Source organism: Falco biarmicus, chromosome 7 (genome assembly GCF_023638135.1).
Source record: "Falco biarmicus isolate bFalBia1 chromosome 7, bFalBia1.pri, whole genome shotgun sequence".
Classification (NCBI taxonomy): domain Eukaryota; kingdom Metazoa; phylum Chordata; class Aves; order Falconiformes; family Falconidae; genus Falco; species Falco biarmicus.
Genome location: NC_079294.1, coordinates 1912834 through 1983450, shown reverse-complemented (window position 1 = coordinate 1983450; position 70617 = coordinate 1912834). Strand labels below are relative to the sequence as shown.

At 52.0% G+C, this 70617-nt stretch overlaps 2 long non-coding RNA genes across 4 annotated transcripts; one reads left to right on the top strand and one right to left on the bottom strand.

Annotated features, from left to right (window-relative positions):
• The first annotated feature begins 19722 nt into the window (after window positions 1–19722).
• LOC130153159 (uncharacterized) lies at window positions 19723–33431 on the top strand. The gene is made up of 3 exons (XR_008823247.1): window positions 19723–19796; window positions 23629–23799; window positions 26307–33431. It is a non-coding gene; the product is annotated as an uncharacterized LOC130153159 (long non-coding RNA).
• A 12337-nt stretch (window positions 33432–45768) lies between these two features.
• On the bottom strand, window positions 45769–60220 carry LOC130153220 (uncharacterized). 3 transcript variants are annotated; one of them, XR_008823273.1, is made up of 5 exons: window positions 58909–60220; window positions 58378–58540; window positions 56270–56841; window positions 51281–51390; window positions 45769–46541 (listed from the first exon to the last, which is right to left on the bottom strand). It is a non-coding gene; the product is annotated as an uncharacterized LOC130153220 (long non-coding RNA). The 3 variants fall into 3 exon arrangements; XR_008823271.1 differs by lacking the exons at window positions 45769–46541; window positions 51281–51390 and having other exon boundaries at window positions 55991–56841; XR_008823272.1 differs by lacking the exons at window positions 45769–46541; window positions 51281–51390 and having other exon boundaries at window positions 55991–56841; window positions 59059–60220.
• Between the last annotated feature and the right edge of the window lie 10397 nt (window positions 60221–70617).

Genomic DNA, 70617 nt, shown 5'->3' with positions numbered 1-70617 from the left:
AACTGGCCCCAGTGGAGGGTGGGATGCAGAGCTGAGAACTTCCACATCAGCAAAAAATTAGACGCTTCCATTCCGTGTAATTCACCTTATGCCAAACCACAGGAATGAAGGGAAATTTTAACACGTATGCCAAACACAGTAAATCCTGAAGTCCCTGCATGACACCCTCCCTCCTGCCACAACATACATGCGAACTGTTTCTAGATTGCAAATACAGCTGTGTCACTGTATTCATCATTTCTTTGGCTCAAGTAAAGAGTTAGGTGTCTGAACAGGGAGTTAACAGAATTCAGGAAGCTGAGTTCGCGTTGCGAACCCAGAAATTCCCACTTTCCTCTCCCACTTAGCTGAAATCTACTGCCTTCCCCTGCCTTTAAAAAGAAGGCCGTGCCCAGAAAAAGCTGTTTGTTTGTGCTGAACAATTTAGTGCCTGCCTCACCCAGAGCTCACCTAACCCACTCCCAGGTAAAATCCTGGAGAAGAAACACAGGGTGCTGGGGGGTAGTTTTGATGGCTCCTGTTCACTGTGTGGGAAAGAACCCGGTACCCGCTGAGCCGGAAGATGAGCGCAGGAAGGATCTTGACTCCATGTCCCCTTGGGAACCAAGACCACCTGCTCTGCTGAGCTGCCTTCCTTGGTGGGAAGGGCACGCTCCCCCTCTCACCAGTCCGGGGGATCTCGTTTATGTCTGCAAGGTGGAGCAGCCTTGAGAGGAGACTCAGTGCCTCCCCAGCCCATGGTCTGGGCTCCCTTCTGGATGCAGGTCATCAGGGCGTCAGATGTGGTGGTGCTGCAGAGCCCCTTAGCCCCATTCACGCCTGGTGCTGAGTATACCCTGGTAGCATCTCAGCTCTGTTTTCAATAGCACACAGGTAATAATGCAGTCCAAATATTCCCTAGTCCATCTTTTCCTAAACTCCTGGTACACGGGACCCCTCACTTTTCTTTTGTCTTTGTCAGCTTTTCTGCTCCCTCTCTAATCAAACCCTTCTCCCCTTTGCAGCCCCTTGTAATGAGAGTTACTTGGCTCTCCCAAACTCTTTCCTCAGAGTCTTGCAAGAGTATTGCCAGTGTTTGTAGGTACTTTCTCATTTTGGGATGCCTCTTGCTGGAGCCACCAGGCCCCTCTCCTATCCCAAAGTAGTCTAGCCCTCAATATTTCATCTCGTCTTAAATGAGGTATCCAACTCCATCAGATGAAATTGTACGTTATAAATGTAAGTTCGTGGCATTTGCCCATTGTGGAGCCAAGCAGGGGCAGCTCAGCCACTGGCCACGTCTGGAGCAGGCTGAATCTGCCCCAGAGCGCTGTGCTGCAAGGAGAGCCCAGGTCCAGCTTTTCACTTTCCCCAGGGGAATCTGCCTCATCTTGTCCCTCGTGTCCAGAGTCATTTTGCTGGAGCCTTGTTTTATGCTTACCTGGTCTATAGTGTGCCGGTGTGGGGCACAGCAGCATGGCTGTGTGCACAGCTGGGGGGTCTGGGGCTGCCACTGCGTTTGAGCGTGCAGACCAGCATTTCAGAGCAATGGGAGCTCATCAGGACCACTCTGGCTAAAGTGATGCAGGCTTCCAGAGCGAGGCTCCAGAGACTGGTGCTGCTGGCTTTCATGGGAACCAGTGTGTCCAAATGCAGAAAAACACTGAGGAGAAAAATATATGGATGATCCTAAGGCCAGAAGGATGTAGCTCAATCCAAGGTAAAACCTGGAGAAGGAAATACAGTACTGGTGGAATACGAGAAGTGATTTTAAATTCTTGCAAACAAAGGTACTTTTTGTGACCATGGCCCTTCCTTCTGCTATATCAGCACTTTGGCGGTAACAGCTTGGGAGTCTGAAATCAGTTTCTAAACCCTTGACCTCTTAGTGTGAAAAAGCAGCAGCAGGAGGAGGTGGATTTGCTGGGGATAAAGCTCTTATCCACAAACTGTTTATCATTTAATATCAATCTAGGGACAAAGATAGCCATAAATCCATGGGAAGCACCTACATTCCGTGTCCATTCTAATACCGAATGGGATGTGTGCCAGGCAAGTGCACCGTGGAGTGGCTGCGCTCTTACTCTGTGAAAAGAAGTTTGCCAGAAAATTGGGTAAATTACAATTAGGCAAAAATTAGATTATTCAAGCAGGTGCTATTACATCTGTGTTTATCTGGATCAACACTGCTCCTTCCTAAATCTAAAATATTTCATTAGTTGTTTTAAATTATATTCTTTTGTCCAAAATTGGTACAGAAAAGCAGAGAAAGCATAAAGTTAAATTAAGTATTTCGATAGATGTGATTTTTCCTGCCTTTATTCCTACTTTCCTCCCTCTGTCTGAGATGTCCTATTTGCAGCTATGGTTAGGATAGACTTTCTGAGTTTGAAAGGACAGCGTCCAGAGCTGAATAATTGCTTGCTTAAGAGTTTCCCCTGGTCCATGTGGCATCCTAAACGGTGTCCCAAGGCAGGCATCTGGCTCATTTTTCCTTATGGGCTGCCCACAGAAACTGTTCTGGGGGGTGCAAATCTTCTCAAAAATCCTGATCCCCCCCTTTCTTGGAGATCAACAGCTGACTGCACAATATCCACCTCTACCCTTCAAAGGCTGTTCTTTCTCTTGGAAGACCTGTGTATCTCATGTTTCTGGTAGTTTTTCTAGCAGTATCAACTACTGCACAGTTCTGAGTCCTGTAACAAGGAAGCCTGGAGAAGTGGTCGGCCTCACGCCTGTGCTTGATGGGGAGAGAGCTGGGACTGCGCTCCTGGTGTGGAGGTGATGTGTTACGGCATTGCAACATGAATGTACTGCTGCTCTGAGGCTCTGCTTTCCCCGAGGGACTTGGAGACTCAAAAGAAGGGGACTAAATGTTTTTAAATGTCAGTAGCTGACAGCTGACCATAGCCAGGGCTCCAGGAACCACCTTCGTCAGTGCACAATAGCAACAAGTTCAGTGGCAGTCTCTAGCCTGTTCCACGTCCAAAGCTCTATGACAGTGATCACCCTGGGTTTGGTGGCAAGACGTGTGAGTCTCAGATGCTCCTTGAAGCCTGGTCTTGCCTTCCCCAGTCATCTTTTTTCCATTTCTTTTCTCCCTAGAGTATTTCAGTGCGTTACAGGGGAAATCTGCTGAGCAAAGTGGGTATCGGTGATCTTCCGCGCCAGGGCAGGGTCATTACTGCCTCATGACTTTGGTGCTGGGCGGAATGATGCCGTGGCAGCATGGATGTCTGCTCTGACCTAGTGTCTCCTGACACTTGTTCTGGGGCATTTCAGAGACAAAATGCTGCTCTTACAGTGCCCCGTCCCTGAAAAACTGCCCTGAATCATGGATAAGGACGAGTTGTCCATCTGAGGAGAGGCTGTGTCTTCCTCCTCCCGCTGCCTGCCACCTCGAGTGACAAAAGCCCCCCAACTCTTCCATGACACTGCAGCAGCACCGTCACCTGCCAACTTGCCTGCGACCCATGCTGCAGTGCCCTGATGGCATTTCACCAGCCGTCCATGGCCTGCTACCAAATGTGCCCCTTCGCCAAATACGCCACGAGAGCTGTGATCTGCCTAGGGCTGTGTGTACCTCGCTTTCCATGGGGCTTTTGTCTCGCTTTGGCTTCTCCAAGCAGCAGCAGGGGTTCTTCGATCTTGGATTGCCCCAGCTGTTGCTCTTTCTTGTCCCAGACTCACCCCTTCCCTCCAGGACTTCACATGCCCCCAAACATCTGGAGCGTCTGGCGTAGCCATGTCAGCAAGAGAGGACAGTCCTGGGCTCTCCAGGGTGGAGCGTGTTCCTGACTTCTTGCTGCTTAGGAAGCACGGGGCTGGGCTGCCGAGTGGCTCATCGTCTGCAATGCAGGCAGCATCTCCCCCTCCCCACCCTCAGACAGACCCAGATGCCAGGGTCGGCAAGCGAGGGCACCACGAGGGGACCTGCCAGCTCTGCCACTGCAGCTGCTCCCTCTGTTGCTGGCAGCTGGGCTTGAATATTCATGGCAACAAAAGATTAGCACTGTGTGTGCTTGGCACTGGAGACAGATAAACTTTCTTGAGGTGCCGGTGGCTCTGTTCTCATCCCATTCAAAGAGCTCGCTCCCTCTCCCCCGCTCCACTTGTCTGCTTCATCGACCAGCTGATTCTCTTGCTGCATAAATGGCCTCTGTTGGGAGAGGGAGGCCAGCAGCTTGATTAAGCATTCAGCAAAGTGGTTCGGAGTCCAGACAAACCAGCGTGGATCTTGCCAACACTTACACTGGGTTGGCACTGAGGAAAGCCAGGAAAAAAGCTCATTTATAAACGGATGAAATTTTGCAAGGCATCGGAGTGGACTTATGAGCTGCTATCCCTTGATCAAGTGATTTAGACATTTAAGACCATCGTTCTTTCTGACTTCTACTGAGATTTAGGGGTTTGAGTGTCTAAAGAACATTCAAGAATGAGACTTAGGCCTTTCAGTTACTTAGAAACTTTTCAGTTTCACCTCACATTGTCACTGATGGGTTTAAAATACTGTCTGCCACTTCTCCCTCTGCTCTGAACTGGCCTGGAAATGGAAAAAAAAAAAAAAAAAAAAAGAGAAAAGCAAAAAAATCCTATAAAGGTTTGTTATCAAATTATTGATGCTGGTCAGAAGTGAGAGAGGAGAACTCTGTTGCTCTCCTATTTTTGCCAGTAGGTTATTATTTGTGAAAGGAGCCCGCAGCTGTGGCAAGGCTGTAACGCTGGTGAAGGTGACGGTACAGGACAGCTGGCAGCTTTGAAAACTGCCGCAGGTAAGGGGTGACCAACCTGGGCAGACAGAAAATGTGAGCTGCGAGTGCGATGTGAAGTGCTGCTGTGACAATCTAGGAGACGCCCTTACAACCTTGTATTTCTCAGCACAAATTTTTGGTCCTCCCTGGGCTGGCAGGGCTCTTCACATTTAGCCCAGAGCCGGTGAGTTGCTCATGCTTGGAAGGGAAACCTGCAAGGGGAAACAGGCAAACAGTGGCTGGAGGTGGAAGAAGGATTGGGTACAAATGACCAAGGGAAGCCATCGGCACGACGGCGGTAGCTTTGCAAAAGCATTCAGCAGCAGGCAGAAGTGGCTGGGCTATTGGGCTGCCTTGCTCTCTCACCCGGTGCATCTTCCTTTTCCCACCTGGGCAGGGCTGGTCGGTGGCAGCTGGTGGCAGGGTGGGAACTGTGACCAGCTGAGCCACTTTGTTGCTTCAGTGGCCCTGCTCAGGCTCTGGTGCTGCAGCTTTCCCTTGGGAAGCATGTTGCTCTCTCCGTGTGCCGTGCCAGGGGTCAAGGTGCCCGACCCAGGCTTCTCAGCTTCCCTCAGGGCTCTGCATTAACTTTTAGACTTCATGGCCCCCAGATGAGTGCATCGTCAGGGTTAGTCCTTGGTAGACAGAGCAAACTTTACCCCCTCAAATTTAAGAGATTTCTTTTCGGTCAGCGGAGAGAAAGCAAATCCGCTGAGCTGTGTCAGCTCTCTGCTTTAGGTTGAGGTGAACCGTACCGTAGCAATGCTTGCATCTCTTCAGTTGTTAGAAGAGAGTCTAGACAACCAGATCAAATGTAGACACCTGTGCTGTAGGTAGATAAAGTGGCTGCACTGATCTCCCCCAGAGCAGCCCAGGGATAGCAGCACCCCAGGGAACATCAGCATCTCCAAAACTGTCTGAAGCCAGAGGAATGAACCATGTTCATGCTGGGAAGAACCGCGAGAGTCATGGCCCTGCACCATGTAACACAGTCTTGTGCTGACAGTGGAGAGAGAGAGAGGAGCTTTCTAGATCTTACCCAGGACGTCATATAATGAGGGTTTTGGGGGCCCAGCAGTCGGCAAATGCCACAAAAGTCGACATGATGGGTCTGCTCAGAGTAGCCAAATAATTATCCTGCCTTGGCAAACCACACGGGTCTTCAAGTCAGGATAATATTAATAGTTTATTATTTGCTGCTGTGTGGGAAATGGGAATAATTTTGAGTTTTCAATGATTTTCTAGGAAATTAACTTCTGATGCCAAAAGGCAGGCTGCTGCGTTGCTAACCATTCTCCAAGGATGACAGTGGGGGAAGAAAAGAGCTTGGGGGCATGGCTACCTACTCGTTCTCCATCTGACACTGCTGTAGTCACAGCCTGCCCAGATTTGGCTTGACAGGTCTCTTGTGAGGACAACTGAAACAACCTCATTAGAAAAGAAGAATAAAACTTCAGAAATGAAAGGTAAAATTTGCTTCTGCCGGTTTCATGTGTCTATTGGGAAACATGATCCTCGCTGTGTGTGAAGTCACGTTGTACAGCCAGTGCTGTCTAGGAGTCCACAAGCCTTTTCCAACATCCTTAGCTGGACAGGTCTTTTTGAAGCTAATGTTTTCCTCTCATGCTGTCACAAATGAATTCCCCGTAACGACGATCACCCCTTGGGCTGTTAGGTGGCTTCTCAGCAATGTACTGCTCTCTTGCTTCGAGGAGATGCAACACAACATTGTGCTGGTTCATTCCCAAGCAGCAGGAGGACTTTTCTTACCTCTTCAATATTATTCTTTTTTTTTTTTTTTCTCTCAAGCCACAGTTAGGATCTCAAGAGTTTTGCTTCAGCAGATTGTAATTTTCTTCTCCCTTCACTGATTTTCACAGAGCTCTCCATCCTCCGTTTGCAGCCAGGGAGCGTTTACCACCCGGTGCATTAGCTGGTGCCTTCCCTAGCCTGTGTTGCCACACAGTGCAGCATTTGTCACGGCCGTATTCTGGGCTGTGGAAATGCTGCTCACCTTCTCATCCGTGCTGTGTGTCACGGGCAGCCCTGACTCCTCCAGTCCCCTCACAGAGGGAAAGGAAAGCCATCACTCAGCACAATTTTTATCGGATCCAGCCACATGGAGACACAAGCTGGAATTAACACTTTCTCACGCAAACATGGAGCAGGCTGCCACTTCTTCAGGTCTTTCAGCCTCTCTTGAGCTGCCTGTCTCTTTGGGGCCATTGTAGTGACACGTGTAGGCAACGCTGCTGCTGCCGATACCAAAGCCACGAGCGTGCCCAGGCTGTTCATTGCAGCGCCTCGGGTAATAAGCTGTCACATCTGGCCATGCACTGCAGCTTATTTGCTGCCAGTTTCACTGGGAGATAAGAAAGCACCTTCCCCGTGGGCACTGGGACGCTGCAGCCTCTCCGCAGCAAGCAGCCCCTGGGGCAGCCCCTACCCCATTCCTAGAGGTAACCACAACAGCAGGCGAGTGATTCATGTGCAGAGCAAAGCCAGCTCGGCCTGACTCACCTTGCATGAAGAACTGGCTCCGGATATTAGGCCTTTGTATTTTAATGTTCTTATTTTATTCTTATTTTAAATATAAACCCAAGCAAATAGCAGAGAAATCCTTTCTTAATACAGACCAAGTGTCTGGGAGGGTCCTTAATTATTTGTCAGCACGAGGAGTGTCCATCCATGCACCCAGGTGTAACCCCTCATCTTAAAGTGTGAAATCTGAAAGAAATATCTGATGGCCTCAGAGAAATGGGCAGAGGGCAGAGCAGAGATTCAGGACTCCCTGCTCTGAACTCCACTCCAGGATGCCCCTTCCTAAGAGGGTGCTCCAAGATACTGAAGCTTAATAGCTATTGCAATCAGTGGGACATCTTGGAGGCCCCAAACCTGGGTGTTCTTGGAGCTACTGCCAGCTTCTCTTCAAATTTAGCATTTGGATTTTGAGCCAGGGAGCTCCTGCTGTTGCTCAGGGTGACTTTTCCTGGCTAAAAGTTGTACCGGCAGCTGCAGGCAGTGCTCTTACCCCACTGCTGGCAGCTGGCTGGGCTGCCACTGCAGAAGTACCAGCGTACCCTTGCGACATAAGGATGCTGGGACCTCAGGACAGACACAGCAGCTATCTTTATCCAGACCCAGAGCACAACTCAGTAAGAAGGGTGTATTGTACAACTGCATTTTTAAAAGCTTCTCTTTCATACAGCTTGTATGCAAAGATGCGCAAGTGCAGAGGTAAGGAGACACTGGAAATTAAGGAGGCTTTGGGAAACAAGGCCTTTTTTTTACATTAACTTTGAATGTTGATGGACTTTAAGTGAAGCTGAGAAATGCAATGTGGCTCTTGCAGTTGAGACGAGCTACAAGAACATGAGGCTTTTATTTCCTGAAGCACGAGTATGATTTAGAGGGCCAGAGATGAGAGCGGTGCTAGAAAATCAAAAGACAAAAGGAACCAAAGAATAGTGGAGAGACAGACTTGCCGATTCCTAGGCATCTCTCTGGGGGATTCTAAAGAACTTCTTAAAGGACTTTGAAACAAGGCAACCTGGCAGCATTCATTTTGTAGAAATTACAGAGGCAAATGTGAATTTGGAACCTGCAAACGAAACAAATTACTTAATGAATTTTCCGAGAAAGTGCACCACCTCAGTCAGCAACTGAAAGACTGCTTAGTCCGTAGAAATGGCCGGGGTTGTAAAAAAACAAACAAACAAAAAATCCCCTTGCAGTTTGCATGAAGATTGCAGAGATAAGGCTCTCAGAGTACAACAGGAAGCTCGGAGCTGGCAGCAAACCTGCTCCTATAAGGAATCTTGGAAGAGGTTTAAAGAGGCAGAGTGTTGGGACAGGGAGGGGAAATGAGTAACAAACAGGAACCCTGCACAAAAACAACTGACTTCTGCAGCCTGTGACGCTGGCCTTTCTCATGCGGCGCAGGGAGGCAGGGATGCTTCATTCTTAAACTTTCACCCTTGACAACAGCAGGCCAAGCAGCAGTGTTACGTAGCAAAGCGTTGCGTTTTACAGCACTTCTCTCCTGTTACCCTTCCTGTTGCTTTTCCATGAATCAATTATTATCAATGAATTGATCTTATTGGGAAAGAGCTGATGGTTTTACTAGTAGGTGTATGTGCACGTGTGTGCATGTACACACATATTTGCAGATTAGATGACTCCGTTTTCTTTGGGGTAAGCACAGAGCTTTCCTGGTGACACCAGCAGGCACAAGTACTTATGTCCCCTGAGGACAGAGACCCCCAAGGAGCAGCTATTAGGTGTGCAGTGGCAATGTGACGTTGAGTTTAGATGTTGTCTTGACAATTGCAGTGTGATTGGTTGGGCTGCAGAAAAAATACCTGCTTACCTGGTGAGGGTAGTAAATTGCACGTATGAGCAGAGATGGGATACACTGCGTAGTCACATGGATCAGCACTGGTTAGCCACAGGTTTCTCATTTAATAATGGAATGCCTTGATTAAAAATGTGACCGTCTGTTGGAACGAGGCATTGTAGAGGGCTAGGGACATACACCAGGAGTTTTGTCCTGTGCTGCTTTTTGTAGACAACGCGATTTCCATCGCAAAGCACGTCCGTCCTTGTGAGCTGGCTGCCCGGCACTGGGCAAGCTGCTGTAGCAGCCTCTGTGGCACTGCTCAGATTTCAGCTGGAGGATGCAAGTTCTGCAGGACTGAGGAAATTAATTGGGTCCAAAAAATTACACTCTGTCTTTCACAATAATAATGGGAAAATGTCTTCCAGGCTGTCACCTTGATTATATAGTTAGTTACTCACGTTCTGAGGGGAGAACTATAATGAACAGCGGATAAGGTATGGATGGAAACCAAAGAATGAGCAGCTTCACCTGCCTGGTATCCTGCCATAAAGTGCTTTGCTACTGGCACTCCTCATGCTTTAGCAGAGAGGATAAACGACACCGTTCTGCACAGCTACCAACTGCTGATGCAAAGGTTTGACAGACACGCTTACAACCTGTAGCTGCCTGCCCTGCTCCTGTGCCAGCGGTGACCATCCCCACCCCGTCACGCGTACCCGCTTCCCCAGCAGGGTACGTGGCACCTTAGCTTAACCCAGCCACCCACAGCCTGGGGAGCTGGGGAGGGGTTGTGGTGCCACATAAAGTACTGGGGTCTGCAGCAGAGGAACAGGGAGTGAGGACATGGACAGCTAAATCTTCCCTCGGCTGTAACTCCATGCCATGCACCAGGCCCAGTCATAAACCCAATGTTTATTCCTGAAGCTGAAGCTTAAGGAGAGGAAAATCCAGATGTAGCTAGTCTTTCCTGGCTTTCTAATGGCAACAGTAATGATTAAGCCTGAAAGAATGTCTAAACATATATAGAAGTAATGAGTTTACATGGTACAGTTTAGTGCTGTGCTTGCTTTTGGATGAAAACTGGGAAAAAACCCCAGGTGTTGCTGTCTGTCTCATCCCTACCTGTTTTCAGCAGCTTGACTTGAAGGCTCTCAGGGATGGAGCCATGGAGCACAGGCAGCAGACCTTGCACAGGAAGACAGGGGGGTCCACTCAACAGAAGCTCCCTGTTTTTTCCAGGCTAACACTTTTAAAAAATACTTACACAAACCACCCAACTCTTCCCAGTGAAAGAAAACAACAGTTTTACCAGGCAGTTTCACTCATGGCCAGTATAAATCAGCATCTTTCACTGACCGCAGTGAGGGGCAATACTTTTCGGCAGCCAGTCACTTTGGTTTCCAGGGTTGTTGGTGTGGGGCCATGAATTGTCATCTTCTTAGCACTGATGGATGTTCTTAACAGGAGCATTTCCGAGTTAACTAAGTGACTAAAGACTGAATGAATGGAAACAGTTTGGGTCAAATGAATTCTTCATTCGTATCTCAGAGGAGAGCATGTCATTTTAGGACCTCAGAGGAGCAGAATGTGGGATGTATGTGTACACAGCTCGGCAAACTGTCAGCGCAGAACACTAACAAATTCATAAGAGCTGCCCTTAAATGCACTGTTAGGAGGCCAAGTGATTAATAGGTTGATCTGTCGAAACTGTTAGTTTCCTAAAAGCATAACCGAGTGTACTCATTGCTTACGGTACAAGGAGCTGTTATTAACATTCCAATAGCTGTTTTTCGTTAAAGACATCTGTGACTTAGAACTGTGAAAGCCTGTTTGGTTTTGCATTTGTGTGTTAAATAAACGAAACACTGCGTTTGTGTACCCAGCACATGTTTCCTTTAAGGGGTTTGCTTTCAAAGCAGTCAAAGCAAAATACATTGCCTTGTGGCAGAGGCAGCTCATGGGGCACCACTTTGCAGCTCGTGGGTTTTCATCTCATGTGAGGACAGTGTGACCTCGGAAGACTTGAGTTCCTTCATGCAATGTTTGTTTTCCATACCAAGATGCTCCTCTGCTCTTACACAACATGTGGACCCCAGGCATCTGGGAACTTGCTTTTTGGCAGCCATATTTCTAACATACAAATATTGCAGAAGAATTTCTCCCTCCCCACCCGCAATGCCACATATGTGCCTCATGCCTGTACCTCTTTCTCCAGTTGCTGGAGAAGGCAAAGCAGAACTGTAATTGCCAGTAAATTCTGCCTCAACAACTGTCAGCAGCCTAGGAAAGATTATGAAATCACAGATGGGGCAAGGAGACAGGATATTAGGGACATGGTGTAAGGTGGGCTTGGGAGTCCTGGGTTAACGGTTGGATTTGATGATCTTAAAGGTCTTTTCCAGCCTAAGTGATTATATGATAGTGCAGTGGTTAAAGACCTGTTTACCCCGGGCAGCCCGAGTCTGGCAGGCTGGTGAGTGGTCACCTGGGCTTGGGTCCACAAAAGGACTTCCTCAAGGCTGAATCGTGTGCTACTGAAACCCTGCTGAGCCGATGTCGTAGCCATGTCACTGATGTTCTGTGGGCAATGTGTGTTCTGATGGATTTGTAACATATGCACTTGTCATACAAGGAGCAGGAACTGCTCAAGTATCAGAGTCTGAAACCGTCCATCCCTCTTCCCACCCAAGAGCAGTAACCTCTGGACTGCAGCCGAGGGTCCCTGTCGCCTGCTCTCTCTGGTGCTTAGTGATCTGGTCAGCAGGACCAGCTGGCGGAGGTTCTGCCTCCTGAACCTGCACCTCCCAGGCAAACGCCTCACCTCCTGTATGATAGGGTCTGGAGAGAAAGGGCGCCCTTAAACTGTTAGTCTGAAGCTGTTCCCGTCATGGGACTGGCGAGGGATAGTGATGAATAGGAGCATCACACAATGATTTATGTCCTCCTTCTTCAGAGGAATGGGGCTGCTGAACCCTCTTCTCCCAGGAATCTGCAGTCTTAGCTGGAAACATACATGTGACAGAGCAAGAAACAACCCAGAACAGCAGCAACAGCACAACCTGGAACTCCACCAAAGGGGAAAGCCTCAGGGCTTCATGCTGCGGTCACGAGAGCTGGGAGATCCTCGCAGAGGTCTCTGGACGGGAGAGCTGCTCCTGCTTGGGCTGGGGGAGCAGAGCCCACTCAGCGTGCCAGCGGAGGAGTCCTCACAGCCTACTTCTGAGGGGGGAAGCAGGAGAGGTTTAGGGGGGACTATTTGTGGTTGAGAAAGGACTGGCACTTTACAAGAAATCGAGTCACCCTCCCCTGTGTTCAGGGAAACTCTTGTTTAGGGTGGGAGGCTGGGACCCTCCAGGCTTTGTTGCATCAGGGGCTCTATGGACACACTGAGCATACACAGGCTGCACAGAAGAAGGCTGATCCATCGCTCGGGTCAAAAGGGGAAGAGCAGCAGCAGCCTGAATAAATTTCTTGCAACGCTGGGGCAGGACATGGATGGGAAGCTGTTCTAGTATGGGAAGATGTTTTTACTGAAATAGATGAGACTGCCTTTAATTTTCGATTACCAGCAAACTGGATGATTTCCTCAGCAGATGGGATGTCTCACTTCGTACTCATTCTCGTTACATCAATATTCAGACTCCACTGAGTGCTCTTCTGGTGAATCATGTTTGTAAACTGTACGGTGCAGCTACTCAGGTATTGGGCAAGGTCCTGTCAGTTTCTGGATGCTGGAAGCCTGGAAGCTATTAAAACAATTGGAAATGTCCAAGAAGAGACAATTTTATAACCTGCCCTCATTCCTACTTCCTTGGGGGCAGTCTTAGATCGTGGACTAAGATGTTACCAGTGACCAGCACAGACTGGGAGGTAGTACATGTGCTAGCTAGAAGATGCTGCAGCATGTTTACATGCTGTTATTCTGAGTCAGGAGATGACTATGCAGCTCTCTCCAAACACACGTGAGCTGTATGCCTCCATGCTTTTGGCTGACTGAAAGTTGTGTAAATGTGACGAGCTGCTCAGCATCAGGGCTGCCTGAGAGGAGGAGAGCCTTAGCTCGGGTTTGCAATCCTATCCCACTCTCCTCACTGCACTGGCCAGATTCCCGCTCTCAACAAGCAATAAAGAGTCTGCGGCTGCTCACAAAGGACCAGATCATGATGCTCTCATCTGACATCCTTCCCATGGATCAGCTTTGGCCCAGAGGCTAGTGATGAAGCACGCACTCCACAAACTAAGCAGCCACTGTTTAAAGTACAAGGGCCTGACTCTTTTCTTACTCGCAGCAGATGGAGAAGAAAACACACCAGTCAAGGACTCAGTGTAAATGGAGCTGGCAGTGCTTTCCTGAGTCGGCAGACAGCTTGAAACAATGGCTCAGAGAAGTGCGTCCTGCCTTCATTCATCGCACGAGGAGACTTGCCACCGAGTCCCACGGAAACAATGTGAACGGCCATATTCAGGGTTTCACTGCTGATTATTTTAGCAGACAGGATGGGGACAGGGTAGGAATGAGACCCATATGGGAAGTGGGAATTGCATGGTAGGAAGTGGGGAGACAACACAGAAAAAAATCAGGGAAGGGGGAAAGAAACAAAGACAGGAGGGGGTGAAAGAATGAACCCTCAAGGGCAGACATGATGGTGATAATAAGGTACTTGCTCTTTATCTCCGAGTGACACTGGACACAGCATGGCAGGAACAGAGCTAACAGGATGAAGATAACTGGGCCATTTCTTCCTCATTGCATGTTTCACTTGTCTGCTGTGTCCATATCATTTGGGGAGAATTGTTCTCCAGCCGGAGGACGCAAGCCGCCCTTTCGGCATATCCCAGCCCATCAGCCGTGAGAAAGCATCTCCCTTCAGCCCGGCTGAGATTAGGCATGTGGCGTGGGCCAGGTCACCTGGGCTCTGCCAGAGGTCGGCACTGCCAGAGGGGGTTTATTGGTTGTCAGTGTCTTAGGACCAGAGGAACCATCTCCTGGAGGTGTCTGTCCTTCTCCACCCCTCTGCAAGGAGCCAGACTCTCAGCTGTTCTCCAGGGAGGTGAAACCCACCCCGCGGGTGGGTAGGAAGGAGTGTGTGTGCCCCATGCTGGATGTGCCTGCACTCCTCTGTGGTGTGTCGGAGCCCCTGCTCTGCTAAACGCAATGGTGAGCCACCTGCCTTCCAGGTGTCAGATGCTTAGGACAGGGAACAAGTCTGTTTTTCTTTCCTCCAAGACGCAGCAAATTACTGCTCTGGAGAAGCCATACGGCACATCTGTACCAGTAAATTAAATGAACCCAGGGCTTTTCACAGGCACCGAGGCCAGCTAGCATTGAACCACTCATGTTCATACTGGTTGAGCTAATTGCCGTAGCATGCCTGGAGCTGTGTGCTGGCCGGCTCAGGACAGAGCTGTGCAAGAGACACTTTTATTTGATAAGGGAGGCAATGTATCCAGTGCCTGGCAATATTCAATTTACTAGTATAGAGGAACCTAGATCCTAGATTACCCTGAAGACATCACTTTCTTACAGGAGCCTCATATAGAATCACAGAATTGTTTGCATACTGCTCTGTCCTGCCATTCCCAAAGCACCTCTGGCTGCTGCCCCAGCTACTGATCTTGGAGCAAAGCACAGAGTGGAAACGTCTCAGCACCACCCAAGGGGATTCAGCACCATTTCTTCACCCAGCCCTCACTGGGGTCTCATGAGCCCTGAAAGCAGAAGGAATTGCTAAGCTTTGCAGGGTGGGTAATTCTGGTTGTTCCTGCCGAAAGAAAGGAGAACTTCAGGTCTGTCAGAAGTGGTTGGGTTTGACAGCTGCCCGCTATCGCACAGTGGGGAAGCATCCTTGGCACTGTGAGCAGGCAGGATGTTTACTACCGGGGATTCAACAGAAACTACCAGAAAGGATTGTGATAAGTGGATCTGATACATTTTACAACCCTTGAGGGCCTTTTCCTAATTTGCCATGTGACTTATCAACCTGTTATTGTCCTCTAGTGCTTTCCACATATTGATGGCACTGCCCTTGAAAAGCCCATGGCCTAATATGTTGAATGATATTATTGTGTGTGGAAAGACAATAGAATTGTAGGTCACAGACTGGAGGGGGACATGTGAATGTGGAAACTGAGCAAGCTGGAGACTTATTTCCAAGTGCCAGTTTCTGCAGGCCGAGTTCTCAGAGGATTCATGAAGCAATACCCACACCCTGGCACTGCCATCATCACAAGCCAAGAGAAGCAACTGATTCACCTTCTTTTCTGAGCCATGCAAGGCTGAGCTGCTGCTGCCAAATCCTGCAGCGCAATGCAAGCTGTGTCTAGTTAGGTCACACTGGGGTCTTGCAGAACATGGTATTAGTGGCCCTGTTTTACAGAGAGGGAAATGGGAAAGATGCTTAATAAAGCTCTGTAAGATTAAAGAGCATCCAATGGCAGAAGGAAACACACCAGTCCCCCAAGCCCCTGCTCCTGCCATTTTAGATGGGGTTCTCCAAACTGGGAGATTTGAGAGAGGGTCCCACTGTACCCAAGGCATTGCCCTGGGATCATCTCCCTCCTTATGGAGTCCCTCAATGGTTTTCATTATCACCATTGCCATAAACATTGACCCAGGAGGTCACTTCCCCTCCGACTCGCTGTCAATGCCACTGACACTATTTCTTTATACGGGAGAATTTGGCTTGAAAGTGTTTAATGCGCCAATCCAGCTGCAGCTGCTGGGTGAAATGCAAGCAAAGGTCAGGTCAGCAGGCAGCTCTCCATGTACTTCCAACAGGACATCCAGTTTACGTATCCTTCAAATTAAGGCTAAATATGGACTGGGTTTATCAAATCCAGAAGCTGCTAGGTAGAGAGAAATTCGCCCTGGGCTCCTGCAACTAGAAAAGTCCCCTTCAGGACTGGGTCAGCAACTGATTTATATTGCCTCGGCATGGGGGATGTTGAACCTGAAATTCCTAGCAGGTCAGGAATTAAAATAAGACTCAGCTCTGGTCTTTGCTCCAGACAAAGTGCAAAGCAAACCCTGCCCCAATCCCAGTTTCAGACAAGTCCAGTTCCAGCACAGCTGCACAGACCTGTTTTCTCCCTGTCATTACAGGGGCTCCAGGCTGACTGCGCCAGAGGGGGTCCCTGGCTGTGCTTCTGATCTGTTTTCAACCACAGAACAAGTGGCAGGGGAGAAGATGTCTTTTTCTTGCTCCTTGGTTCAAGGTCTGTTGGACAAGCAAACAGTAATGAGAGTCAAGAGGTGGTAAATGAGTGTTAGTGTGGAGACTGACCCGGGAACCAGCCTTGCACAGGGAGATGCATTCTCCGTGGTGGAAAGAGTAGCAGCAGCTCCAGCAGCACGGCTCCTGCGAGCCCCTCCTGACAGCCCGCAGTGGCCAAGGGGAAGGGGATGGATGGCACTTCCCAGCCTGGAGACTTCAGAGGCCGGCCCGCACGGGAGGGCAGGTGAAACAAACAGGGCTGGGGCAGCCTCAGCACCAGGAGGCACCGGGAGAGCCATCGGTTGTCCTGCTGGCAGGTGCTCCAGCACCCGAGGGGCTTTGCAGGGGGACAGTGCCTGCGGGGTGCCAGGGCGGGGGTGTGCGGCCATTGCCACGTGCTTTGGTGACAGCAGGGTCCTGGTGCGGCTGGGCAGGCCCCTGGCAGCCGAACACAGCCCTGGCCCGGCTGGGGGTCCCGCGGCGGGGACCTGAGGTCCCCTCACCCCGGCAGCAGGGCAGGGCCGCGATGGGGGCAGGCCCCTCCAGGCCGGCGCAGCGGAACCCTGCAGCAGTGCAGAGCCTGTGCCCTGAGCCCAGCCTGCCCCCGGGCTGGGTACTGCCCTGGGGGGCCGGGTACTGCCCCGGGCTCCTAGCCGGCGCCTCCCGAGGGGTTTGTCCCACCCCCGGCGGCTCGGTGCCTCGGCAGGGGCCCTGTGACAGGCGTCCCCCGCTGGGGCCGGGCCACCCCCTTCCACTTGTCCTCAGCGCAAGCCACTAGTGCCCGTCCCCCCGGGCCCCTGCGGCCCGCTGGGCGCTGCCTCTGCCCCCGGGGCGCGGCGGGTGGCGGAGAGCGAGGCCCGGCCCCGGCGCGGCCCCGAGGGCGGCCGGGCGGCCGCTAGGGGGGTGCCGAGGGCCGGGCGGGCCGGTGGGCCCTGCCGCGCTGCCGCTCCCAGAAAAGGCCGCGGCTGCGGCGGGCTGTGGGGGGTGAGGGTTTGCGCTGCGTCGCTGCTCCTCGGCTGCCGGCCTCCGTGGCCCTTGCGCAAGGCCCCGGCTGAGGAGCGGGGCCATGGGGCGGTGGGGCCCGTGGGCAGTGAGGGCCATGGAGCCCATGTGGCCGTGGGGCCTGTGAGGCAGTGAGGCCCATGGAGCGGTGAGGCCTGTGAGGCCCATGGAGCGGTGAGGCCTGTGAGGCCGTGGGGGCCCATGGAGCAGTGAGGCTGTGGGGCCCACGAGGTAGTGAGGTGGTGAGGCCCATGGGGCAGTGAGGCCGTGGGGCCCATGAGGCAGTCAGACCTGTGGGATGGTGAGGCCTGTGGGGCAGTGAGGCCCGTGGGGTGGTGAGGCCATGGGGCAGTGAGGTTGTGGGGCCCACAGGTGTTTCTCGGGGCCCTGGTCACAGCCAGAGGCATCAGGTGTCCTGGTGCTGAGGAAGTGGGACCAAGCAGGGCTGAGTGATGCCATCAGCCATCATTTCCTCAGGAAACGGTGGGAACCTGTGAGCAGCCCGCAGCCAAAGCCGCCTTAAGATTTAAGCCTTTCCCTAGGAAACAGAGCCTGGGATTCCCTGGTACCTCCTTAGGGAGTGTGCTTTTGGGACTAATTTGGGCAGCCGGTGGGTGGTGGTGCTTCTCCACGCCAGGCTGGCAGAGAGGCCTGGGAGTGGGGAAGCCGCTGAGGGCGGGTGCGAGGCCCTCAGACCCAGGGCAGGATTTGGCGTCTCGCTGCTTCTCCCCTTGCTTTTTGCACTGCTGTGAACTCAGCAGCTGCACAATGGTTCCCCTCAGGATGTGCAAAAGGGTGAAAACACCTGAGAAGAGCAGGTTTGTCTGGAAGTCCCCAGCAGCTGGAGCAGGAGTGCTCCTGTTGATTCCCTCCTTTAAAACAGTCCTCCAGGTACTTCTGACTGATGTTTGGGGAGCACAGAACAGAATTGCTCCTGTCATGAAAACATATGGGACGTCATCGGAAACCAGTGTGTAGTCAGTGCTTTCTTGCAAAACTTTAACCACTGAAATGCTCTCCCACCAACGACATCAAAGCTGATAAATCAGGAAGTTTTCAGTTTGGCACAGTCAGCTTTGCTGAAGCCGTGTATAACCTGATACTCCAGATCTGCTCTGTGGCCAGCACATATGTTGTGCAGCATCCAGATGTACACACTTGCTAGGGGTTGGCTTAAGGCAAGGGAACCAGAACCCAGGCGGAATCCACATGCATACCTTTCTGAAAGGTTTAGTGCCAGCATGATGGCCCTGAGCTTTCTTTACATGGAGACATGCTAATCCCACCTCTGTTAGGGAGGCCACAAGATTCCAGAAATCAATCTGAAGTAGCAGTCCCCAAAGAAAAAGGTCTATTTTTACAGTGGTGATGTGTTGATGGTGATGCTGCTTTTTCTGGCAATGCTGGAGAAATTCCTCTTGCTGGCATTGTGCACCTGTGCACGACAATAATAGCTGGTGACTCAGGATGACGGGCTTTGCGACACTTCCATCTCTCTCACAGTTGAGTCACCAGCCGGGATGGGATGGGCCCAGCTGGGAAAGCAATGTGCAGGATGTGTCTCAAGTACACAGCCAAAGCAGACAGGTCCTTTTCATACGCCTGCCTGCAGGACTGTAGGCAAATAAGGATGGTTGGTGCAAGCCAGAGCAACTTCAAGGCCTAAGAGGGGCTGCGTTTTGTCCCTCCGTCCCCTGAACGCCTGGCTGTGGGGAGTTGCAGCAGCACTTTCTGGCTGCTTGGAGAGAAGGAGTGTAAACCAAGGCATGGGGCAGAGCTGCAGGGGACGGCGTCTCCCCATCCTCCAGCCATGCGCACAGAGGGCAGAGGTATGGCACCTGCTGCACAGGCAGTGGATGATGCACTCGGGAGCACATTTACTAGTGCGAGGAAGGGTGATCGTGTTTGCCAACACCTTCAGCATCCCACTGCCCTCCACCAGCTCTGGGAACAGCTGTAGTTAGAATAATTGGAGTGCTTGTGATTCATACTTACCTGAAACTCATTTTTCAGGGGAAGTCCTAGAGTAAACTTTTATTTTTTCACTTCTTCTGCAATCTTCTCTGTTCAGGCATTCTTTTGGGGCAGCATTAAGGGTGTATACGTGTCCTAAGGGTACGTTTCTTTATCATAATGCATTTGGAGTTCTTTTATGTTTTGCGGGTTTTTAACTTCAAAATTTTGGGATTTCTACTGTGTTATGAGGGTATTTTCTGCAGTTCTTTCTTTCCATTCATTACTCTTTGCTCTTCTATTGTGAAACTTCACGCTAACCTTGCTTGTTCATCTAGAAATTACACAGTGGAAAAAATGCACTTCAGCATCATGTTACGCCAGTGTAACTATTAATTCAAACATTCCCTCTGTGAAGAAAAACAAATTCTTCTAAGCATGTAGAAACTGAAGGCTCACGTCTGCTTTTACTTACCCTGACATTAGGCAGGAGCAACACCAACAAGTTTCATCCGGGTGGAGTCAGTGGTGGAGAAGAAGTCCTGGATTTTCACATGCGTAAGTGTGCATTTTTCCAAGTATTGATCCTTCAGAATACATCCTCAGATAACGCAGGCTCTAGGATAACGCTCCCGAGGTCAGCAGTGGGGGCAATGAAGAGCTGGGAGAGGGAGGGTAGTGGAAGAAACTCCCCTGGTACTGTAACCCCATGGCGAGATGAGTATCTAGGAGTGGTTGCACACTGGAGCAACCCCGGTGGTGCCACCATGCGATGCAGACCTGCTGGCGGTGGTGGTGGGCTGGCTTGGTTGGTGGTAGAAGGCAAGTGGGAGCAACGTGGGCCTCAGCATGAGCTAAGCTCCCATGGGCTTTTCCAGCTTTTGGGCCGGCTCTTTCAGCCCACACTGAGCCCCACGCTGTTGCAGCATGCTTGCTCTGGATACCCACACTCTTACAACTAACCGAAGCCGAGCTGTTGCCTTCGTGGCTGCAGCCTTGTCACAGCCATACCTATAGGCAGCCTCATGCAAGCCAAAGCAGCCCCCAGCCCATGCCAAATTATACTGACATGGGAAGGATATGACATCCTGGGAAGGATTTCGGCTAGGTAAAGCTTCTCCGACTGTTCCCTCACACTGAGGGACTTAAGGTTCGAATTAATGCCCAGCAACAGGAAGAGATGTGACAGCTAAGCCAAGGGCAGCACGTATGAGTGGTCAGCATGAAGCCCCCTCTGTCTTGCTCTGCAGGGAGTAAAAACCATATCAACTTTTTAGATACAGGAAATGATGGGGAACCTCTTACGGTTCCTCAAGCAAATACGTGATTTTTCTGACTTTTTTTGTCCTTTGTTTATGTGAATATACTTTTAACAAATGGTTTCTATTCTGGTTTAATTCACATTTTAGGCTGCATTTTGAGATTTTTTTTTATTATTTTATTTGGATCTGACACAAATCTCTGATTCCAAGTACCCTTGGGGTTAACAACATCAGGCAGCTCTCATTTTATCTGAATGAATTGGGCTGAACTGAAATGTGAACTTTGGACAGGCCAGCTTACTTCCCAGATGTTTCTGTCCGTGGTTTTTCAGATGGTCCCACTTCCCAAAAACAACTGGGGGATGGTCTCAGTGTGGCAATGTGGCCAGGAATTTTGATGTAATTTCTTGCATATGAAAAGGCAGGAGATGCCCTTCCAGCATTTTTTATTAACCATAACCCAGTCTCTGTGCAGTATCTATCCTAATTGCTCATAACTAGATACTGCAAGCGCAGATCAACTCTTTGCTTATAGGATCAATGTGTTTATCTTTCTGTTCATGGCTGTGGCAGGCAAAGCTGGCTGCCTACGCTACAACATTTCCGATCTCCACGCTGTCAAATAGCTGCCTGCACTTCTCAGATCAATCCAAGGAAAAAGCCCCTTTTTTTTTCAGTTTCTCCCAGAATTTTCCTTCACAAGAAAAAGGACATATTTTGGGTTGTTCTCCTGGTAGAGCTGTGCTTCAGCAATGTGGGCTCCCAAGTAACAGTTAGAGGCAAGCTTTAAAATGTCTTTTCTAAAGCAAATTTCTTGTTTCTTTCCCACCGCTGTAGCTCCAGGTATGGGCAGTCTTGGAGATGCTTGTGCCCAGGGCCAGCTCAGCCCTCCACACTCTTTCCAGGAGCAAATTACAGCCCGTGTCTCTGTGAGTGGAGAGGGACTCACAGAACTAGCGAGCAGAATACAACCCACAACTGTGAACAGAAGATGGGTTTAGGGAGGGAAGTTTTCCTGCCTCATTACTACAGACAGAATAAAGGTTACACCTTAGATGACAAGCTGAAAGTACTTCCAGGGACCTGTTTTGCTGGAGTCATCTCTGGCTGACAGAGGAGACCTGGCGCCAGGAGTGAGAGCCTGCTGAGAGCTTTTCCCAGCTCCATCACCAACCTGTGATGGGGCTCTGGGCATGTCTCGTGGCCTTTTTGGTTTGTGTCTCCCAAAATAAAGAGCAAGGGAGATGACAATTCCCTTCTCCCCACCACTGTCTCTCTCATTTATTCACAGAGCAGAGAGACCAAAGGCTGTGGGTGTGGGATACCAGGGCCAGCAGGGCATGTGATGCCTCTGTAACACATTTTTACTGGGGGAGTCACAGAAGGCATTGGAAAACTGGGGCTTCTTTCCCAGAGCTAAGGAAATGTTTCTGTTACAGTGTAAGGAGCATTTTCCAGGCCCTAGGGATACTCCTCCTGCTCAACCTGTTGCCTGCTCCACCCAGCTCCACTGAGCCCACCACAGTACTGGTACAGCCCCTCCACAATATGTTGCACTTTCTTTCTGCTTGCTTCTCGGGGGGCCCTCCTGGCTGGGGGCAGGGGGGTATAGAGGAGGGGATAACAAATGTTCATCTTTTATCGGCAGGGCAACTGAGAAACAATAGGAATGAGTGACTTGTGCAGGTCTAGAAGGTTGCCACCTGCGACCCTAAGCCCTGTGTCATGGTGGCCAGGATGGCTGTCCCTGCAGGATGCATCCCCAGGGCACCCTCCCACTGCAGCCTGGGAGCCACGAGGTCTCAGAGAGCTGGAGCCTGGAACTGGCTTGGCTGCAGGAGCTGGCAAGATCTCCGCAAGTCTCACTGCTCTCCTGCAGGACAAGGACAGGCTGCCTGGGCTACAATGGCAAATTGGTCACCATGTTTCAGATGCAGGGTTGGGCTTAGTGCCAGCCCAGCCCTGTGATGTGCCCCCAGCAAAGGAGCTGGGAGTCACCACTCCTCAACCAGAGTGAGCTCAGGAGCTGCTGGCATACGTGTGTAGGTGAGGGTGGGGGCCGGTCAGGACACGAAGGGCAGGTTCGCATCCAGACCCCATCTATTTTGCGTTACTTGGGTGAGGACAAGCAGCTGTCAAACATTGGCACCGCTTCTGCAGCCGCTTCACATCACAGGCAAGCCAGAGCTTAAGGCTTTGGCTGCAAAAGCAAAAGCGTTGCTATGAGGTGTGTTTTCATGCCTGAACCTTGCTTTCTCCAACTAAACAAAGCATGTCTTTACCTCAAACTTGGATTTTCTTATCTTTGAGCTTCAGTTTACCCACGTCATTCAGTGTCCTGCTTGCTCTTTGAGCCAAAAGGTGGGAGCGGAATCATCTGAAGGGGAGCTACTTAAATATTTCCAGCCTGATGAGGAAGAAAGAAGTATCAGACATCTTGCAGAGAATTTGTGATATTACCAGGTTATTTTCAAATCGGTGTGGTTCAGAGAAGTTACCCTGAGCATTTCAAACAAACAGCAAGCAAACTTGGTGTCTTTCCTTTGCGAAGCTGCAGTTTGGCTGGCCTCCAGGAAGGGCTGAGCAGGAGTCTGGGCAGGGTCAGGAAGATTCAGGTGTTGCAAGCAGAGACAAAGGTCACAAACCCAAAGCAAAGGTTGGGAGGGTTGTGCATCTTTGAAACCTCAGCATAACATCGGTTGATTACATGATGTTGATCACAAAGGTCACCAGCCTGCGGGGCACCGCAAAATGGGCTACTTTTTGGAGGATGACACAGCTCCTGCCCTTTCCCACTGACAATCATACCTGAGGCTAAAGTACAGTGGTGAGATGCAGGCAGCAGAGGTACAACCTCCATGGGCTGACCCTCCTTACAGGAAACGAGTGTTTTTCTTTCAGATGTTCAGGCCATTTGGTTTCCCTTCCTTTCTTACAGGAATGGTGTTAAAGTGCAGTTGTCCTCTGCGAAGTGCTTTTACATAAACAGGTCCTGCCCCACCTGATCCCCGTGTGCATTTGGTCAGATCTACTGACTTGAGTAGCCAAGACAGTCAAACTGTTTTCTTACTCCTCTGATCCGTGTACAAATAACCAAGTGAAGCGTCGGCTCTCTTTTTTCCCCCCAGGCATTGTCAACAGACTCGGGCATGACATGACCTTGATGGATGTCATCTAACACAAAAACTGGCCAGTCCCTGCCTTCCTCAAGCCAATTTGCTCAAGCTCTCTAAGCATAGTAATGGGTTGGACTATGTCTGGATCCCAGCTCTGCCGGGATGATGCTTGGCAAACCGATGGTGAGCACCCTTCAAATTGTCAGCTACTCAGACTGGGGAGCCAATTATTCAAAACTGGGGAGTGGGAAGAGAAGAGGAAAGGGGATATTTGTGCTGCCGGCCTCAGGCCATAATGCAGGTGCTGAATTTAGGGGCATGGTCTCCTGTACTTCTCCCCGGGCTCAGCCGTGGAGTGCGTACGTATAGCATGGGACCCAGAGGTGCTGCCCGTGTGGACAGGCATGTTTGTGTTTGTCACCTCCATGTCAGGATGAGCTGGAGGCATGCTCCGCTCTCCTCCCCCTCCGCTTGTATCCTGTTTTCCCTGCGAAGGAAATCTGGGCAAGCGGGGCGGAAAAGCACCGGGGGGTCCCGGCAACCACGGCAGGGCTGGGGCAGCAGAGGCAGGGCATGCTGCTGCACACCTGCCCCATGAGGCAGGTGCCAGCCGGGGGGCTGCCCACTGCCCACACCCCTGCCACCACAGAGCAGGATCCCCCGCCAGGGTACATCTGCCGTCAGATGGCCCCATCCCGAGGGGAGCAGCGTTCAGGGGACCGTGGGCACCCCAGTGAGGGCTGCAGGGCACGGGGGGTGACACAGGCAGAAAACCACCCAAAGAACCATAGTATCATTGAGGTTGGCAAAGACCTTTATCATCAAGTCCAACCACTAACCCAGCTGTGCCAAGGCCACTGTGAAACCATGTCCCTAAGCACCACAGCTGTGCAGTTTTTGAACACCTCCAGGGATGGTGATGCCACTGCGTCCCTGGGCAGCCTGTCAGTGCCTGACCACCCTGTCCATGAAGGAATTGTCCCTGATACCCCACCTGAACCTCCCCTGGGGCAGCTGGAGGCCATGTCCCCTTGTCCTGTCGCTTGTTCCCTGGGAGCAGAGACCGACCCCCCCTGCCCACAGCCCCTGTCAGGCAGCTGCAGGGAGTGACCAGCCCCCCCCAGCCCCCTCCTCTCCAGGCTGAGCCCCCCCAGCTCCCCCCTGAGCCCCCCCAGCCCCCGCCCGGCTCTGGACACGCTCCAGCCCCTCAGTGTCCCTCTGGCCGTGAGGGGCCCAGAGCTGAGCCCAGGGCTCGAGGGGCGGCCTCACCCATGCCGAGCGCAGGGGGACGGGCACTGCCCCGGCCCCGCTGGCCACGCCGTGTGGGACACAAGACGCTGCTGGCCTCCTGGGCCACCCGGGCACACTGCTGGCTCAAAGCAGGCACTGTCCCAGCCAGGTGGACTTTCCTCGACCACAGTACCTTGCCTTCCAACTAGCTAATCTCTTCCCAACACTGCGTGGCCATAAAAGCGATAAATGCTGGTGCAGTGAGGTTGCCAGCTCCCTGTACAGCAACAAGAATTTGCAGAAAAGAACATTGATGTCAAGAGGGAAAAGGTAGCAGATTAATCATAGTGTCATCACTCAGGCTGGGAAGGTGACCTTGTGGTGTGCAAAGCAAGGGACAGAGGTGGCATTGCCTGCCAGAGGAGGGAGCAGAATTCCCAGAAGAAAGCAAATCAGCCTTCCAGTGATCCTTCCCAGTTCCTAGTGTCCCCAGCAGTCATGCTCACCTCTGATGTGGCTCCTCTCCAGCCCCAGTACTCACTTGTGCAGCATGATGTTGAGCTCCTTACAAGGTGCCTAGGGGCTGGGGCAGGACTGCTGCAGTTTCTTGCCACAGTGCAAGGACTCAAGAGTTTACAAACACTTTTTTACAGAAGTTCCCAGCTGAGAGACAAGAATACCCTGCATATGATACCTCTGGGTTTAGATGACTGCACTCTTTTAATCAGATACTATGGGGGACAAATTTTCTGGCTTGTCCATATATGTGGGGGATGTTCTGGGGTAATTTGCAAAACCATCCTTTTGTTTTGCTGGTTAGAAAGTTAGCAGAGACTGACACAAGAGAGAGATTTAAGGAAGTCAGGTGCTAGCACCCCCTCCTCCATGGATCCATCCCTTTGTGGAGGGACACAGCAGTTTCTTATGGCACGTGGCAATAATCCTGCACTTGACCAGGACTGTGATGGAAATGCCCAGAGAAGAAAGCAATAGATAAGCACAGAACAGGTAATGTGAAATCTGCTGTGGGCAGATCAGGGGGAAGCATGATCTGAGTGATAAACATGAGGTGAGGTTGCAGAACATGTCAGCTGGGTGGTGACCTGGGGAAGACCTTATAGCAGCCTTAGAGTACCTAAAGGGGCCGGCAAGAAAGCCGGAGAGGGACTTTTTACAAGGCCTGTAATGGCAGGACAAGGGGGAACGGGTTTAAACTGAAAGAGGGTAGAATCGGACTAGATATTAGGAAGAAATTCTTTCCTGTGAGGGCGGCGAGGCACTGGCACGGCTGCCCAGAGCAGCTGTGGGTGCCCCATCCCTGGCAGTGTCCCAGGCCAGGCTGGACGGGGCTGGGGGCAACCTGGGCTGGTGGGAGGTGTCCCTGCCCGTGGCGGGGGGTGGGAGCTAGGTGATGTTTGAGGTCCCTTCCAACCCAAACTATGCCGTGAATTCTGTGACAGCAAATGCTTCCAACATGGAACAATGCAAGCAGGACCCATCCAAGAGGGAAAGCAAAGTGGAAGATGCAAGCCTGTGAGAAGCTGTTACAGACACCGAGCTGCACAGGCATCAAAGGTCTTGGAAAGAGGCAAAACAGAGGTGATGAAACTATGGGGCAAAGGTGGCACAGGGGCTGGTCCCTTTCATAAGCCCGTTATTGAAGAAGGCTGATGATCCCTGAAGTCTGGCAGGGTCTGGGGATGCTGCTGGGAGTCAGGCAGAGTGAGGGATCTAGCCCTTTCACCGTCAAGTTCTTGATGTTTGTGAGAAGAGAGGCCACCTGAGGGGAGAGTGGATTAACCCATCCAGCCCTGAAGAAGATGTCGGCCAGGTCCTTTCAGAAGGAGTTACAGGAAGACCCCTAGTAAGGGATATAAATAGAAACATCCAGCTCACCGCCTTGTGAGACCTGATTTTTTTTAAGATTTATCAATTCATGTACACAGCTCAGGTCCTTAGTTGCTGTGAATGTGTCAGCCATGAGCCACAGTCAAATCCCAAGAGCCGGATACACTGTCTATAAGTTAGCTAAATAAGTCCACGGCAATGAGACACCGGCTCCGGAAATCCACAGATAGCTTTAGCCTTAAGCCAAAGAAATAAAGCCCTTGATTTCAAAAGGATGACATCTTGATCACAGTTTGAGGTTGCTCGGGGTTGTGTTTGATTTCTAGAGGTGGTACAACAAAAACATTAATTTATTTAGTACTTCACCCCAGTGAGATATCCGTAATAGCTGTACCCCCACCCCCAGCAGCACTGCCCGTGTCCGCATAGGAACAGGTCCGGGATGCTGTACTCAGATGTGTGTGTGCAGGAAGAAGGCTCTTCCACACAGGAAGGGTATTTTTATAAACAGGAAGTGTATTCTCCTTCCAGATTTACTTCTGTGTCCAGTCCTGGTGTAGGTGGAACTGTCTGATCAAGAAGAAAACAAGAAGCTCATTCACAGGATGGCAGAGCAAGTTAGCACATGATAGAAAAACACACAGCAGCCTGTTGCTATTCTCAGTTCTGATTTGAGAGGGGGAGTTGTGCCACCGAGTTTAGTGAATTGACTTGAGCTGCATTTGGTAATAAAAAATCAGAAGGATGCTACATGCTACAGTTTTTAAAAGAAACAGAGTGATAGTAGTGGCAACATACCACTTTGTTGACTTCCACGAGTCCATCCTAGGTGAGTGGTGCTATGTATCTGCATGAGTTTGCAGGATTGAGGCCAGAAGAGGTAACAACCGATGCATGAGTGTGTCCACCCCTGGCCATGATGCCACCTCCTCCTCTCCCACTCTCTTGTCCCCTTCTGCCTTACTCCATTGGTGGGCTGTGGCTTAACCTGATTTTTTTTTTCCACTTTTTTTTTGGACAGTATGCTTTTTGGATGCAATGGAAGTAAGGATCTAAACCAGAGATAATTCAGCCTCTGATTTGTTGTGCAACGCATCAGCCAGTTCCATACAAATGGCTCTAAAGTGGCACACAATGGTGGCAGCAGCCGCAGTCGCAGGCTGTGCCCGTGCATATAGTCTCCTCTGTTAAACTCGGGGTGCGCGCTCCCACAGCAGCCCTCCCTGCTGGCCAGCAGCCCTTGCTTCTGTGCAAAGTGTCAGCTCTCGTGATGGCCCTGCTGTGCTCCGTATGCACATGGCAAAGCCTGGCCAGCCCAAGACCCTGTAAGAGCAGGACCAAGGGAGCGGCACAGGGAGGAAGTAAGGTATGTGGAAGGAAGTGTGGGGGGCTGAGTTTATGAGGACGATGTGTGGAAAGATGGTGCAGGAACAGGGAAGATAGGGATGCTTTTTTGGAGACCTGGAGATGAGGCAAGGAGGGTTGGAGAGGACCAGAGGGCTGAGCCATCCATGAGAGCACAGCAGAGAAGTGTGCAGGGTGGAGTCCAGAGGAGTACACTTGCTGTTCTCCTGGGCTTTTATCGCTGTTTCAAAGCTTTGAGCTGTGTGAGAAGGGACAGGAGTTGCAGCCACACCGTCCTCAGCATGTCTGTAGCCTGGCACACAAGAGGGGCTCTGCTGCAGATGAAGCATCACTTTGTATTGCAAACAAGCCTTGCAAGGAGCCCTGCAGCGATTCTGAGGTGTGCCTGCATACACCCACCCTCTCCCACTGCATGGGCCAGATATAAAAGTGTGAAGTATCAACTCCAGGGACAATTTACTCAGGTGAAAAACTCAGGAGAAGATGCTACAGCTGTAAGTTGGTGGCCGCTGGGCATGGATAAACATCTCAGGACATGTCCACCCAGCTGGTGCTGCTTTAAACTGGCCTTCCCAGGTGCTGCCAGCAGTGGGACAGGAGCTCGATCCAAATGACCTCGAGCACGAAGGAAGCTCCTGGACCCTGATCTAAAATCACTCAAGCCTTTTCCTGTAAACTAGACCAAAACAGATGAGCAAACCTAAATCCTGCTCTTCCCTTTGGCTTCAGAGGTGACAAGGGGTCAATCTGGATTTGTCAGTCTGTCCTCGTCTTTCAGCCTAAACAAACCTGATTTATATAATGATACAGGAATGTGCAGGAGGATAACATGTTTGTTGGCACACGTGTCCCTGTATGCACACAGGAATCGTAATGCACGGCTTTACTGCCTGGTGATGTCAGAAGTGCACCGTAAATATTTTTTTCTAAATAGAAATCCCTCGGAAAGGTTGGTCGTTTCGCCGCTTGCCTTTCCAGTGAAACAACAAGTGAAATCCAAATGTGACAGAGCTCTAACTCCTGCCATGATGGTGGTTTCCCCCTCGAGCTGCTTCTCGGGGCTGCTGGTGCCCTCTTGCTTGGCCTCTGTGCCCAGCCACCTCCGGCCCTGCCAGAAACACGCGTGCTCCGTGGCCACCGGCCCTGCCAAGGATGCCCAGGCTGCTCTTCCAAAACGGTTGCAAGTTCCAGCCTGCTTTGTCAGGCCATTTTCTTTTTATCTGTTTATGTCTAGACCAGTTTATGACTAGATGAGTTTAGTGGGAGGAACTACAGATTTCTTACATAGTTCTGATTTCTCAGAATGTGAAGCTATTTTCCAGAGACCTAAAGACATTAGAAAGCAAAGCATATCTGCTCCATTCAGATTGAAACAGCAAATTATTTTCTTCAGCTTAGACACCCTGCTTAAATCCTGGCTAGTTTGTCAGCGTGTTTCCAAGCCGTTAGACAGAATTCCTTGTGTGGTTGGGCTGTGTCGTCAGGCGTCTCCAGATGAGCGTGGTCCATGGGGCCGTGCCGGGTTGCCCTTCCAGAGGCGCAGAGGCTTTAACTCGCCTCAGTCAGCGGAGCTGCAGCAGTCTGAGACCTTGGGATTTGGGGATTTTGAAGAGCGACGAAATACCTCAAAAAACAAAGCAGAAAGATTACTCACTGAGATTTCATTCATATATTTACATGCTTATCTCCACCAAAGATTAAGGAAAAGCACATAAATTCATTCTGGGGTAGCTTCTGCCCTTATCAGTACCTGGCGGTCCGATGGCTGGCTGCTGAAGTGGACCACACAACGGGTGCTGATCTGGGGCGCAGCAGAGTGCAGCGAGAGTTGTTCTGGTTTTATACCAATGCGACAGAGCTGAGCATGGCTCCTTAGGACTCCCGGTGCTGCTGGAGTAATACACACAACGCCTGAGGGAGCTCTCTGGAGGAACAGACAGTCCTAGGTGGGTTTAGGGAGGAGCACTCAGTGTGGCGCTGCCACTGCCTGCCTCCGACTCCAGGGTGTTCTGATTTAGCACATACGTGCTACGCGCGTGCCGTGCCGGACCAGACATTTGGGTACCAGCTCTCCTTCTTACTACAGCCAAGGTGTCTTGCTTGTGCCAAACATCAAACCCAAGGTCCCAACATCAAAGGCAGATGATGCCACCCAGCACCATAACGCAATTAAGAAATTGGGGGAGCAGCTGAGAACACTGTTTATCAAGGGTGGCCAGAGAGCTCTTTCTTCTTCAGTACGCAATGTGCGACCCTAGAACTGAAGGTGCTGAGAGCCAGGCTGACAGACAGAGGCCCAGAAGCTTGGGGAGCAACAGCCTGGTGACGTAGTCTACTCTGGCCAAGCCATGGTTTCCCCAAGCCAGATGTTACAGAAAACAAACCAGCTCCCTCCAGCACTTGGACTTTCTCTGTTGCATATTTGTGTCATAACAGTGTTCAGTGGCTCCCAGCGCCGTGCCTGGGGCAGAAACCAGCAGCACCAGCTGTGTCTCCCTCTTCTTTCTCTTTCCCATTGCTAGCCGTGCCCACTCCTTCCCTTGCCATACCAGCACCAGTCTGCGTGGAGCTTGATATCCCAGGCTCGCACAAGTGGACCTGGGGAGACATAACTGGAGGTGCACATGCCCAGGATACACCTCAGGTACCAGCTGTTTTGGTGAAGACAGATTAGGTTTAAAGGTACGATCCCTCTCCTCGTATGCAGCATGCATAATGCATAGCTCAGCCCACATCAGCCGGCACCAGGGGGTGACACAGGGCACTTGCAGCTCTGCTGCTGCTGCAAAATGCTCTTCTGCAGGGGTGTTTCCCATGTCTGAGGCTTTTACCTCTCCAGTCCTTGAAACATAGCGGACTGCCGGTCTAAATGCTGAAATCTTATCTGTAAAAGTTGATGGTCATGGTAATCCAACCTCCTCTTGTTTAGCTGGCATTTGTCATTAAATAAATAGTGTTCTTCCTCTTTCTCCCAATTAGATAGGTGCAATCAAGAGCAATTCCGGTTCAGTGTCAGCTTAAAACAGAAACCGAAGGCCTGGAATAATTTGTGTTTGTAAGAAGTTATTCATGGAGGAGCAAGTGCCAGATCAGCAGCCCAGGGGACCGCGAGGCTTACTGAGAAATGGCCTGATTCCCTGCAAAGTCCCTGTGCCTGGTGTTTCCTGTTGAATGGCCCTGCATCTCCCAAAGGCTCTCTGCCAGTAGGAAACGCTGATCTCCTGCGAGCAGGTAGGATTTCAGGCAGGAGTGGTGCTGCAAAGTGTTCCAGAGCAAGTGCACGGGGAGCTCAGCACTCAGGAAACCCACCGCCTTGACTAGGGGAGGGACCAGGGCACCCAAGCCCACCAGGTACCCGCGCTCCCCACCGGTGCCACAGCCACCCCTCCGACAGAGCCTGGACCAAAGTCACCCAGTACCTTCCACAACTCTCCCAGAAAAGGAACATGAAAAGAGAAAATAATAACAACAAAGGATGTAGCTGGTTCTCTGCGCTTATTATTAGCGGAGGAAGGGCTGGGATTAATCACTCCCGCAGAAGCAGCTGTGAAGGATGGAAGTAGTTGATCAAAGTGGACTTTGTTATTCCTGCTGTATCATTCTGCTGAGCAATGAGAACTAGTGTGAGGCACAAGAGCTTCAAAAGGACTTTAATGACTCCAAGGCTTGAACCAAGGACACTGCTGGAACTAATCGAGAAGGAAATCCAGGGCAAGGTGGAAATGATGGAAATGAGTACTTTGGTCCAAGGAATTTTTCCACATCTTTCATTTCCTAATTCCATACCTTTGAGGTAATAAAATTTACAGTGATGGAAAAAAAAATAGTGGGACAATGGGAAATGTTCCTCTGTGGGATGGGGCTACGTGTGGCCTGGCTACACCTGATTGCTGTACTGCTGTGTGAGGGGAACAGAGGGCACAAGGATCCACGCCATTGCACCCCCCGCAAGGTCCCTCAGCCTCCTCCTGTCCCAGAATAACCCCTCCTACTGCTGGGCAGTCAAAGAGCTCTGCTGAGACCCGGGCACGCTCCCTTTCCTCCTCGCTGGCCACACAGATGCACAACAAGCACCTTCTGCATCCTTGGAGTGTGTAGCCTTGGCATGGCCCCGCTCTTAGCTGTGGGGACAATGAGCCACCCTGTGCTGCTGCTGGGGACCGCGGCAGTGAGCCACGAGCAGGCACAGAGAAGCTCTGAAGAGCGGCTGGGGGTGAGCTGTGGGGAGCAGGGCTCGTCCACACTGAAACTGCGCTGACTTGGAGCTCTGCCGTGCGTGAGCGTAGCCCCGTCTGCAAGGCAGCTCTCCCCCTAAGGTGGAAAAACCCCACAGGCTGTAAGGGATGGCTTTGTTAATGAGATACCCACCATGTCCCTCGCTTCTCTCTTTCCTTCCTTCCTCTCTTCCTTCCTTGTTTCTGTTTATAGACCAAATGGATCCAAAAGAGCATTTCCTACTGAGCAGTACTACCTTCTCTGAGACAGTCAAGGACACATTGTCCACAAGCAGCCTTTTCTCCTGCTAACAAAGTACTGGTTTTCTCTTGAAAGAAAGTCCATGAGGATTTTCATGTCCACACAGACTCTGAGTCTATCAGAGCTTGTCTCAAGGCCCTCACCGGGTAAAGGACTTGGTGCTTTCCATAAACCTCAACTGCCATGGAGACAGGATGGCATCTCTGGGCAGCTCAGATGCAAAGGTTCGCCTGTAGACACAAGCCCCTCTCAAAGCTCTGCACTGTCAGCCCTGCAGAGCTACTACCATTTGCTCCACCACTATTCAGGCATGATGTGGTCCATTTGCCTTCAAATAGCATATCGCTTTCCTGAGTAAGGAAAGAGTAAAACCTGTGTCAGACTTCTCATAAGCAGAATGGTGGGTGTCACTGAATGTCACCTGGTGAGGTGGGTCCTTCTTCTGGCAAAGACCACACAGCATGAGGCAGGCACCTCTCCCACCCAGAGATTCGGGCATATACTGGGTATAGTGGAGAGCACCAGAACAGTCGAAGTAGCACCCTTCTTGAGCGGCAGCAGGGATTGGAGACATCAGACCTGATGCTGAGCTCTCTCCTGTTGGCTTTCCACCAACTTGGTCTTGTAGTGAAAAGCTCAGCTTTTCCAAGGCATGGTGGTGGGCAGCCTGAGCAACAGCCAAGAAGATGGGTGAAAAGCAGGAGGCCTAAGGGTTCAGAATGCTTCGGCCCACTTCCAAGTCTCCTGCTGAGCCCAGCGTGTGGACGCAGCTGTACCCCCGTGCTCAGCTGAGAGGAGGTCAGCAGCACCTTCCCTGCCGAAGCCACTGCCTTCCCTCGCTGCTGCTACCAGAAAACACCAGAGAGGCACAAGCATCAGGGAGTGTCTTCTCTGCCATTTTCTCCCCCTGCTCCCTGCAAAGACCTGTGGCTCTGTTTCTTGTCACTTTTGTCAGGAAGAATCCAGTGTGCATTTTGTGGTTAAAAGTCAAAACTGAAAGCAATTCCCTCCCTTCCCCTTCCCCAAATCCAGCAGCTGTTGTTGGCTGTTTTGCTTTCTCAGCCTAAACATGCAGCGGCACATTCTGGTGAGGGGCAAAACAAACAAGCCTCTGGAGAAGGCTTGACAGGATGAGAAATGGAGAACCAGGACCACGTGCCTCCAGAGGGAATGCAACACCCCGCCTGCTGGCCCGGGGGGTGAGCATCTTGGCTCTGTCGCAGCATGCTCAGCGCTGCGTGGACTCAGGGACGCGGTGGGCTTTGCTAAGTCACGTTGTGCTGGGTGTGTTACATGCAGGGCAGGAGCTGCTTGGCAGAGAGGAGTACGTGCATTTTTGGTGGAAGGAGAAGGACTTCTGGGAAATACTGCACTGGGCTCGATGCAGATGGGACCCCCTGAGCTACCGCCTCCGAAGTAGCTGGGCTTGCTTTCAGCTTTCCTGAAGGGATGGAGCCTTGTCCTGCTTGCGACCCAGAGCCCCCTGCAGCAGCAATGCACTGTGACTCGGTCGGTGTGTGCAGGCTCCCGCTTCCTCCCTCCCAGCCTGCTTTTGCACTCTACAATGGGCAAGGTGGACCTGGCCTGCCTGCAGCTGTCTGCGTCCCCAGGGACGTGACATTAGCTAGGGCAGGGAACTGCCACGGCTGCATCCCCTTCCTCCTGCTGTGGCGATACTCCCTGGGGGAGCATCAGGACATGCTGAGCTTCTCCTCTGCTCCTGTGTCCTGCAAAGGGCTAAGGAGGGCAGGTGCCTCCAGCCCCTGAGAGTGAAGAAACCTAGTGCCTCCCGCTCCCTTTTCCTGACAGCAGGAAGGCTGCGGGGAAGGAGGATCCCACCCAGTCCCACCCTAGGAGCCCTTCTCTTGCAGTCCCAGCCAGCAGGCTTTTTAGCAGCCCCCAGAATGCAGCCTTCCCCTGCAGGAGGGGCAGTGTGGCGGGGTGAGCTTCACGTTTGCCACCGGCAAGGTCTGGCAGAAAGCAGCCCGCGCCGGTGGGCAGCGCTTCCCTGCAAAGCCCCTTGGAATGCCCCATATCCCTTGTAGTCAGCGGGCAGAGGGGGAAAGCTGGGGCTCCAGGGATGGCTCGGAGGAAGCAGAGCCCCACAGCCTCAGCGAGCGCGGCTGAGTGGGTGGAGTGTGGCATGCTGAGAGGGAATTGCCTTTGTTATTTCAACACATATTAATTCAGAAATTCAGTTTCTGGTGATGTCCTGAACTCTGCCCCCAGTGTCACCAGCATCCCAACTCTGCCAAAACAAACACAGACGCCTGGACAAAGAAACAAAACTGCAGCCCTCCCCAGCCCTTCCCCGACCTCCCCTGGCTCATGCCCAGCTTCACACCAGCACCCTTCTCCTTCAGACCCTGCTGCCCAGGTACCTGGTCTGTTTGGCCGAGCAACTGGGGTGAACAGTTCCAGTGCAGAGCAGCCAGCCACCGCCATCACACACAGAGCCCCAGACCCCCAGCTTTCCCCCCACCAGCAGCCCCTCAGAGGCCGGCAAAACCGGAGGCAATGCAGTGCAGACGGCATTGCCCGGCACTCAGCAAGGCTGGCATTCCTTCCCAAGCAAACCCCTGGACATTTAAAATATGCATCTTGCTTGGAAGCTGCATCAAGGGAGGCAGGAGCATCTCTCTCCCTCAGAGCTGGGGTGCTGAGGGGCATCCCGAGGGCAGCAGCTTTCACACAAGCCTAAGGATGCACTGCCTGGACTCCTACACATTTGGAAGATGCGTAGAGCTGATAGGACTGATTTCTTCCCAAAATTACTCTATGAGCAGTGGAGCTGCATGACAAGAGACGTTTGCTTGGATTTTGGAAACATCTTCCTATGAGGTCTTATTTTCTCTTTCTTTCCCTTTTTTTTTTTTTTATTCCCTTCACAGGTGTGAGGGCACAGCACAAGCCACATGAAAAAGCCAGTGGATCCCAGACAGAGGCTGGTGGGAAGGGGCAGAATGTGCAGTGAAGTGGGTTTTATAGAGCAAATATATTTGATATATATATAGATATATAGATATATACGTAGGAAGGAGAAGCAAATATGGCCAAGTAAGTTAATGCTGGTGAGAAATGAAGGCAAGACCAGATGGATCAGCTTGGCTGTGTGTCCTAGGCTGACAGCAATGGGAAATACTAATCTCGGATCAGTCTGGCAAAGGCCAGGCCTTATGCAAGCCCCTCTGTACAGAGGAGACTGCGGCCCCTTCCCAGCCCCTTCCCAGTGCCTACTCGCAGCCTTGAACCCAGCTACAAGCTTTAAAACCATAGCTGGTCCACCCAGCAGGGCAGCATCCCCGGCACGCTGCTAGCGAGGCACAAAGGGCCCCTTCCCGGGAGAGCCCCCAGGCTCCCGGCACAGCGCAGGCACCCAGGACCGGGCAAAGCTTGGCTGGATTTGACTGGGCTGAGGAGAGCCACCCGGCGCTGCTTGGGAAGCCGTGGTGCAGCACGGTGAGCAGGGCTGCACAGCAGCCCCGAGCGGTGACAAGTCTGGGGGTCTGTGCTCCTGGCTGGGGTCTGTGGGCTCTCCTGTGCCTGCCCTATAGACACCCGGTGTCCATCCCAGCTGAGACCAGGCAGAGTCAATAGGGACAGTGTTAATTTTCTTCTTAGTAGCCGCTGCGGTGCTGTGCTTTGGATTTGCCGTGAGAATAATGCTGCTGGCACACTGATGGTTTCGGTTGTTGCTGAGTGATGTTTATACTAAGTCAGGGACTTCTCACTTTCTCAGGCCCTGCCAGCGAGGGGCGGGGGGGCACAAGGACCTGGGAGGGGACATGACCAGGACAGCTGGCCCGGACTAGCCAAAGGGACATTCTATACCAGAGAATGTCATGCCCAGTATATAAACTGGCTGCTGCTCGGGGACCAGCTGGGCATCACTCAGTGGGGGTGAGCAACTGTAGTGTGCATCACTTGGTTTTTTTCCCTCCTTCCCTTTGGGTTTTATTCCTCTCCCCTTCTCTCTCATTACTGTTACTATTACTATTATTATTATTACTACTATTACTATTATTATTACTACTATTACTATTGTTATTTCAATTATTATACTGTTCTTATCTCAGCTCTTGAGTTTTACCTTTTTCCCGATTCCCCTCCCCATCCCTCGGGATGGTGGATGGGAGTGAGCGGGTGGCTGCGTGGCACCAAGTCTCCGGCTGGGGTTAAACCACAAAAGCCCCCGCTGCCCTTTTTCAAGATGCAGACTGAGGAAGGTTGACATGCATGATGGCAGAGAAGGAAAAATGGCTGCAGAGACAGCACGTGGGTGTTCCTCTCTCTCCCCAGAGAGGGATGCTCGGGGTGTGGGGCTCAGAGGGAGCACAGCTGCTTGGAGCGCAGCTGCAGATGAAGCCAGCGGGATGGGATCCAGGTGTGCCCTCAGGGCTGGGTTTGCATCCACCTTTCCCACCAGCTGCCTCTCAGGGTTGCCAGGACAGGAGCAAGGGGGCTGGACGTGGCCCCTTGGTGCCCGCAGTTGCACAAACGCCCGGTGAGCCATGGCACTGCACGCTCTCTTCTCTGGGCCAGCAGCACGGGGGCTCCTCCGAGGCCCCCAGCGCAGCCCACCACCTCCGAACTTGACCTTCGCTCTGGCCTGCCCCGAGCCGCCGGCAGGACTGGCCGATGCAGTGACCCTGCCGCCTCTCCAGCCGTACGCAGCGAGGTTAATATTCGCCTCCCACGGGGCAGCTGCTGAGTGATTTCCACAATGTGCCGTGTGATGAAAGCCCAGGTCAGGGCAGCTCTGACCCTGCCACCGGCCACCCAGGGCTCAGCCGGCAAAGACCAAGTGTCCCATGACCGTGCTGGTGACAGACCCTGAGCCTCCTGCACTGGGGACCAAGATGCTGCAGCACCGTATGGGCACCTCCAAGACCTGTAAGACTGTGTCCATGCTGGCCCTTGAGTGGTCTCTTCTTTGCCCCAAGGGAACAAGACCAATGCCGCTGTCTGCCTAAACGCCACCTCAGCAGAGCAAAGGGGACTCGGGCTGTCAGCCCTCATGTGAGCTCCCCCGGCCCAGGATGCTGGGGCACAGAGCCCCCCCGACCACCAGGCTGCTGCCGAAGGAGGCGTCCCAGAGGTGCCCGGGCACAACGCGGGGGCTCAGGGTGCTGCTGCTCAGCCGGGGGGGCACAGAGGGAGCCTGCTGCCGCAGCAGGCATGGCAGCGCGGCTGGGGCAGGGTCTTGCTGGAGAGAGGGAGAGGGAGAGGGTCACCTGCCAGATTGTATTTCAGCCTTGCACGCTGGTTTAGGCTCTTATCCCTCGCTTGGCGGCACACCCCCAGCACAAAGGATTTGACACCAGGTGATTATCTGAAACTGGAGACACACGATGTTGGTGCATCTCGCGTTACAGATATTATATCCGAGCCTTTGCTCTTACTGATCATCAGCGTGTTGCCCCACGGTTTGTTTTTTTGTTTGCTTACATAATTAATGCAATGAAATGAAAATACTGTCCACATAACTGCGAGGATGTCTGATGCTCAAGCATAACTATTATTCCATTTTAAGGTGACAGTTGCATGAGGTAGTCTTCACTTTTAATTATTTATGTCTTAAACACGGCATAGTTGCACACATCTGCTCAGAGCTTCTCCATTTATCAGCTATTGCCCATTTCTAGATCTCAGGCTTCCCTGAGGTCGGAGCAGAAATACTCACCCACTGCCTGAACTACACAGATGTTGCACATCTGTTTGACAGTGTTTACTATTCGCAAGGCTGTTTTAAATAAATAACACTTTCATTCTGAACGTTTGTCATCTTGGTCAAGATGGCTTCCCCGAGCTCTGCTCCCCTGGCAGGAGCAGAAGGGAAGAAGTGAAAAAGAAGAGAGGAGGAGAGAAGCAAGCAGGCAGGAAAGAAGAGGGATGGAGATGGGGAGCTAAACTGAGCTGCATGCTATCCTGCAGTTTATTAACATTTGATTAGCATTATGAATATTCAGCCCCATTATTATCTTCTTGTTCCTCTTGGCATAGTATGTTAAGTATGAAAAGTTTCTTCTGTGGGTTTTCTCATTGCAAATTTTGCCCCTGGAGAAATGATTTCTCCTTATCAAAAGAGTATAAGACCAGGGGGTGGGTGTGTGTGAGAGAGAAAAAAAGGGAGAAGGAAAATGTGTTGCAAGACTGTTCCTTGCGTGTCTCATAAAATCCAAAGCCAAACAATTTCCACCATACATCTGTAACTTACAGGGGACTGTTGACCACGGTACGGTTTTCAAATACGTGCGTGCTCTGTGTCTGTTGTTATCTTGGTATGGCAGTAGCGCTACATTTCAGTGCGCCAGTATCTAACCCACTGGTTAAATTTGTTTTGAAGATTATTTAAGAGGTGGCTGTCAAACTGAAACAGAACGTCTTGGAGCCAGGCCAGCTTCTGCGGCTGAAATGCAGATCAGCAGAACACCTCTCAGCCTCAGGTTTGCCCCTGAGGCAGAGCTGGAAGGAGATGCAGGGAATTGCTCCTGAAAGCTGCTGGCTCCCGGGATGCTGGCAGGACACGGCAGGGCACCTGGGCACAGCTGGGTGGGCTCTCCCCCGGTGCTGCCCGGGGCAGGCCCCCGGCACGGGCACGGCGGCACCGCAAGCGTTGGTTTATCTTGTTAAAGCCCTGGCACTGCGGCTCGGGGTGGCCACGGCCCAGCAGTCTTTGGTCTGGGAAGGCTGTGCCACGCTCCCATCGCCCAGCCGCCCACTGCTGCACGGGGGTCCTCATGCAACTGCTCTTTCAGGGGGGCCAGGGACCCACGTCGCATGATGGTGGCCGAGCACGTGTGCAGCTTTACCATGGGATGGAGGAGGTGCTTCTCACACCCCTCACCCCCGCTGCCCACTGTCATCCCAGGGCAGGGAAACGGGGGCTGAAGCCGGGCACTGGGAAGGTCCCTGGGCAGGTTTCTCTTCAGATCAATGGATGCACTCAGGAGGAAAAAAAAAAATTTAAAAAAGGAGCAGCTGGGGGGGGCTGCGGGGGCCAGCCGCCAAGGCAAACAAGGAAGCCACCTGATGTGACTGGGGTCAGATAAGAGCCGTCACTGCAGGAGCAGGTGCTTCCTGCGCCATGCACCCAGCCCGCTGCCCGCTGCCCGCCGCAGGCAGGCCCCCGTGTTCACCCCCGCATCTCCCCCGGGGCCTGGGGGTCTCACAGGGATGGATGGGACGGGATGGGATGGGATGGGATGGGATGGGATGGGATGGGATGGGATGGGATGGGATGGGATGGGATGGGATGGGATGGGATGGGATGGGATGGGATGGGATGGGATGGGATGGGGTGGGGTGGGGTGGCATGGCTGCACACCACCCACATCTCTTCTAGTGATGGGTGAAGGAGGGTCACTGTGGTGGGGGTGCTGGTCCTCCTGGCCTCACCCGGGATGGGGGGCATGAAAGGGGTTGCTGGAGGCACCCCAGAGAAAGAAATGGAGGGTTTGAAGGGTGTCTGGGGTGTGTCTCTACCCTAAACATAAAATTAACATTTCAAGATGCTTTGTAAGGGCTGGGAGAGCCTGGGGATGGTTTTTGTGCCTGCAGGGTCCATATGAAACCAACCAAGGATTTGAAGAGCTGGTTTCCCTCTTTTATACAGCTGAAGCCCAGATGCCAGCACAGGGGAGGACCTTGCCTGGAGAGACCCCGGTGGGTGCGGGGGGTCCGAGGGCACCCAGGGCCAGTCCCCCCAGCCTGGACCAGCCCATGGCATCCCCTGCCCAAGGGCATGGCAGGGGTCTGGCTGCCAGGGTCCCGCAGCCGGCGGGAGGACCCGCAGTGGGTTACGTGTGTACCGGTTCCGGCAGCAGCCTCCTCCGTGTGCAGCTATATCGATCACATTAGTGAGGAAGGACGAGGTCAGCATTTCTTTTGGGGTCTGTGTGTCAGTAATTCTGCTCTTCGTTTACTGCCCTCTCTCTTTTTTTCCCTCCTGGTAAAGCCATATTTGCCGAAGAGCGAGTTTCCCCCATCCCTTTAAATGTACCGAGGTGTTTCCAGACCTGTCTGAAGATGAAAGGAAGGATTTAAATAGGAAACCCAGAGGGTGGTTTTCCCTTCCCTGTGCCCAGCCAAGCTGGGAACACCAGCGTACTGGTGTTCTGGAACACTGCCTAGGAAGCTGGGGCCAAGCCCGGCTGGGATGGTTGTGCAGCTGTGGTCACCCTGTGCCACAGGCTGTAGGAGACGCCACAGTGAGGACACAGCTGCTGGGGACTGCGGCCACCGCTCTCACTGCCTGCCCCAGCACCAGGCCCTCACTCGCCCCTCGAGGGAATCCACATAGAAAAATACATGGGGAGAGAGGAATGTGTTTGGGATCGTACACAGCTCCCCCAGGATGTAGGTATGTGATTTCCTCGGAGATGTGGAAGAGAAGCAGGCCACATAGAACAGCAGGCAGCATCTGCTAATGAGTTGTTCTTCTTAACTGGGCACAAAGTGACTGATGACAGCCTTTTGTTTAACAAGTTAGCTTTTTACCATGCCACTTTCTAGTAATAAGAGAGGACCCATAGTCTCCTAGAAATGGGCAGGAGGGCCCTCAGGAGATAAACCTGGTCCTACCTACATGACTAAGGTGGGCTCCAGCCCGTCGAGGTTATGCTTGAGTTTGTACGAAAAGCTGAGAAAGCAGTTTCATGAAGAACGCTTGCCCATGGCTCCAGGAGAGCTCAAGGTTTGAGCACCACATCTCGTCCCCATCTCTGTCATGACATGCTTCGTAAATTTGGATGAATCAGCTTTGTGAAAAGAAGGGGGGCAAATTAATTGCTGCCTACCGTAACGTGGTGGTGCTCTGGCAGATAACACTGCGACTCGTTGTGAATGAGGAAGTTTTTCAGAGGTGAATGGGTTAACACTATAGAGCTCTCCCAGAGCCCTGGGTGATTAATTAGCAGGAGATAAGTAGCAGCACAGGGCAGAGCCAGAGGAGATTTGTACCTGAGGGCTCTCTGCTGGCTGATGAGCAAGCAGATCAGAAAGGCCAGATGTAACCATTACAAATACGATTGTGCTTAGAATGTCAGAAATTTCCAAAACAGGCAGAAAGGCCATTGTATTCCAAATAGTGCTCAAATGCCACGTCACTCGGGAAGCCCTGCATGTATCCCTCTGATCGCGCAGGCACATCAATGGCATCTCTGCTGGATCATGTTTCCTAAGGGGTCTACTTCAGCTCTAGAGCACGCTGTTTGCCTCGAGAGCCTTGGGGGGTCAGCAGTTTGCTCTATCAACCCATCAGCAATATGCACTGGATGCATCTCTTCCTCGGGGTGGGCTAGCTGGTGCTGCCCCGGAATGTACTTTTTGGTATCAAGTTCTGCTTGAAAGGCTTTCCCTCTAAAGGCTTGCAAGTTCGGTGTCCTCTCCGCAGCCAGCTTGAGGAGCGTGATGGCACACGCTGCACTGAAGAAACATCCGGGGGCTGCAGCGTGTAGCCTAGCACAGGGCAGCGGCACCTGAGCAAGCGCCAGGTACATAAACGTGGGCCAAAATGCGGCCCAAGGGAAAGAGCTTGGGGCTGGTTCTGGGCAAATGGACTGACCCAAGATGGAAGGCCCAGCTTGCTCGCCCTAGGTCTAAGGAGAGCCCCAGCCCTCTCCAGCCCAGCTTTCCATGCCTGCCCCTCGCTCTAAACCTCCGCTGCTTTGGTACCTGATATCCCTGGCTGTGCTATCTTCCCCTCACAGTCTCTCCTTTAAAGAGTTGCTCCTGTGTATTATCTGTGGTCGCTTCCTTTTTGCTCCGTTCCCAAACACCAGGTCTATTCTTGGAACGTCCGGCTAGAGCGCTTGTATTGACGTCAAAATTACTCAACAGTTATTGTCAGGAAGGACTTGATTTGCATTTGAATAGGGTGGTTTTTTAATGTCTCAGAAATAAGATGCTGTTGGGGACAATGTCTGGAAAGATTCCCCAAGGTAAATGTAAGGGGGCGAATTGCATGCATGTCTCTTCCTCTAAGGACTTCTCTGGTGGAGTAAGGATGGGGAAAAAAACCCCACCTGCGTGGAGTGGGAGAGCATGGCTGCTTTCTCCAGAAGCCGCCCTGCTGCCCTCCCCTCCTCCCCTCTTGGAAATACTGGGGCAAATGTGAACCCGTCGCTCATGGATGTTCCCGAGGAGAAGGGGAAATGGAGGTTTAATGGGAATTTTCCTGTTAAATAAGTGACCAGCGTTGTTCTCCCTGTTGCCGTGAAGAGCCTGGGTTTGGAGGTACCGCCGTCAGTCTGTCCCCCAGAATGGTCCCCCAGGCAAAGGGTGGGATGGGGACCTGGAGGGCTCGGCAATAGGATCACTGTATCGGCGCTCAGATCTCGGCCTGTCTTCACATCCATACAGTGATCCTGTCTCCTCAGCCTCCCACATGCCCAACGAGTCGGTGTTATGTCCCTTGCTGTTTGCTGTGTGGCTGATGCCTCAGATGAAACCTTAACACCACCATATTCCCTGTGCCTGAGTGTTAAGACAGTCAATTATCAACACGTTTGGTGAATCTAATGAATGCAAATCGTAACTTAAAGCTTGCTAGCTAAAAGAAATCGCTGCAGGGAAAACACTAACTCAGCCCACAGGACAGGATTCTAAGCCGTCTCTGACACGGGGGTTATCACACTCATGCCTAGGTTTTACCTCATTCATACAGCTGGGTGTCCAGCGCTTCTGTCTGTGCGCATGACTGTAACTAGACAGTTTCTCACCAGCTGTAAACTGGAACGCCCCTTCTCCACCCGCAGCAGGGAACTGGGTGCTGTTCTGCTGCCACCAGTTCCCTGTGATGCAGGTCGTCCTTTAATGCAGAGGCGCCCACAGGACTATGTGAATTAATCCACCCTAACCGATGCCCTGGGCTTTAGTCTCCCTGGTATTAGAAGTCTCCCATGTGCAGAGCTCAAATGGATGAGGCTGCTCTTCTGCAGGGGAAGGGACGCCCTGGGGCTCACCCAGACAGCTCTGGCCCATGGTGTGCTCGGGTTTACGCAGCTGTGCCACTAAGGGTTGGGCCTTTGGCTCTTGCATGATCGCTTGACCTTGCTGTGCCTCACGCCCGCACCTGTGAGATGGGGACAACGTTTCTGCCTGACTTCAAGAGCAGAGAGGCATCTATGAGGATTCTTGGATGCAAGAGTAATAAGTGCCTTGTGGGTGCCTATGCAAACAGAAAGCTGCTTCAGGTAGTACCTGTGTGCAGCCTGAGATGTTACAGGAGCTTTTTTCCAGAAAGCAAGCTGTGACCAGTGTGCTGAGCTGCTCTTCAGAGCTGTTCTCGGGCTCTGCAACCTCCCCAGTTGCCCAGCTCCAGGGTGTCCCTTGCTAGGACTGCCCAGATCACATTATCGGGGTAACCAGCCTTGAAAATCAAAGCTTAACTTTTCTGTTCCAGCTCTTCCCTGCTCCTCACCCAGCCCCCTTCAGCAATGTACTCAGGGCAACAAGCCAAGGCCTTATTTTCTATCACGCTGTTACCCAGAAGTACGTGAAGCTTCCCGAGCTGGGGCTGATTGCATGTTTGTGCTGAACGGTGCCACTGTTTACGGATAAACAGCCGACGGCCCCATCCGTGTGCCGAGCGCGGAGTGGCGTGGGCTGGGCTGACCTCCTACTGCACCTCCCGGCTCTTCCGCTCGCCCTCCTTTCCACCACTGGAGGTATCACTACGTCTCTTTTCCCTTCCGAGGGTCCCCTGGGAGGTGAACTTTTAAATCCTACCTAAATTGTGCAGGACTTGCTGGCAGAGACACCGCCTTGGCCCACTGAGCAGCCAGACCTGCTGAGCCACGTCCCCAGTCAGCACTGCCCGTGCGGACACTGGGAGCGTGTCCTTGGCAGGGGCAGGACTGGTGCACACACAGGCTTGTGGAACTTCCAACTGCAGGTGCCACGAGGGACACCAGCATCAATGCCACCATTCAGTTAACAGGCAAGAGTCAACCAGCTGCTCCTCTGGAAGCCCCCCTGGGCTAGACAGTGGCAGGCAGTGCCTGCACCGTCCAAGAAGGGACACTGCCTCTGGTGCCAGGAGGCAGCTAATAGCTTGTACGTGACTGAGGCCACTGCTGTGCTCAGGGGTGGGGTGTCTCCAGCACACCGAGTCACTCCAGTGCCTTTGCCAGCCTTCCCTGCCATCCCTAGTCAAGCAGTAGTCAACCTACTTGACTAGATGCCTTCAAGGCAGCTTGATGAAGAAAATCCCCCTGGTAGGCGATTAACAGTATGTTCCTGACTAAAAGCTCCGTGTGCAGCCCAGCTTGAAGGAGAAGGATCTCAAAGTGCTCATGGAGAACACGTCTGACTGGTGAGACTCGGCGCCTACTTGCAGTATCCCTTGCACCATGCTGTGGAAAAGGCACACAGCTCGCTGACTGGTCCCATCCTTAGCGTCTGCTGCTGATCCGCGCTGTGTCAGCAGCTGCGGCACTGGGCAAGGAGACATGGCACGGCCTCGGGTATGCTGTGTAGCTGGGAAGCATTTACTGCTTGCTAAATCAGAGCCTCTTGTTTTATTGCAGGCCGGAGAGCTTCTCATCCCTAAGCTCTTCCTGTACTTTTCCTGGGTAGCTGTGCGTCATGCACCCCCAGCGCAGTGCTGTCAGGCTAACCGCGTGCGGTGTGTCAGGAGGAGGTTTCATTTCTATTTATCCTCTTTAACAGCAAGGCACAGCTCTGGCTTGGTTTTAGATGTAGGAAGCGAGCGCACCCCATACCAGAGGCCGAACAAGGCGCGCTGCGCCCCGGCGCCACGGTCGGTCAGCAGCAGCTGGGTGGTGTGAGCGCCCTGGCTCCGGGCCTGAGGCCGGCGATGGGAACCAAGCCTGAATGCGGGTTTGGCTTACCCAGCGGGGCCCGGCACGGCTGGCACGGCACTGCTGCCAGGAAGCTGGTGCCACCGGGGTCTGCGCAGGCTGGAGGGAAGGTCACATTTCTGGGTCCCCAGCAAGGTCCGGAGGAGCATTGCTGGGAGAAGTGCGGCCTGTGCTGACACCGGCACCGGCACCGGTGGGGAAGCCCAGGCAGCAAGTTCCCACTGCCATGGGCAGTGCCTGGTGTGCTGGGACAGCCGAGGGGCCCGATGGGGTGAAAGCCCGCAGGATGCTGCTGGGGCAGGGGAAGGCAGCAGAAGTGAGCATCCAAGGAGGACTGCGCGTGGGCAGGGGATGTTCACTAACATTTTAGATGCCTGGGGAGAAACCAGGAGATGCCCCAATTCTGCTGCAGCTGACGATGCCCTGTACATTTCCCAAACCTTCCCAACTGGTATTGCAAATATGAGTTTGGGGTTTCAAGGGTTTAATGTAACGTGCCAGAGCAAGCAAACTCAGATCCCAGAAAATAGTATGTTGTACCTTTTGCTTAGGAATGTGAAACTAGCACCCAGGGGAGAGTTCCAAACACTGCGAGAAATTTTTTGACTGTGATTTGAGAGCTCAGGTTGGCCAGATCACTTGCTTATCAAAAGCCTGAGGCTATTGGCAAGTCAGCAAAACTGTGTGTATTAATCCACTTAAGATCTTGCTCAGTGAAAGCCAGGATCTCAAAGCCTAGTTATTTTCTTACTGACTGCTACTATAAATCAGTTAGTCTGAGCTCACTTGAGTGGCATGGAGAACGACTGGATGAAAGACATGAAGGAGAAGAGGAGTCATCTACTGGCCGTGCCTTTTTATACCAGCTGAACACCACACTCCTAACTCTGGAAATGAAGGATAAACACTCTGCGGAGCCATTAGTTTATGTAACTGTGGATAGTAGTTTGTAGACTTTCCAGTATCTTCTGGGCACGTCACCAAAAGCACTCCCTGAACACTGGACTCTTCAAATGTTGCCGAGGTCTGCGGCAGGCCCCAGGGGTCTCCCACCACTCAGTCCTGTCAAGCCCCAGGCCGTTGCTTTGCCTTCTCCAGCACCTCTTGGGGTGGGGATTCCCTCAGCTGGTCCTTTTGGCTAACTGGTGTCTCAGATGATGCTAGTATCTTAACTTCCCAAATCTGTGAAGAAGGATAGCAAACGATTTCTGAGGAGCAACAACAATGAGCGACTTCCTCTATCCTGTGCTCTCTTTGATGAATGGTTTTTAAAGGTGGCCTGGCAGCCCAGAATTCAGCCTGCTTTTCCTTTAACTTTGCCCCAATCACTCCTTTGCCACCCACAAGAAGCAAACTCTGCAAAACTCCTGAAGGCAGCTGGACGCACGTCGCATTCAGCCTCTCTTGGTAGTGCTGACTCCAGCAGCATTCTCCTGGGGTTCCTGAGCTTTTCTCCAAGTGCACTGAAAGGCACTTTTTAACTTTTTTTTTTTGGTGGATTTGCTGGCAAATCCACCGTCGTGCACTTTTAAGCAGGCCTCCAACTCAGGCATTTAATTTTTTGACTTGCATCTCCCGCTTCCTTGCTTACAATGCCAGCTATTTTGCACGAACTAGTCCTTTCACATTTGTACGCTTAGTGTTTCTTGTGCGTGCTCTCCCTACCTCTTTTTCTGACCTTATGGCATTATTAGCATCTCTCATTGTTCATTAGTAGTAAGGCGCTGGAAACATTCCTGCTAGAACCAAAACCGGCTGGAAATAGTCTGAAAATGGTTCTTTTTCGTGTGTGTGCAAAAATGATTCATTAAAAATCAAGATCTGCAAGAGCTATTTGAGTTCCTGGACATTCTATAGGGTAGATTTCTCAAGTCTGATGAAAACTGGCTATAAACCCGACATCTCTTTTACCTAACTGGGAGGGACTTTTCAAGTTCCTGGGTCCATGCAGCCCAGGTGCCCCGGACTGCGCCGCCCTGCTCCCCCTCCGTGCTCTGCTTTGGTGGGACAGAGGAGCCAGGCTGTGCCCAGCTCTGCTTCTGGTTGCTGCCTGCGGCTGTGCAATGAGGAGCCCAGGGCACGCTTTGACCCACTCGAGCCCTTCGGTCTTTCCAGTTGCATCTAGACTTTCCCCAGGTTAGTAACTGGGCTGTTGGTGGGGAGGGCGGTGCGCTCGCCGGACATCACCTCATGCAGGGACATGAACCCAAGCCGCAGTCCCGCGTATGTAGCTGTTCCCATTTTTGTGATGAGGTGAGAGAAAAGAAAGAAGGAATTGGATTCTTTCTCATATGTTTTTCCAAAGGTCTCAGCTTTCTGCTGACACAGATAGGAAGAGCAGTATTTTTTGAAATCTCAAATATTTTCACAGGAATGTGGAAAACCCTGATTTCGACTGCCTTCAGTTGACTCCTTTCGGTGGGAAAATTGCGTTACTATCAGCTTCCTCAGCAGAGAATTGAATTTCTGTCATGGCATTATCTGTGAGGGTCTCTTGTCACCTCTCACACTGGCAATGCTTTACTCTCATCTTTGGACAGAGATTTTTCTACTTCTTGTTCCTGAGCGCTCCTCCTAGGGCTTGCTCTTTGATTTCTTTCCTCACTTTCACGGAGTGCCCTGTATTTCAAGTCATCTCTGCTTTATCTTTGCTTCTTGGGAAGCCACCTAGACTTTACCAAGCTGTCGCTGATACTGTCATGCAGGAGGGAGTGTGACACGTGTTGACTTCTTGAAGGGGCTTTAGTGGCTGAAAATTGTCATTCAGGCCGATTTGAAATCATTGCCCCAGCGGCCTGTCTACTAACCTCTTGCTGGCCGTTTTCCTGGAGATTCAAAGTGTCTTGTTCCACTGAAATTCCATCTCCAGTTTTACCACACATAAACTGCAGCCACTTCTGAGCCCACCTGACTGTGAGCTCTGATAACCTGGAGAGCTGATGAAGATCTACTTCAGTACACGAATGACCGATCTGGGTCCTGCCCGCTCCGGCTGGAGCACTCCAGCATAACCCCACCTTGGGGGTACACTGGGGGAAAACAGTGCCTGGCAAGTTGTGATGCTCCTCCCAGGCATGCCCGTTCCCCAAGCCCTGTGTGCCAGGTTGCCCTGAACATCCTCAGCTCTGTAAGCTGTGTCCCTGTTACCGAGGAGATGTCCTGCTTAGGAACGTGGTGCACCAGGTGGTAGGGTTAGCTGCTGAGCGTGTTCTCGGGGCAGAGAATGGCTGCCAGTTGCCACCTTCAAAATGGCCATTTTTCTTGAAACCTTTAGGAAATCCAGCTCAGAGTAACCAGATACAAGTTAGCTCCCCATCCTTGGTCAGCTTGGTGCCTTAGAAGCCCAAGTGAATCCTGAGCCTTAGGCACTATCTTAACTCCCGATAAATGATATTCGTGTGTCCGTCCGTCCCCCCCCCCCCCCTTTTTTTTTATCACATTGGCATTAATTGTGTGATACCAAGATCTGATGCTTTCACTTCTGACTGCTGAATGACCAAGGTCTGAATGGGAATGGAGACACACACCTGCCCCAAGCCCCCTCCATCCCTAGAGGAGACTGTTGCAGGCGGGGGCTGAGCCCTGCACTGAGGGTCTCGTTCCCCAGGAGGTAACACTGCCAGAGGTCCTGTGAGGGCACAGCATGCCCAAAAACACTTGTGGGAAGAGACAGCCCGCTCGTGGTGCCGCAAGCGCCACGCTTTGGAGAATTCAGCACCTCACGCATAGTTCACAGCACAGCCCCCTGGTGCCTTCCAAGTATGGCTAATCACTTGCAACCCTCCCCAGCCCTTCTGCCACTGATGTGGCCATTCTCTTTATAGCTCCACTAGAGCGTGTTCAAGTTTCTGTCAGAACCAGAAACATGCCACACGCTGCTTTAATCTCTTTAGCAGTGCACAGACCCAAGCAGCTCTCCAATAAAAGGGTGAGTGCCACCCCTGAACTCCTCTAATTCGTCACAGTCAACAGGATTTCTCTCCCTCTCTTTCACGGCACAGCAGTAACTTAACAAGCCTTTGATGCGCCGGCTGGTCCCTGTCGCATCTACAGGCTGGTGAAAGTGCTGAGGGCAGCAGCAGACAAGAGATGCTCAGCTACAGAGTATAAACACGCTTCCCTCTTAGCTGTCCCCATCATCCCACAGCAGAGGAAGAAAAGGAGGGGTGAGGAGGACATCTTTCCCAACCCACTCAGAGCACCCCCCTGGGCTCCCCTGAACGCAGGTGGGGTGCTCCTGTATCCCACAGGGCAAGAGGCCACCCGCTTCCCTCCATCTCCATCCTCTGGCAGCGTGGTGGGGAGCGGACTGCCCTCGCTCTGGTCCTGTTGTCCTAGCAAAGCAGCAGGCCTGGGACTCCCCAGGTCATCCCTGTTTGGTTTACAATTTGTAAACGCTTAGACAGATGGGCCTGGCTAGTTCCACAGAAATGCCATACAGGATACAGCAGGGGCCCTGCTGAGCAACATATTTTTTCCTCTGCGCCTTGCAAATCGCAGCCAGCAGTGAGTACGAGCAGGTCTGGGGTTGGTTTTTTTTTTCTCTCCTGTGTTAAGGAAACCTCTCTGCCATGGCGGGTGAAGAAAGAAGAGCTGAGCATGCTCCGGGTGCCAGCGTGGAGGTGCGTGCTCTGCTGGGGGCTGCTTCTTGGGCCCAGGCAAGAACGTAGCTCACAAGCCCAGGCAGCGAGACCCTGGTGCCCAGGGAGGGCACACTCATCCCAAACAGTTCCTCGCAAGCAGAAGGGAGAGAAGGGGGCTGTGGGCTCATGCTGCCCAAAGCCCTGCAATAGGTCCCTGCACGCCTGTTTGTGGGAACACGTGCTCAGCTGGGGATGGGAGGCCAGGACCAGGTTTTCCGATGCCACGCTTGAAGCCCCATCTGTGCTACTCGCACCAGTCTTGTTGACCCTCATCAGCCACCAGCCTTTGCCACCGCCTGTCTGTGTGGCAAACCCCTCAGGCTCATCTAACTCCCCTCACCTGCCTGGGAGCCTCGTGGCTTCAGGGAGATGATGGGAAGTGAAGCTCAGGAATTTCCCTGTGGATTAGGGGGGGCGAGCAGAAAGAGGGAGCAGAAACCTCCATGGATGAAGTTGCCTCTCGAGGTGCACACGGGTGCGTAAGCCCTGGGGTGCCAGCCAGGGGCCCATGGCACAGCTGGCTGGCAGCTGGCCCGGGAGGAGGGCAGCAGCCACAGGCTGCCCGCTGCTAACCCAGGTCGTACAGGCATGAGCCTCTCGCTACCAGTATCTGGGCTGCAGAGGACATCAGCTTGTGTGTGTACAGCAACATGCACTCGCTTAGGTCTGTTTGGGGTTACTTGCCCAGGCGAGCATCTGAGCAGCGCTGCAGCGTGTCCCCGTGGGGTACCACTTCGGCACTCCTCTCCATCAGTCCAATACGCGCACACACATGTTCATTACTGCATCCAGGTGTGGCTGTGTTAGGTTTTAATCCACCCACGCCAGGTCTCAGCTTGCTGGGGGGTACCTCCAGGGGTATTTGGTGCTCCTTGCAAATTACAGTGGCAATGGGGGCGTCACACCTCACCCCACAAACGCCCTGGCCCTGCTTGTGCGTGTGGGCACAGGCACATCCCAGGGGCAGCTGTGAGCCCGCCAGGGTGCACACCGACACTCTGGGTAGTACCCAGGAACCGTGGGCAAGGGTGGCTTAGAGGGAAGACACCAGCTTCTCAGAAACAGCAATGCAAGGTCCACTTTCAAGCCCTGTCAAGTCTGTTTTAAGGGCCTAGAAAGGGTTGTGCATGCACACGCTATGTTTATTAAATGCACACATGGTTTAACACCAGTCAGGATGGCTCTTTTCCTTTCAGGATGGTGACCCTGTCCTAGGGAAACTGATGAAACCCTACAGGAGGGAGATCTGAGTCATGAGAGCTTCTCATGGAAACTTACTTCCTGGCCTCCTCTTTGCTGCGCGCTGGGAACAGAAGACGAATGAAGGCACAGCGGAGGGCAGCTGCAATAGCGTGAGCTCTCCCAGGCACGATAAGCGGTTTTCATTCCTATAAAACATGAAGTCTTTCAGTATCTACAGCCTTTCCTGCTTCTTGGGCCTCCCCGCTGCCCTCCCCACTCCCAGCCCCGCTCAGGGAGCAGCCTGGGGGCTTTGGTCACACATCCATTCAGTAACTCGCGAGGTCCCATCATTTATAATTCTTAGACACACAAGCTGCCACTTTCACATACGGAAATTCCCAAAGGTCAGAGAAGGGAAATGGTTAATTCCTTTTATTCAATGCCTAACCTCCCCTCTCGTCCCCCACTTCCCACCCCCACCCTGTGTGAACAGGAAGCTTGAAAAGGAAAAGCTTTCTGAATCCAGCAGCTGGGAATGGAGGAATCCTGGAACTTTATGCTGCAGAAGCTCAGAGACAACAATAAAGGTTTCCCCTCCATCCAAAGAGCAAGTATATATATATAAAAGGAGTTATCTCTTCAAACAAACACATGGGGAATGGGAGGGGTCACAATCCCAGCAGGCAAGTGCTGAATTGGCTAAAGCTCTAGCAAGCAGGGGGAGACCTGGCCCTACCACAAGCCCAGTAAACTGGAAAAGCTAGGGAGAAGCTAGCCAGGTGACACTCACACAGGTGCGATTTGCATCTTGCTCATGTCCTGTTCACACTGCTGAGCAACTGAAAGTCCAAATACCCTCTTCCCGATGCTAAGGAGCACAGAGTGGACCTGAAGGTAGTGTGCAACACCACCCCAGACACCTGCTTGCAGCCCTGTCAGGTGGGGGAACGGGAGTGACCGAAATCTGAGCTACCTTTGGATTTTTGCCAGCCTGAGTAGGAAGATGAGGACGAGGATTATTTGCTTAGAAAGCACCAGAGTGCCTGCCAGGACTGATGGGAAGCCAGACTCGTGCCCCAAGGAGTTTACTCGCTAATTGAAAGCAGGAGCTTGTTAAAACAACTTTACAAAAGCCTGACACTGCAGAGCACATGCCTGTGCTTTTGACACTGTGGTAGAGATTCTTAGAGATCCTTATGGAGAGTGTTAGGATGCCACAAAGTTTCAACGAGTAATGCCAACAAATAATCATCTGAGAGGCAAAGATAACAAGCTCAGTCACGTACTCTGCACTGAGGGTGAAAGAAGAGTAAAGCTGGCACAAAGAAGGATTTGGAAAACACCCTCCCACTTGCAGCCCATGTAGCCGCCGATCAAGGGTCTTTGAGCCCGATGGCCAAAAGGAGCTGATAAAGCTGCCGTGCCTTCTCTATGAGCTCAGACGCAAGCCCGGGTGCACCTCCAGCAGGGTACGGCGCCAGCCCACGGCTTCACAGCAGCGCAGGTGCGATCCGTGGGGTTTCACCCGGCAGAGATGGAGCCAGCCAATGTGACTCAGACCTGCTGCAGCACGCAGCAACACTGGGCATCACAGCCCTTAAGCCATCTCAAACGTGATCACCTGTAGGTTTTATTTCCTAGACTAGACTGAGGCACTCCCAGATTCTGTAGCCTGCCACCAGAGTGATGCAAGCAGGAGAAACATAGCCTGGCAGCTTTATCAAAATTAATTACTGCTTTAAAAGCTGGCTGTGGGCTAGCTTGGATGACCACTGGCAGTTACGTGGTAGCAGGAGAGGCAGGGACCTTGCGTTTCATTTCCCTGCTGATCCCTTGAACAAGCTGTGTTACTGCTCCATGGGGGGGTGAACAGCTGAGGGATCCCCAGAGGAGGTACCCGGACCGATGCTGTGCCCCAAACTGGAGGGCACAGCCCACCTGAGGGTAGCTCTACTGCTCACAGCGCTTTGCCATTTCGCCTTTCAAGACCGCAGGGGAACGAGGGGTATGAGAGCTACCTTTTTTCAGCCTTCATGAAGTGCACAGTGGAACGTAGGCACATGCAACCACTGCCACCAGCAGCACTTCAATGCGGTGACCACTTCGTCCTGTGAATTGCAGAGCCCTCCACTCGTCTGTCTACAAAGGGCTGCCACAACTGGAGGAAGCAATGGCAAATAAAAGAATGATCCAGTGGCTGGATTATATCACCCCTCTGTGTTTGTAACCCTAAATCTCCTTCTCCAAGACCCAAAGCCATGTTTGCACTTGGCTTGCAGTGAAATTCACCACAGACTTCAGATATTTCCCCTTTTGAACCTTGGGACATTCTCTCCTCTTTACAAATCAGGGGCTCACATTTGTGATAAAAGCTGCCACTGCCATGGCGAGATCAAACGACCGGGCTCTCAGACCTGCCACGTCCCAGCGGAGCGTCCCCTGGACCACGCCAGCTCACCCCGATGCCATCCCTCCTGCCGCTGACAGAGTGGGAAGGGGCATTGGCAGCTCCCACTGCCCTCCAGCATGCCCCAGCCGGCTGGCCCTGGGGACTGAGGACAGATGGCATAGCCTCGGGCGATCCCACCCCAGCCCCACGGCACTGCTGGCACCGCATCAGCCCGGGATCAGCCGGCAGCAAGCCCCTTGCTCGGCAAGAGCTGGCAGGCTGAGCACCGGGAGCCGGGGCCTCAGACTCCCGGTGCAGAAATGTCTCTGCGCGTTGTCCCCGTGGCAGCTGTAGCGCTGGTCACTGCTCCCCCGCGCAGCCAGCCCCGGCTCAGGGGGACGCGTGGCGGAGGGGGCTGTGCCCCTGCCACCCCCTTGCCCGGCGCTGGGCCCATGGCAGGGTTAGCATCCACAGACCTCCGCAGGCAGGCAGCGTCCTGCTGGGTTTAAAGGGGAAGTAGTAAATGCTGCCTGAGTCACTGTTGATGTAAATACCACATCATATTTGACAACTGCTCTAAGGCAAGGCTTCGTTAGTAGTATTTTGTGATCTGACTTCAGGGAGTGCTTTCTGAAGTTTTCCCTTCCCCCCGCCCCACTCTCTTGTTTGTAACATCCCCTTTGAACTTGTGACAATAAAATTTCCTTCCCCACTGATTTAGTCCTTTTCCACTTGGCACGCATGAACGTTTTCCCTGCTGTTTCTATGGAACCAAAGTCCCCATGAGTCCCTTTTGTTTACTTCCTTGCAAGTAGCCGAGCATCGTGGTGAGGTCAGAGGGAAGGTGCATGGCTCTGGGAATACCAGGAGTGATGCTGCCAGCACCAGTAGGCTGTAAAATTAACCTGCCTTGACACCTATCCCATTTTCAGGCTCGCACTTTAAAGATGTTGGGGTTTATATGTTTCCACCCACCGCCACACTTCCTGACTTCAGCTGGAACCCAAAATGAAAGCACCAAAATCCGATGAGAAAGTTGTAACATTTGTGCAGTAGCTAAGCAAGATAAGATAAGGACGATAAAATGCCTCGCTTCAGGAACAAGTCTGATTACCTTTGGGCTACAGGAGTCCTGTTGTGCCCTCACTGGCACAGCCTCATGGCACTGGCTGGGTATTCTGGGTCAGCTCCTGCCTGTCCCACCACCACATGAAGGCTGGCCAAGCCCAGGGGAGCAGCTCGTACCACCTTCCCATCCAGCCAGTGCCTTGGTTTGCGGGAAGTGGGGAACTGACATGATGTTGTCCTGAAGCATCACTGGCCACGTTGTTGGGGAGGGGGAACTGGATTTTCAGGGCAAGCGATTTGATCTTATGTTGCAGATATTCTACTTCTAAAGGATCTTCCCTCGGCAGTCGGAAGGTGCGCAGCCAGTGCCACCCGTGTGACACGGGGAAGGAGCCCCAGGACCCAGCGCAGATCAGTGCTGCTGTTCCATAAGCCCACCTCACATTGGACTCTGGGAAAACGGTAAATGGTGAAGCGGGGCTTAGTAGAAGAGGTGAAGTGAAAGCCGCTGGCAGCAGCCTGCAGGGACAGCTGGTTTCTCTGCCACCATACCAGGTGGCTCCACAATACCCCATGATTAGCACCCACCGACCCACCCTGTGCTGCTGCTGCCGGCTGTGAGGACAGGTGACCACGGTTAGCAGGGGACCCCTCACACCAGCTTGGCTCCTCTTACACAGCAATGTCTTTTTTTGAAACTTTGGAGGGGGCTGTGAGTGGCAGTTCATAGTCTCCCTGTTTTGCGGTGCTGAACAACAGAGCGGTACCCGGTACGCAGCCTGCAAGCAGCGGGAGCTGCTGTACCTGGCTAGTTGTAACCACTGCTAGAATTTTTAGTGTTCTTTTAGCCCTGTTGCCCTCCTCCTCCCCCTCACCACACCTCAGCCCACATCCCTGCCTGCCCTGAATGCACCCGAGATATAAGCCTATGCCCACGGGGGTCCAGCCCCACACGTCTGGGACATCCTCCCCATCTCAAAGCAGCACAAATAAGAAGCAGCTTGGTTGAAATGAATGGCCCAGATATGGGGATGCTTTCAGGAAGACAGTGATCAACATGAAGGTCCCTGGGTCCTTGCCTAAGGAGGCAGCCTGGCACCGAGCAGGTTTGTTGCCACCAAGGACACTGCCTGGCCTTTTGAATTTGTGCTTCCACTTCCAATATATGTTTTGCAAAATGCAGTGAAGAAAGCTAAATAGAAAGTTTCCCTTTGAAAAACATTTCTTTTCACGTTCTTCCTCACCTCCAGCTCTGGCTCTCCTTTCCCTCCCTCCCTCCTCATTTTTTAAAATGAAGGGAAAGAGAAACAACCTGAGAGAAAGCAGAGCATCCTCCACCCTTCTGACTGCAATGCTGATAAACACTTTTCATTAAAAATCACCTTAGAAACAGACAGTTCTTTTGACAATTAAGAAAAAATCCTTATCGCCATGTGTTGTCCTGTGCCACTGAACTCCTGCTTTCCAGGGAAGAAACAGGCACATACAGAAACCTCAGTGTCTGCTCTTCAGCTCTGCTCCAGGGACTTTTTGGCTGCAGGGGGCCCATCCCAGAAAAACTCCCCTTCCCACCACCCATGGGAAGCTCCTGAAGGTGGGCAGGGGATGGGGCTCCATCCAGGACTTACCAATGACTGCCATAGCAGTGGCATTTTGTTGTTCACAGCCAGCATAAAGAAGGGCAGTTTGCAGGGAAATGCCCAGCCTATATCTGCAGGGAGGTCAAAGCAGAGGTGTATGCTGCACATAAGCTAATTTCAGTGCAGGAGCAGTTGTCCAGGGAACTCGGGGTGACTTCAGTCCTTCTGAACCCCAGCTTAGCAGGTGCATAAGGGACAGAGCCTCACCCCACCACACACAGGGGCTGAGGGTTTCCCTTCTCCTGGATGAAGGCCCAACTGTACCACTGCCTCCAACGTGCCAAAAGCAAGGCAGGCTGGCAGGGCTCTTCCCCAAGCTGATCTCCTCTGCCCAGTGGGGCTCAGTGTTATGGAGAGGGATCCTGAGCCTCCCAAAAACATCTCTCCAAGTGGGCATGCGCAGTCCGAGTCATGAGGTGGCTCTGCTTCCAGAGAGCAGTGCACTCACCAAGGTTGCAAAATTCATTTTATTCATGCAGGGCTAGTCACAGGTGTCTGGGAAGCATCCTCCAGAGGGGCATTGATGGCAGGCACAGCACAGGGGCCTTTCCTCCCACAACCTGTGGGCATGAAGAATTAAATTATTGCCCTTTGAGAGAAGAGAAAATGATGCTGGGCCAAAAACCCCTGTTGCACACATCAAAGTGGTCCTAGAAGTGGGATTAATTTACTCAGGAATAACAGTCTAGTGTTTTGGCCTTAACATTGTCAGTCTAGCCTAAAGCTGAGATGCTCAGGCATAACACACCACGAGGCTCCTCATCCCCCAGTCTTTCACAGCACTAGCTAAACCAGCCAGCTGCAACAAGGCTTTTACCATCCCATACCAGGTTAACTTCAATAAGTAGCTCCCATGCCTTGCCCCGGCACAGCCACCAATCCCCAACAGGATTTCAAAGGTTCATCCACTGTCCATACTGTTTCTTCATCCTCTTCAGGACAGTCCACCCTGCTACTTGCCTCTCCTACATCCAGAATGCTCCCTCTGCTTCTTCTGGGTCTCTCTGGGTACTCCTCTTCCATATCCCTCAGAGCTATTTAACTACTTAACAGAACCAGCCACAGCTGCACCTTATCCATGTCAGCCAACCCACCCCCCCTGCAGCCAGCCCACAGCTGTATGTTATTAATTAACTCAACTTCATTCCTCTATAATTCCTCTACATTGGTTAAAACAAGAAGGAAAACGCAAGGAATAAAAGCTCTACCAAGAGATGCTGTGGCAGACAAAAAGATAAAAGAGCAAGGAGAGGAGGGAAAGTTATCACTGAAATCCGATTTCCACCAGATCTGCCATACTACATCTGTGCACAGCGACTCACAGAACCATAGAAGCATTGAGGCTGGAAAAGACCTTTGAGACCATCAAACCCAACCGTTACCCCGGCACTGCCAAGCCTGCCCCTAACCCGTGTCCCCAAGCACCCCGGCTGTGTGGGTTTTAAACGCTTCCAGGGACTGTAATTCCACCACCTCCCTGGGCAGCCTATTAGAGTTGGACTCAGCTGGACACAAACCATGAGGCGTCAGGTTTGTCCAAATTAACTTCAGAAAAACATAATGTTCAGTACCTTAAAGATTAAAGCAGTATGGTGATGGAAATAGGAAGCTGCTGAAGGGCCAACTAACCATGTTGCTTTGTATTAGCTCCTGCAAGAATATAGCAATGAAAGACTTTTCGCTTCCTGAGTTCCTCAATATACTTCCTCTTACCTAATTTCTTTGTTATGTGAATACAATTTCTGTTCCCATGAATGAGGAGGATGCTTCATTTTGGTTTTCAAACATTATTGGGAAGCTAGGTTTACAGTTTTGTCAGTAATTACATTCAGATCTGGCTGTTTTGAGATGGAGATTATTTTCATTTTTCTTATCATAGCCCTCAAATTCCTACCTGCAGGAAAGGAGGGCTGCCCAGTCAGTCAGGACAATGTTGGCATCGTCTGGGTGCCTTTGGAATACAAGGCTTATTTTTAGAAATGACATCACTATTTACAGACCTAAATCCAAGTGACTTTCTCAAATGACTAAGACTAGCTCCTTAAAGACAGTCAGACATTTCAGTTTGAGTGAAATCAGGGGGAATAAACACTTACACTTCTTTTAATGTGGTCGGACATCAATCCCTCTTGAAAACGAAGCACAAACTCTCAATCACATAGACACTTGCAAGCAGAACTCGAGAAGCCCGATGCCAATCTCTGTTGTATCGGCGTGAGGCTGGAGTAAGTGCAGCAAGGAGCCGGACCAGAGCTAAAGCTGAGGGGAGGAAATCCAACAGCTTGTTTGTGTTCTCCGGAAGGCAAGCATAACTCACTAAACAAATGTCAGGAGGGGTCACATCCCGCTCTCCTGGAGGCCAGAGGGGAATTAACCTGAGAAGAAACCCATGTAAGAGATGAAACACAGGAGGCTGAATTTTGAGAATACAAATGGACAATTAAGCGTGTAACAATGACAGAGGAAAACATCCAGGGGCTGTTGCATTGGGGTTTACCCCGTGCAAACTGTGTCACTGAGTGTGCACACCTCTTCCTTGCAGAACATGCATACGACCTCAAAGGGTTGCAGTTGCCTGTGCACCTTTGCAAATAAGCTTCCCCCACAGTGCTCCTTGGAAAACACACCATCCAAATCCCTAAAGCAACCAGCTGCTGGGATGACAGCGCTTGTCCCTGAACCATGCTGCCTTCTGCTCGGAGCCCCCTTCCACCTCTGTTGCTCTCCGCTGCCCATGCACCTGCCTTGCCGTTGCCCTTTCACAACCCCCTCTGCACCTGCAGCGGCTTTCCCAGTTATTAGCCCTTCACGCTGCAGGACGCCTGGCCTCAGCCAGAGCAGGCTGGTAGCCCACTTCTACACCACGTCACAGGCAGGAGCGCAGCCCAGGGAGCCAGGGGACCGCTGTCACCTCCACGGCCACCCCACCCCCGCTCCCAGGGACCTGTGGGAGAGAGGATCAGAACTATTGCACCCATTGCTTTTTTTTTCCCGCCACAGCTGAAGCAGAAGTAGCTTGTGGAAGTGCCCCAGGTTCCCTCCAGAGCGTTGTCCGGTTGGTGCTGGGCCCCGGGTGGAACTGCAGCTGGAGGAAGAGCGTGGGAAACACAGAGAAGGCAGCTGCCATGGGCGGTGCGGGTGTGGGCTGAGACCCAGGCTCTGTCTCACCCTTCTCCCTGATACCGGCTACTCCACACGACTTACTTTGCGCTGTTACATCGATGGTTTTGCACGCTGGAGAGCAGGGTGGTTCCCCAGAGGCTGTAGTGTAAAGGGTCGGTATAGAAGACAGATGCTCTGTTTTCTGGTTATCCTGAATCCAGTCAAACTCTAGGTTTAGCTGACCTGGTGATCTCCTGCATCATACATTGCTGTGGCAGGGTGATTCGCTTTGGCTTGTTGATCCGGCAGGAAACTAATTTACCAAAATAAGAAAAAAATTCTGTGGGTCCTTTCTGTAGCCTCCAGGATTGCAGCTTCCAGCGCAAGGGAGGTGTCAGGAACATATGCCTAGGAGCAGGCAGGAAGAGCAGGACCACCCTTTCACCAGCAGCCCACGGTCAGATCAGGTTAAGCCTAAATGGGAAACTGCACCCTGAGGGTCAGCAGATATTATTCCTGGTCACTGCGCAGCCCCAGTCCCCATTGTTCGTGTCCGTTTTGCATGGGTGTAACCCTACTGGTACTAACACAGTTATTTCTGTGTCACCTCTGCAGGTCTTGGGGAGAAGCAGAGGTTCACTGATGGTCCTTCCAGGGGCTGCACTTTAGCTCCGGGTTTTACAGACAGGCCATGAACAGAGGCACCATGATCTAGCTGAATTAAGCCAGCCAGAAGAAGTAAACGCTCTAAAAAGCACCTCCCAGTAAATAAAAGGCTAAGGAAAGCTTGTGAGCATTGATAAGGAAACGAGAGCTCCAGGGGTAAAATAATCAGGAATATCCTTCAGCAAATCACAGCACCTGTGCTTTATCTACAGATCTTACCCTTGGGGCGGTCCAGGTCAGGATGCACTGTCACTTCACTACGTAAGAGCAAAAAAGTGAACTGTCGAGATGAACTGAGGAACCACCGTCTGTCCTCAGTTCTGGCTGACAGCACAGGTAATTCTTCTCATTTCTGCACATTTCATCTCTGTCTGATCAAGATTCCTAACACTAAAAGAAGTTCAGCCATAAAGCAGCCGGGCAATGGGGCTGGGGTTAGGGTCCCCCCATGCTGACCGGTGCCAGGGTGTTTGCTGGTGGAAGGGAGGTGCCGATAACCTGGGCAGATATTCAAGCTTCCGTTTGTTTTGCTGCCCCACTTAAGCCTTGCAGTGGCTGAAGCCAGCAGTGTTTCAGCGAGATTAGTGAGCCAAACTAATACAAACCCGCAGGCTTCAGGCACACGCTCTCCTGTTTAACACTGTGAGGTCCACTGCCAAGAACAGCAGAGTTCAGACACAGCTCATCATTAGGAAACCCCTTTTTTCCCCGCTTTCATTTTTTCTGCAGTGACAAAGTACTGGTGGGACCTGAAGCCCTGGTGATAGGCACCTGCATCTCCCCTTGGGTCGGGCAGGGAAGATGCTGAGCTCGGCCGGGTCTGTGCCTGCTGCTGCCAGCACGGACTGTGCTCACAGCCAGGGGGGCTGGGAAAGGCACAGCAACTCAGCCGCCTTCGGGGAGCAACCACAGCATCCTCTTGGCGGTGAAGGTCTGCCGTTAGGTGAAAACATTTCATCAGGATTTTTATTTTGAAGTACCTGTCGCTGTTCACTCATGATGGTAAAAGATTTTCTCTGTGTTTATGGTATATTAAGGGGACCAAAGCTCCTCTTCCTGTGTTCCTTGGAAATTCTGCCCAGCTATTTTAGGAAATCCCGGCATTGAAGGCGCATGAAACAGAAAGATGAGCTGCAATTGAAAGAGGAAGGGATGTGAGTAAAGGCTGCGAGTAAACAAAAAGCCATTTTAAAGAGACTAAAAAAATTTCATCTCGAGGAAGAAAGGGGGAAAAGGGAAGAAAGGAAAGGAACTTCCCTCCTGTCAAGTGCACAACCCCAGCCTTGCACTCTCCGAAAAGTGTACCTTCTCACCAAACAAAATGAAAGGCTCATGGCTGAGCTAAAATGAAGACGTCCACTTCTGAGCTAGGACTGTGAAAAATGCCCATAGAGACAACTGCTCCTCAGGCCACCGGAGGGGAAGAGAGACTGCCTGCAGCACCAGTCAGCTACACAGGTGGAGGACACAGGAAAGGCAGCTCCCATAGCTGGAGAGGCACTGTCAACTGATGATTATAAAAAGGATTACGGCAGCTTGGCAAGATCGCTATGACTGCAGAAAGTGGTTCTCCTGTTTGAAAGTGGCAGGGATGGGAGCACAATTCCTTTCTCCTGTAAATAGGTCGTTATCCCTGCCATAGCACTGCCAGGTGCTCTGTTATTGAAACCTTCTTGCCTAAAGCTAGGGAGCCAAATCCCAGAGAACAGAAAGCAGCTTCTGATGAGGCTGCAAAGGGGCCAGGGAGGCAGCCGGAGGGAAGGGAAGGGACACAGCCCAGGCTCCTCATAGACTAGGGGCAGGAAGACAGCAGCAGCCTAACCAGTGCTGCTGCAGAGCCCAGTTTAGACCATAACATCAGTTAAGACTGGGGCAGCTGCAGCTAGACATGGAGGTGTTGTGCTGCCCACAGCAGCTTGGTAGGAGCGGCCCGTGAGCTGCTGTGGTGGGACATTTCCATCTGCTCCCTCGTCAGGGCTGGTGCACAGTCCCCCAGAGCTCATCCCTCCGGATCCGGATCCACCCTTACCTGCAGCTTGCAGGTTCCACATGCCCAGCCCTGAGGGAGTCACAGAAATGGGAAGCTGGGAAAACACTGAGGTGTGATCTTGCAGCACTGCTAGAGAAACCCCAGGAGCTTTGAAAAGAGCAAGAATGAAAAAAATACTCTGAAATCTCCTGAGTTCTCTTCTCCCTCATAAATTCTTTGCTCGTAGGCTTCTAAAAAAACTGTGAAAATCTGTAAGACTGCCTTCTGCTAGTGTAGTAAGATGAAACTTGGGGGAATTTCCCCTGTCACGCTATAGCTCAGGGACCATTCAGTGTGTTATGATTTGGCAGATACGGCTGTAAGGAAAGAGTTCCTTCTCTTCACAGATGAGCATCAACTCAGTGTGATTCCACTGCAGCCAGGAGTCTCTGGGAAAATTGAAATGGGAGTCAGGCCAAAATGTTCCTACAAATGGAGTGCCAGGATCATTGGACCAACTCTCTTATTTGCACTGGTGCAAATCAAGATGTGTATTTATTGCAGATAGCGTGAGGAGCTAACATGGAGAAAGATCAGAGCCTGGATATAACTAACACCAGAAGCTGCATTTACGTCAGCCAGAAAAGGGTGTCATTGCCTGGATATTGTGTTCAGGGTGTTCTGTATCTCTGAGGTTTTATTTTCCTTTTCCTAACCATAAAAATTATAAAGCCAGATTAACATAAAGATAAGAGGCCAGTAAAGCAGTGCCCTGGCTGAGCCGAGGGGGGTGGCACTGAACACCTGCCAGCTGTGACACTCCTTCCCCTTCCTCCTCCGTGGTGGAGGATCTCTAGGGCAGCAGTGCAAGGCAGCGCTGCAAGCCCTGTGCTACACCTGCCCCAGGGGCACCACAGGGAAAGGTCCTTTCCCAGAGACCCGGCTGCTTTGTGAACCTTGGTTTGCTCTTGAACACACCATGATATCCGAAGCAACCCAGCCAAAGGCAGCCGAGCTGAACCCACAGCGGTTCGCCGGCAGCATGGGCCAATGCGCACCCCTCACCATCGCTGCACCCCTCACCATCGCTGCGCACCCCTCACCATCGCTGCACCCCTCACCATCACTGCACACCCCTCACCATCGCTGCGCACCCCTCACCATCGCTGCACCCCTCACCATCGCTGCGCACCCCTCACCATCGCTGCGCACCCCTCACCATCGCTGCGCACCCCTCACCATCGCTGCACCCCTCACCATCGCTGCACCCCTCACCATCGCTGCGCACCCCTCACCATCGCTGCACCCCTCACCATCGCTGCACCCCTCACCATCGCTGCGCACCCCTCACCATCGCTGCACCCCTCACCATCGCTGCGCACCCCTCACCATCGCTGCACCCCTCACCATCGCTGCGCACCCCTCACCATCGCTGCGCACCCCTCACCATCGCTGCACCCCTCACCATCGCTGCGCACCCCTCACCATCGCTGCACCCCTCACCATCGCTGCGCACCCCTCACCATCGCTGCACCCCTCACCATCGCTGCGCACCCCCTCACCATCGCTGCGCACCCCTCACCATCGCTGCGCACCCCTCACCATCGCTGCACCCCTCACCATCGCTGCACCCCTCACCATTGCTGCGCACCCCTCACCATCGCTGCACCCCTCACCATCGCTGCGCACTCCTCACCATCGCTGCATTTCAGCAGTGCTGGGGGCCGCACCTTCCACTTGGCTTTTGCTGACCGCAGCAGGAGGGCTCAGCGGGGCGGCAGCCCTGCTCCGGGCTGGCACGGGGGTGGGCACGGAACACCATGTCCGTGGCTGCATCCAGCTCAGGACCCGTCAGAGCAGAGGCACAAGGTGAGCCGGGGAGGGCTCACCACGTCTGCTGGCGTAGGACCCCGCGGGCACCCTGGCAGCCCAGAAGGCACCGCTGCCCCGGGGCATGGCACAGGACCCAGCTGATGACTCCCAGGGAGAGCACTGCAGAGCAGCATGCCCTAACCCCCCAAACCCAAGAAGTGATGACCGTGTTGATCTTCCATAGTAAAAAAACAGCTTTCAGCAAAGCAGAAGACCAAGAGAAGCAGCTTAAGTGACTTAAATGAGTTCATCTACTCACAAGAGTCTGACTCCTTTAGTTCCAGAGGAGACACAGCTGTGTTATTTTACTACCATAGCTAGGATATAATTTGTATGTGCAGAATACACTTTTTGACCCACATTTCAGGCATCTGTGTTTACTCTGCTGGAAGCAGGTCAAGCTAGGAAGTGTTCTAGTTCATGCAGGCACGTACAGAAAGCTGTTCCCTGCTTCTGCTGAGAGCCTCTGAGAAGAAAATATAGCAGTTTGTAAATAACTCTTGAAGTGACAACTCTGTCTTGTTTCTTCATGTTAGAGCATGGGAGGAGCACAGGGAAAGGTAAGTTGTATTGGCACGTAGAATTTGGACTGTCTGGAAATAAGCATAAGATAAGATAAATGGAGGCACCACATACAGGAATTGCAATGTGTCCTCCACAGAAATATTACAGCCTTTCTGCATGTTCAAGCAACTCCTCTCTTGCCTTTGTTCTTGGGGTCAGAAGCAGTGTGAAGAGCAAGTCCTCTTCAGTGAAACTTGGAGTATCCGTGTCCACATCCTTCCCAGGACAGAAACCCCCTGAGTTTAAAAATCACCTCATGTGTGGGAGGCAGTTCCCTTCCACCTTTGGCACAAGTGAGGAAAAGACTGGTGGCGCCACAGCATCATCCTGCACAGTCCTGGGATGGAGGCAACGTGAATGCACAACCAGAGCAGACCAGAATGGGAAACAAGAATGGAAAGATTGCAGGACTCAGCCAAAGCTTTGTGGGATGCTCGTACTAACATGGGCAATAAAACACATCTTTCTGTATCTCCATACCCTGAACTCCAAGGTGCCAAAGACAGCCATCGCTACATGCACATCAGTGTAGTTGTATCAGAGAATCATAGAATTGTAGAATCACTGAGGTTGGAAAGGATCTTTGAGATCATCGAGCCCAACCATTACCCCAGCACTGCCAAGCCCACCGCCAACCTGTGTCCCTGAGCACTACATCTGCGTGGTTTTTAAACACCTCCAGGGATGGACCGTGTCCCCGGGCAGCCTGTCCCAGTGCCTGACCACCCTTCCTGTGAAGGAATCGTTCCTAATATCCAGCCTAAACCTCCCCTCACGCAACTGGAGGCCCCTTCCTCAAGCCACCGCACGCCCTGTAGCTGCAAGGCAAGGAGTCTTTCGGGCACCCCATGGTGTGGTCCTCCAGTGTACTTGAAAAAACCTGCACATTTCTGTGGAGTTCCCCCTCAGCAGCTCCCGTACTGCATGAGCTGGGGCTGGGCCCCTCTGCCGGGACCCCTGGGCAATGCTGGTCCTTGGCAAATAACGGGCGCACTCTTCCCAGGGGGCTTGGCATGCCGACTGCAGAGCTGGAGGTGGTCAGGACATGGCGCTGCAGAATCCTTCCTATGAAATCTTGTTTCTAGGCTACGTCTCCCTGAACTCCTTCCACTAAACTAATGAAATGCTGATTTACAGGAATGGTATTTGTTTACATGTTACTGTTGTCAGCAATGAGCTGGGATGACAAAAGATCTCTGCAGCAGCAGATTTCAGGGACCTGATGATAATGGCACCACAAAGAAGCGTTCCCATGGCTGGGGAGCCGGCATCAGCTGCTGAGAAATGACAGCAATGTATCCACCTCAGCAGGATTGCTATATGCCACGCCAGAGATAAGCGCTCTCACCAGCCTTTCACACGTCCACATATATTGCATTTTGCTGTGGGTTTCCCTGGGGAAAAGAGCCATCAGGGATACTGCTCTTTGCCCCATGTAAACTCCCATGTTGTAGAGATTTCTGAGGTCCTCAGCAGAGATTAGGACTGGGGTTGCCCTGTGCTACCAATGACTCACATGTCTCTGTCCCCAGTGCTTCCCAGTAAAGATGTCACTGCCAGGCTGGGAACCTGATGTGCATCCGTCTGTGCCGAGGACAATCATGAACCGCTGGGCAGTTAGCCTGGGACTGAAGTAACTAGCAACACCTCGCTCACAGCACTCTTGCAGAACACCCCCTGAAGGGCCAACCCTGGGAAGCTGGTGCAGGGTAACTTCTACCAACCACGTACCACCCCTTTCCTGCAGCTTCATGTGTGGTCGTGGGTGCAGCTATACAAGCTGCCACCACTGTGACACCCGTGGACAAGCTTCTCGACAGAGCTGCCAGCTCCCTTCCACCAGGCTGGAGCTGCAAGAGGTGCTCCCTGGCCTCTTCCCTGGTTTTAACTTTTTAGGTTTGGGGTTCGTGGATGGCTTGCAACAACACTAAGCAAAGCAAATCTTGTTCAGAGACTGATTTGATCAGAGCACCAAGGAGAGAAAAGGGATCTTTCTTCATCAGTCAGAAGCAAACACGGTTGAGGTTATTGCATGGTAGCACTCTCATCTACAGCTAAATTAATCCCTTCACACACAACAAGAGAGGACAATATTACCGTAACGTTATAACAGTATTTCTGAGTGATGCATGTGAGTTCAATACTGATCTATTTTACCTGGAGGCAAACAATACCGATCTCTTTTACGGAGCTCATTAAATCCACGTAGACCGAGAGTAAAGCGAGTGTATAGTGCCCACTGTAAATACTTCTCAGCTTTAAGATCAGTACTAAGGAGGCTGGGAATGCTGCCGCGCATCAGCTTCCCTTGTGCGGATGGCTGTGTGGGGAAGCTGCTGTGAGGGACACCAGCCGTACCCCATCCTAATTCAGGCACTGCCTGTCCCTCTCCCACATTACAGCCTATCTCCTGGTCCGTTTCAACCATCAGCTCATCCACTTGCTTGGCAGGGGAAAACCAGTATCAGGCCAGCTGAAAATCTGACTCCAGCCCTGGAAACAGCAGCTCTGTTGCTGGTAACATCAGACAACTGCATTAATCCCCACGGGGCTCCCAAGGAAAATACAAAGGGTAGATGGATCATCTACTGATGTCCAATAAAGTTTGAAAGTCTACAGAGTGTGGCCATGCTTCGCTGGATCATGGATCCTGAGGCTGCCAGGCTCCACATTAAAGAAACAGTAGGGAAAAGCATTTCACAGGCTCCTCTGATACACACCAGCCTTCCCAGGGACAGCCTTTATCTACTGTGCTTTCCTCACGGGCTGCCTCTGCAAGAGGAGTTACTCTGCCAGGCGCCCGCTGCCCGCCCGCAGCCTGCGGTGGAGCGCTGCCGTCGGAGCTGGTACCCCACCGAGACCCGCCTCCCGCGGGCGCCGAGCTGGCAGCCTCCGCATGGAAGCCTCCCTCCAGGGGCTCTTAGGAAAGCGCTTTCCCAGGCTGCCAACCAGCATGCTCAGCAGCAGCAGCTGTCTGTATCTGGGAGTCTTTAAAATGTCTCAAAAAATCAAATTACATGCAGAAAACAACCTGGGGAACTGCTTGGGGGGAGCATCCTTTTCAGGGGCTGAATCATCATTTTCTCAACAGGTGCCTAGTTTCTTTCCCTGTGATCTTCATCAACATTTCTAGAAAAAAAAAAAGTGCCTGTTCTCTATCCTCTGTTTGGAGAACTCTGAAGACATGAAGAGAGAACAGTACCAGGGAAGCTTTGGGTTATGTCTTCTCCAAACTCCTTGGGCTCTATTCCTTAATAATTTGCATGTGCTTCCTCTCAGAGAAAGTAAAACTGCTAAAAAACACAGTCCTGACAACGTACCTGGTAACAACCATGTCTGTAAAATAACTGCGAGAAGTTGATGAAACTGTTGTAATTGAGGTTGTCCTAGCTGCCAAAGTCAGGATGGGTGCAACTCCAAGCAAGGCTGGAAACCAGGCTCAGCACTTCTAGATTACATGGACAGGAACCTCTACTAGTGCCCAGGGACAATGCTAGTAGTTAATTAGCACAATAGTAGTTGTGCTAATAGTAAATGACAGCACAACTCCCTTAGCTCTCCAGTAAGCGCATGCCTCCATCTATTCAGCTGCATTACCTCATCCTGACAAGAGGCAACCCTACTTTCCCAGCTCGGTGTCTGCATCACTGAAGATCAGGCTTAAAATATTTAATCCCAAAAGATGTCAGCCCTATGTATAAACTTTGCAGAATGAAGAAGGACACCAGAAAGTCTTGAATCAATTTTAAGTGGTTATGGGTCAGACTGCAAATAGGTAATTCCACACGGTGTCAGATGCTCCTCTCCTTTGGATCTGGCTGGCCCATTAGCTCTGTAACATCCACCATGTGTGCAAGCACTTGCACTGCCCAGGTAAAATACCTCTGTCTCTTGGTCTGCCCATTTAAAAGCATCAGCCCTCTCTGCAGCACAATGCCCAGGATACAGGATAAAAAGAATTGTTCCCCTAAGCCGGCACAGTAACCAGCTCCAGCAGATAGCCTTACTTTATACCTGAATGTCCTGACTTTGCCTGTCAATCCCAACCTTTTATTGCAAAAATCACAAGCAAGAACATACAAGACATGGAGACAGTTAACTGCATGGGAATACAATATCAAAATAAACAACAAACACTGAATTCCAGGTCAGAGAAAAACCTCTCCTTTGCCCCATCACCTAATTGAAAATACTTTCCACAAACAATATGAAATGTTGGCTGCTGTGTAAACGTCAGCTACACTAAAGGGACTCCATTTCTCTGAGACTTTCTCCAGTGTCTTGGCCAAAGCCAGAAAGCTAAAATGTCTTAAGCCAAGTTCAAAAGGGTAATGGAGCTCCAGTGCGTAGCATGCTCCAAATCCCTCCTTACTTCCCCCCTAGAAACCCAACAGTTTTGTATAAAGACGATCCTGAAGAGCATCAATGGAAGCATGGTGGAGAGAGGATCTGTGACATTCTGGCAAGATGCTGCAGGGAGCCCCAGGAAGGTTCCCCTTGGTGACACAGCGGCAGCACCAGCTTCCAATCTCCCATAAGGAGCTCTGGAGAGCAGCGGCACCGCCTGGGGCCAGGGGACATGCAGGACAGCCATACCTGAGGAGGAGCTTGGCACTCACCTAAAACCTTGAGAAGCAAAGTACTGAGAGGGACCTGCTTTGCATGCAGGATGTTCCCAGACAATGCACTGCGGTGATGTTTTCGCTGAGATCCCATAACTCTGCATTCACCATTCATTGCATCTCAGATACATGCTGGACGAGGTTATCCCTCCTGTTGCCAGAGGCCTTCCAAAATAGGCTGATTCCAGCTTTCTTCTTCCGTATCACACTCCTCCTCCAGCTCTCACATCCATGTGATCTCCAGCCAGCAGCTGGCAGCGAGGATTTCTGAGATGCCTCTACAATGAGTTGATCTACAGACATACAAAATACCGGTATCGTATAATACATCTAATGAACTATGAACAAATGTCCAGAGAAGGGAAACAGAAAGACTGCTGGGTTCTGATCACACTTCCTTGCCTGCCCTTGGGTTAAAATGCCCCAACTGTTCTTCCAAGCTTAATTTACCAGCACAGCACTAAGTAAAGAGCTAACTAGTGACTGTTTACAAGCCTCTGTATAACATTACTCTCCTGTGCTTGCAAACTTCAGTGGGAATCAACACACAGAAAAGTTTTCCAATTATCTACACTACCTGGTATCCAACCTTGGCATCAGCTTTCCATACAGCACGCTGACCTGACGACCAGCTCCCATTCAGAACAAAGTGTAAGAACACCCTACCTCTTCTTCAGTGAAGACACCACTTTAGCCCTTGTCATTCCATACTGCTTGCAAATACCTTGCAGCAGCTCCTAACCTCTGGGGTTATTTCTTTTTTTAGCAGTCACTGCAGCTAAACAATTGCCATCTCCTGTAGAAAGCATTTGGCAGGCTGTCAGTAAGAGAGGAACAACTTCTACAGGAAGTTCTTCCTTTTGCTTTTGATACTAGAGACCAAAGATGGTGGCACAACTGTAACTCACATTCAGCTAAGAGAAGCCAGGTGATAACCCCCTTCCCAGCTGCAGCACAGAAGAGCAGCCCACACACTCTGCTCTGGCACTGCCAGACACCATGGTCTGGAACCACGGACCTCCAGGTCCCCTGAGCACACTCGGGCATCATGCCCAAAATATGGTCTTTGTCAATGCACCCTCTTCAAGACTGAATCCAGTCCTCTGTAAACTGCTCCTACCTAGATTCTGGTTTGGTGCCCCAGCAAATCTGCATTGCACATGTTGTCATCTGGCTTGTCCCTGTGAGGTACCCACATTTCTCCCATCCTCCTGTTTTCCACTCTTTTCCTGCATCGACTGGGGCACCTGTCCAGGTATCTGCCTCCACGTCTTGTGTTTCCCCTGGAAACATCTGGTTTGGATGAATTACTGGCCATTCTCCTTCCCACATGCCTGTTTGGGATATGCTCAGTTCCTTCCCCTCTCACTTGAGGCAATGCCTCCTTGGGAATACCCCTGTCACTCAGGCAGCTCAAAGGCAGCTTCTTGGTCACTGTGACCCTGGCAGCTCCCTCAGCCGCTTTCCTCTTTCCAGGTTGAAGAGCTTCTCTGTTCTCCACTTTGCATCCTTCCCAACCACGCCATGTGTATAACTGCTTC